Source organism: Artemia franciscana, unplaced genomic scaffold (genome assembly GCF_032884065.1).
Source record: "Artemia franciscana unplaced genomic scaffold, ASM3288406v1 Scaffold_1158, whole genome shotgun sequence".
NCBI lineage: Eukaryota > Metazoa > Arthropoda > Branchiopoda > Anostraca > Artemiidae > Artemia > Artemia franciscana.
This window is the reverse complement of record NW_027062750.1, coordinates 94,762-166,850: the sequence shown is the minus strand read 5'-3', so window position 1 is coordinate 166,850 and position 72,089 is coordinate 94,762. Positions and strand designations below refer to the sequence as shown.

Below are 72,089 nucleotides of genomic sequence, written 5' to 3'. Positions count from 1 at the left end.
GAGGATTTAGCAGACACATCACTTAAAACTTCTCCAACATCAAAAGATTTCATAATGGGTGTATCGGTTCTGTTTGGAATCAGCAACCGACACACATCTACGTTTGTATACATATCCTCTTTCATGCTATATACTTGTCCACAAGCCTTAGATTTTAGACTGTTTAAATTACGTAGCCTAACACTCGTTTATATACTGAAATTATGACGTCATTTCATAATGATTTTACTGACGTCATTCTGACTAAATTCTGTGTATAGTTCTTTTTTTTTCAATTTGATTGTAACTTACGATGGTGACGTCATTTCATCTCGTGAACGAAGATGCAGTTTTCTGTCATAAAAACGATTTTATTTTAAATATTGTATTTTTTTTAATTACATAGTTACGTAGATGTATAATTTCTTTTATAAATGAGCCCTCAAACTTTCATGAAAATTTCCTGAGGTATCCGGCCATGAAAATTTCAATGATGTACTTTTAGTTTTTTATTCGATATAGTTTCGTAATTGTAACTTTTTGGTTTCTATTCACCAAGTTTCCTCCTTTACTAGGTTGTAGCTGCCGCTGCAACCACAATCATAGGAGCTATGTACATATTAACTTAATAGTTCAATTAGAATTTCTTAACGGCATTAGAGCGTAATGTCAGTATTCATGAACTTAAACTATTTTAGGGAGCTTATAGATTTGGAAGAATATAACATTTATAATACATTCTAGATTCATCTACAATGTTATATGAGGAGACAGGGTCAGAAATTCGATTGGAAAAAGCACTAGATAATTTCCCAATGACAATACTTATGGGTAATTTTGTCTCCTTTGAATTATTGATAGAAAAGGGTTGTAAATTCCACAAATTGCTCATCCTTTACATTCAGGATTTATCATTGAGAATGAGGGGGTTCTGTGTTTGATCCTGCGTTATGCCAAAAAGACTAAGAGCATTAAGACGATTTGATGACGTTCCGACTATTTTCAGTAAAACGGCTAATTTTGATCAGACGTCCTTGGGAGAAGGGCAGCTAAAAGAGCTAGAGAGAGGGAGCGATTACCATCAATCATTTGACTCTTATAAAGAGCGCTAAAGCTCTAAGAAAAAAAAACAGCGATGTTTGATTCTAATGTTTAAGGTTAGTTAAATAAAAATTTTAAGATTGCTATACCACATTTTGCGGATAAAGAGTGATTTGTTGTCAAAAGAGAGCAAATTGAGCAAAATGGCCAATCCAAAAAACAGAATGTTTTTTATTGAGGAGGGAAACGGTCATAAAAAACATCAGCCAATCCAACCAACAGTGGATTGCATTGTGTTGTCAAACCTTTGAGATAGTAACAGGAACATAGTTTTAAATGAGAATCCCCCGTGTTTTAGTAGCAGTTCTTAATAATCGGGACAAATAGTCAAACTTTAGCGTAAAGAGCAAGATATTGAGGCGGGAGCAACTCTTCATACACGGAATAATTTCTGTTTGTTTTGAGTTTTAATTTTTATTCTTACTTCCAGTTTAAAAAACTTGTTTTATTTAATTTCTGTTCGTTTTTAAAATAACACAGGTAAATCTGGCTTAGTCTCCATGAAATATACTCCCCCTCCCCTCACTGGAACCTCCTCAGTGAAAAAATATATCCAAAGTAAAGTGTATCCCCCGTCAACCTCCGTCCCAACATTTCGATCGTCGCTGAAAATCCCCCCCCCCCCTCCAGTAAAATTTTTTACGGACGATTTAGCCTAAAAATTATCCTTAGCATACTTTCATTTGGTAATGACTTTAATCTCTAATTGGTTTCTCGATGACTCATGAAATGCCCCCTTCCGTAGAATTTGCCCCCGGAAATGAAAGCACACAGAAAATAGTTACCGAATAATTCCTCAGAACATCTACACATACGAAATTGAGTTTGCAAAGATAATGTAAAAAAATTAACAAGAATTTTGGATAGGAATTCTGTCAAATCCACTCAGTGTAAAATTTCCCCAGGAATCCTCACCCCCAAAAATTTCCTTCCCCAAGGAAGATTCTCCCAAAACTATTTTTATTGGTCATACTCTCTCTTTGCCGTTTCAATTTTGCATGAGGGGTTGTTCCAGCAAAATTTTCCAGGAGAAATTTTCAGCTGGGTTTGCATTGTACAGGGGATTCTTTCCTGGCGTGAAGATTTCTGCAAAAAAAATTTCATGGGGGTAATTTTCCAGGGACAAATTATCCATTAAAGAACTTTGAACAGGATCAACTTCTTACCGAGGGGTAGAAGAGGGAACTTGGGAAAATTACCACGGAAGTAGATTTTCATTTTGTTTTGAAAAATGATTTTAAATTAATGTCTTTTTACAAGGAAATTATGTTAAGGAGAATTTTCTGGCGGATTCGTCCGCAAGAAATTTTAGGGGGGAATTTTCAGCAAGAATAGAATTTTTAAGAAGGAATTTTTGGCGAGGTGGGTATCAAACAGTTCGTGATAACGAACTGTAGTAAGGAGCGACCCGGCTCAATAGTAAACGAAAGTCTAAAAAACGGAATTTTGATGCTAAAAGATATATCAAAAGAATCAGATTTTTATGCTGATTCTAAATATATAAGTTTAGCCATTTTGTTCCGCATAGTCTAAAACCATAATAACTATTTCTTTGGGGATGACTTGCCCCCCACAGTCCCTGGGGGAGGGGCTGCAAGTTACAAACTTTGGCCAATGTTTACATACAGTAATGGTTACTAGGAAGTGTACCGACGTTATCAGGGGGATTTTTTTGTTTCTGGTGTGGGGTTCAGGGGAGGGGGCTATATGGGAGGATCTTTCCTTGGAGGAATATTTCATGGAGGAAGAGAAATTCAATCAAAAGGACGCAGGACTTTCTAGCATTACTATAAAAAAGCAAACAATGAAAATATAAACATGAAAAAGTTTTTTCAATTGAAAGTAACACGAAGCATCAAAACTTAAAACGAACAAAGGTTATTACGCATATGAGGGGTTTTAAAAAACTTTAGCATAAAGAGCGAGGTATTTAGGAGGAGATAAATACTTCACTCTTTATGCTAAAAATTTTTAAAGTAATTTCAACTATTTATTCTCGGCCTTTCTGATTCAGGGGTCATTCTTAAAGAATTGGGACAAAACAAGATTTAGTGTGAAGAGTGAAGTATTAACAAGGGGACCAACCCCCTCATATATATAATCAAAAATATAAGAATATAAAAGTTTGTTACGTAAGTTAATTCTTAAGTTGCGTATTATTTTTACTAATAAAAACGTTCGTTAAAAATTAAAAGATCTAGCTGCCTTTTTAAGTAACCGAAAAATTGGAGGACAACTAGGCCTCCTTCCCCACCCCTTCTTTCTCAAAATCGTCTGATCAGAGCTAAGAGAAAGCCATTTAGCCAAAAAAGAATTAATATGCAAATTTCATTTTAATAATTTATGTACGGAGAGCCAAAACCAGACATGCATTAATTCAAAAACTTTCAGAAATTAAATAAAAAAAAACAAGTTTTTTGAAATGAAAGTAAGGAGCGACATTAAAACTTAAAAACAAACAGATATTACTCCGTATATGAGAGGGGTTTTTCCTCCTCGACGCCCTGCTCCTTGCGCTAAAGTTTGATTCTTTCTCGCAACTCTACTTTTTAAAACAATAGAAAACTTTAGCGTAAGGAGCGGGGCGTCGAGGAGGAAAAACCCCTTTCATATACGGAATAATTTCTGTTCGTTAAAAGTTTTAATGTCGCTCCTTACTTTCATTTCAAAAAACTTGTTTTTTTTATTTAATTTTGGAAGGAACAATAGCTTCAGCGTAACGTAGAGAGCAAGGTCTTGTGGAAGGTGAATCTCCTTTCATATACGTAATAATTACTGTTCGTTTTAAGTTTTGATATTTCTATTTACTTTCAGTTGAATAATCTTGTTTTTTTAAGATAATTTCTGATTGTTTTTAAATTATACCGGAAAATTATTCTCTCTCGCCAAGAAAAATTCCGATACTTGTGTTTTACACACCACTCACTCAAGTTTAAGAAGCATAAAACTCGCAAACAAATCGGTTTCTTTGTTACTTTAGAAACAAATTTGGGCTCTATATTAGCACATTAAGGGGGAGGGGGTAAAGTATAGCGGGTCTGCATGCAAGATGTGTTACGTAAAATTACTTTGCATATTATGAAGTAAGAATTGTTTTTTTTTTACTTCAATTTTCACACTCGGATACAAAATGAAGCAAGTTCTTATTCACAAATCCACATATAGGGAAGATCATTGGATATTGGAAGTTAGAAGATCTATTGCCCTTTTTAAGAGTCAAAAGTGAATGAGCCATAAGCCCATCATTCCCCAAAGCACATCCGATCACAATTTTAAGGGAATTATTTTGTTCAGCATTTTTGAAAGATCCAGTAATTATGTCTCTGGGGATGTCAACCTCCCACTTCTCAGGCTAGGGGCTGTAAATTAGGCGATTCAGGTGGGCCTTTCAGAACATGTTAGGGGAGCATTGAATTAAATAAATTTTAAATTTTGAACCAAATCAAAAGAAGGTATACGTATGCAAAATGTCAAAAGAGCATGTCTCAATATGCTCTTTCAGAACTTTCAGAAAATACTAAAAAGGGAAAATCATCTGATCAAAAAGGCAATATGTGCAGGCTGCTAATAATGCTTAAAAACGTTTTAGTTGATAAATCGCTGAACAAATTTAAAGTCCCTCATTTATTATTGCATCTTTTCTGTCAAATAGGAGTCAAGTTGTTAAGTACAAAAATGTTTATTCTGATCTTCTTGCGGAGCTCTGCAGAGTACACTTTTAGGTCCTTTACTATTTTTGGCTTTGATAAACAATCTTGGTAATGAATCAGCTGATTGATGGAAGTTTGTGGATGACATGTCATTGCTCGAAAGGTGTAGAGAAAGTATTAAGAATACTGCAATGGAAATTACCGAAGACGTCGAAAGTGAAGCAACCCAGTCACAAATGAAGGTAAATTTCCATAAGACTAATATTATGACCCTTAGTTTTCTTAAATCAAAGCCATCATTTACAACTCCAATACCTAATGGAATAATCACAACAAAATGTCAATTCTCAGGGGTCACACTGACATTTCAAATGGGAAGCCCACACTTGCTCTATTGTTAAACAGGCTAGTGCATCTCTGTCTCGCCTTTAGCTATTTGCAAAATTTCCATGGCCAAAAGCACGTATCCTCCGCCTTTACATATTTTTAGTTAGTTCATTGATTAAGTATTCTTGCCACGTGTAGTACGTCTATACTGGCTTTAGGCATATACTCCCCTTAAAATTCCCCCGTGTAATATACCCCTTTTGAAAAACACCCCAGTGTAAAATAACCCTCTTGGAAAATACCCCACACCCCTCCTGGAAAACACCCCCCTCAAAAAATGCCACCGTAGAAAATATCCTCCCCCCTGTCGAAAATACCAACCCCGGATAATACACCCCCTCACCCCCCGTGGAAAATAAAGTTTCCCAAATTTGAGAATTTTATTTTATTTTGATTTTTTAGGGGAAGAAATTTTTGGTCTGCGTATTATGCACCATTTATTTAAGTTTACGCTGTGTAAAACTCGAGAACAAACAGGTTTCTCCGTTAGTTTCACTAAGCTTAGCGCGAGACAAGACAAAGATAAGTGACAGAATAGATGGGAAATATATAATTTGGGCTATATATTTGCATGTGAGGGGGGGGGGGGTAAAGTATTTGGACAGTTTGAAGTAAAAAAAACAATTCTTACTTCATAATATGCAAAGTAATTTTATGTAACACATCTTGCATGCAGACCCGCTATACTTTACCCCCTCCCCCCTAATGTGCTAATATAGAGCCCAAATTTGTTTCTAAAGTAACAAAGAAACCGGTTTGTTCGCGAGTTTTATGCTTCTTAAACTTGAGTGAGTGGTGTATAAAACACAAGTATCGGAATTTTTCTTGGCGAGAGAGAATGATTTTCCGGTATAATTTAAAAACAATCAGAAATTATCTTAAAAAAAAACAAGATTATTCAACTGAAAGTAAATAGCAATATCAAAACTTAAAACGAACAGTAATTATTACGTATATGAAAGGAGATTCACCTTCCACAAGACCTTGCTCTCTACGTTACGCTGAAGCTATTGTTCCTTGCAAAATTAAATAAAAAAAAAAACAAGTTTTTTGAAATGAAAGTAAGGAGCGACATTAAAAATTTTAACGAACAGAAATTACTCCGTATATGAAAGGGGTTTTTCCTCCTCGACGCCCCGCTCCTTACGCTAAAGTTTCCTATTGTTTTAAAAAGTAGAGTTGCGAGAAAGAATCAAACTTTAGCGCAAGGAGCAGGGCGTCGAAGAGGAAAAGCCCCTTTCATATACGGAGTAATTACTGTTTTTTTAAGTTTTAATGTCGCTCCTTACTTTCATTTCAAAAAACTTGTTTTTTTTATTTAATTTCTGAAAGTTTTTGAATTAATGCATGTCTGGTTTTGGCTCTCAGTACATAAATTATTAAAATGAAATTTGCATATTAATTCTTTTTTTGACTAAATGGCTTTCTCTTAGTTCTGATAAGACGATTTTGAGAAAGAAGGGGTGGGGAAGGAGGCCTAGTTGTCCTCCAATTTTTCGGTTACTTAAAAAGGCAACTAGATCTTTTAATTTTTAACGAACGTTTTTATTAGTAAAAATAATACGCAACTTAAGAATTAACTTACGTAACAAACTTTTATATTCTTATATTTTGATTATATATATGAGGGGGTTGGTCCCCTCGTTAATACCTCACTCTTCACACTAAATCTTGTTTTGTCCCAATTCTTTAAGAATGACCCCTGAATCAGAAAGGCTGTAGAATAAATAGTTGAATTTACTTTAAAAATTTTTAATATAAAGAGTGAAGTATTTATCTCCTCCTAAATACCTCACTCTTTATGCTAAAGTTTTTTAGAACCCCTCGTATGCGTAATAACCTCTGTTCGTTTTAAGTTTTGATGCTTCGTGTTACTTTCAATTGAAAAAACTTTTTCATGTTTATATTTTCATTGTTTGTTTTTTTATAGTAATGCTAGAAAGTCCTGCGTCCTTTTGATTGAATTTCTCTTCCCCCATGAAATATTCCTCCAAGGAAAGATCCTCGCATATAGCCCCCTCCCCTGAACCCCACACCAGAACCAAAAAAATCCCCCTGATAACGTCGGTACACTTCCTAGTAACCATTACTGTATGTAAACATTGGCCAAAGTTTGTAACTTGCAGCCCCTCCCCCAGGGACTGTGGGGGGTAAGTCATCCCCAAAGACATAGTTATTATGGTTTTAGACTATGCGGAACAAAATGGCTAAACTTATATATTTAGAATCAGCATAAAAATCTGATTCTTTTGATATATCTTTTAGCATCGAAATTCCATTTTTTAGAGTTTCGTTTACTATTGAGCCGGGTCGCTCCTTACTACAGTTCGTTATCACGAACTGTTTGATACCCACCTCGCCAAAAATTCCTTCCTAAAAATTCTATTCTTGCTGAAAATTCCCCCCTAAAATTTCTTGCGGACGAATCCGCCAGAAAATTCTCCTTAACATAATTTCCTTGATAAAAGACATTAATTTAAAATCATTTTTCAAAACAAAATGAAAATCTACTTCCGTGGAAATTTTCCCAAGTTCCCTCTTCTACCCCTCGGTAATAAGTTGATCCTGTTCAAAGTTCTTTAATGGATAATTTGTCCCTGGAAAATTACCCCCATGAAATTTTTTTTGCAGAAATCTTCACGCCAGGAAAGAATCCCCTGTACAATGCAAACCCAGCTGAAAATTTCTCCTGGAAAATTTTGCTGGAACAACCCCTCATGCAAAATTGAAACGGCGAAAAGAGAGTGTGACCAATAAAAATAGTTTTGGGAGAATCTTCCTTGGGGAAAGAAATTTTTGGGGGTGAGAATTCCTGGGGAAATTTTACACTGAGTGGATTTGACAGAATTCCTATCCAAAATTCTTGTTAATTATTTTACATTATCTTTGCAAACTCAATTTCGTATGTGTAGATGTTCTGAGGAATTATTCGATAACTATTTTCTGTGTGCTTTCATTTCCCAGGGTAAATTTTTACGGAAGGGGGCATTTCTTGAGTCATCGAGAAACCAATTAGAGATTAAAGTCATTATCAAATGAAAGTATGCTAAGGATAATTTTTAGGCTAAATCGTCCGTAAAAAATTTTACTGGAGGGGGGGGGATTTTCAGCGACGATCGAAATGTTGGGACGGAGGTTGACGGGGGATATACTTTACTTTGGATATATTTTTTCACTGAGGAGGTTCCAGTGAGGGGAGGGGGAGTATATTTCATGGAGACTAAGCCAGATTTACCTGTATTATTTTAAAACGAACGGAAATTAAATAAAAACAAGTTTTTTAAACTGGAAGTAAGAATAAAAATTAAAACTCAAAACAAACAGAAATTATTCCGTGTATGAAGAGTTGCTCCGGCCTCAATATCTTGCTCTTTGCGCTAAAGTTTGACTATTTGTCCCAATTAGTAAGAACGGCTACTGAAACACGGGGGATTCACATTTAAAAACTATGTTCCTGTTACTATCTCAAAGGTTTGACAACACAATGCAATCCATTGTTGGTTGGATTGGCTGATGTTTTTTATGACCGTTTCCCTCCTCAATAAAAAACATTCTGTTTTTTGGATTGGCCATTGGTGATTTATCAATTTGCTCTCTTTTGACAACAAATCACTCTTTATCCGCAAAATGTGGTATCGCAATCTTAAAATTTTTATTTAACTAACCTTAAACATTAGAATCAAACATCGCTGTTTTTTTTTCTTAGAGCTTTAGCGCTCTTTATAAGAGTCAAATGATTGATGGTAATCGCTCCCTCTCTCAAGCCCTTTTAGCTGCCTTTCTCCCAAGGACATCTGATCAAAATTAGCCGTTTTACTCAAAATAGTCGGAACGTCATCAAATCGTCTTAATGCTCTTAGTCTTTTTGGCATAACGCAGGATCTAACACAGAACCCCCTCATTCTCAATGATAAATCCTGAATGTAAAGGATGAGCAATTTGTGGAATTTACAACCCTTTTCTATCAATAATTCAAAGGAGACAAAATTACCCATAAGTATTGTCATTGGGAAATTATCTAGTGCTTTTTCCAATCGAATTTCTGACCCTGTCTCCTCATATAACATTGTAGATGTATCTAGAATGTATTATAAATGTTATATTCTTCCAAATCTATAAGCTCCCTAAAATAGTTTAGGTTCATGAATACTGACATTACGCTCTAATATCGTTAAGAAATTCTAATTGAAGTAGTAAGTTAATATGTACATAGCTCCTATGATTGTGGTTGCAGCGGCAGCTACAACCTAGTAAAGGAGGAAACTTTGTGAATAGAAACCAAAAAGTTACAATTACGAAACTATATCGAATAAAAAACTAAAAGTACATCATTGAAATTTTCATGGCAGGATACCTCAGGAAATTTTCATGAAAGTTTGAGGGCTCATTTATAAAAGAAATTATACATCTACGTAACTATATAATTAAAAAATACGATATTTAAAATAAAATCGTTTTTATGACAGAAAACTGCATCTTCGTTCACGAGATGAAATGACGTCACCATCGTAAGTCACCATCGTAAAAAACACAAAGATTATTTTTCTTTAAATACAGTCTTTGCTATTATTATTATTATTTTTATTGAAAACCTGTGTTTGTACAAAGCGAAAATGACGGAGCACTACAAAAAAAAAGAAGAAAAAAAAAGAAAGAAAGCAAAAGCAAAATATTACTATACAACTATGACAAGGTAATTATAGTTCAAGAAGTTGGCTCCAAGCATGTCTTGAAATCTTACGGTTGTGTTTCTCTGTAATTTCAGCAACAGCTATAGTAGGATCTGCTAGGTGAAAAATGATGATTTTTATGGTATTTGGTATTAACCAAGTGACATATAACAATCGCCAATTCTGTCGGTCTATCTGTCGCTCTGTCTGTCTGTCTGTCGGTCTGTCGGTCTTTCGGTCCCGGTTTTGCTACTTTAGGCACTTCCAGGTAAGCTAGGACGATGAAATTTGGCAAGCGTATCAGGGACCGGACGAGATTCAATTAGAAATTAGTCGTTTTCCCGATTTGACCATCTGGGGGGGAATGGGGGCCGGGTAATTCGCAAAAAATAGAAAAAATGAAGTATTTTTAACTTATGAGCGGGTTATTGGATCTTAATGAACTTTGTTACAATTGCTGATCCGATGTCCTGCGGTGGCGTAGTGAGTTTGACCTTAGCTTGGTAATACGGGACCCAGAGATCGAATCATGCTGCAGGAATGCACTGCAGGGCCGACGCAGGGACCTTAGTAGTCAAGAAGCGTCGTTAATCCGATACAATACAATACAATTGCTAACCCGAATATTGCAGCAGCTAGAGTAATAGCTAAACACAATGAAAAAGTGAATATGACTGCTTAGGAATGGTATTTTGTACTATTTCAGTAGTCTCTGCCTCTTTTTTATGTTGTTGCTGTTGGTTCGTTTTCCCTTCTTCTCTATTTCTTTTGCTTCGTCTTGTTAAAAACTTTGTATTTTTGTATGTCTCGGTCATCACCTTATATCATGCAGTAGTTTTTAAATTTTGTTACTAATTTATGGTTTATTTTCGTGCTTATAATTCCTGTTTGCCGAAGTTGAACCATCCCGGGTCATTGGTATTGCCCCAGAAGTTAAGATTTTTTTTTGTATTTAAGAGTGTCTTTGCGCTCAGTGTGTATTTCTTCTTTTTTTTTATTTTTCTTTCTTTAGTTTATTGCTCCGTCTTTTGCTTTTTGTGTATGATGGGATTTACAATAAATAATAATAATGATAATAAGATTAATAGAAACACACTGCATATTCTAATGGAAAAATGTCATTATTTTAGGACTTTCTTTAGTTTTGTATATATTCTAGTTTAGGACTAACCGGGAAGGGGGGTAAACTGTCGTAAAAGTGACCATAATATTTGGAAAAAAGCATAAAATAAGGAACCTAATGGTACTACTCTTTCGTTGTATAATGTTTTCTTCGAAAGGGCCGCTAAACTATAATTTTACTCCGCCAGTGGGAATCCTAGCATACTGCGCAACTTCTGGCACACTGGTAGGACTTCTGGCATACTGTTGTTGGGCTACGATGACATGAAAAAATAATGCACAATAGACATGCTGAAAACTCCATTGATAAACTATTGATGAAAAATTTGTTTGTAACATAACTCTACCACTGATAATAACTTAGAATTAATTTAATAAGCAGGATTTACGTTTACTTGATGAGGAATACAAGGCCCTGATCTAAAGAAAATCTATCCTAGTGTAATCACGAAGGGGCATATCAAGATCCCCAGAGCAGAAGCATTCAGTAAAATGTAAACTAAAACATTGAAACTTTTGGACACCCTTATACAAAAAGTAAACTAGACCTACGTTGCCTGGGCAACGTGAAGTGTTGCGAGAGGCAACCTTTGTCCGGCTTTGCCGATTAAAGTGTTGCGAGAGCAACACTTTGGTTTTGTTTCTTCGCTATCGGTTAAATGCTGAAGTTGTCAAAACTACCAAAGCTTTCAAAATGGCATATTCAAAGAAGAACACAATCAGTAATCACATGATCAAATTCTTCAGCGTTGAAAAAACAGCAGCAAAAGAATATCGGAAAAAGGGACTAAATTGAGTTTGCAGCCAGTTGAACTTTATCCTTTTCAATCGTAGACATCGTGACGGATGGAAACTTGGAACATTATCTTATATAATCTAGTTGGTATTATAAAGCTATCCGTAACTTTTCAGGATCAAATACCATAGATGTGCACCAATTTGCACAAATTTGTAGCCCCTCATGAACCTCCTCTAGCAACCCATTCTTGCTTACAAGTCCCTCTTCCGTGAGAGACAAAGAATAACACAATCAGTAATCAGATGATCAAAGGCTATTCCTCAGGGTTGAAAAAAAAATATTGGAAGAAGGGACTAAATTGACTTTGCAGCCAGTTGAACTTTATCCTTTGCACACCATAGGCTCTGGCTCGAGGACAAGCAAAAACCATCCTTTTTGGCCCCAGGCAAGAGTCGTACGGAGCTTTCCAAAATATAATGTCATATTCATCAATCCGGCCCGAGGTCCACACTTTCCGTAAAAACCACACAGGTTAGACCCTTACCAGTTTCCAGGAATAAGCTGGAATCGACGGCATAGGAAAAAAAAACAAGGTTTAAGTCTGGTTGAGTTATGTATCATGTGTCTGTCACATGTCTCATTGTGTCTGTCACATAGCGTCTGGAATAAGTTTGTAATTTTTTTTCGTAGAAAACTGAGAGTTCCCTTACAAAAAAAAATGCTGGCTTCATTCGCCAAGATTTTAAGTTGTTAGTTTTGTTGTTCAGATTTCCAAAAAAAAGCACCCAGTTTAGTTCACTGGCAATTTGATCCTGAATTGGTGCTACACTACACTACTACACCGTGATGTCATTACGTGCTACCTTCTCTAACTCTCCCCAAACTATTCGACAACGGTTTCAATATATTCATCGTTTGTTCACGTTCTAATAGTTTAAACCAAAAAAAAATCTAGGCATTTGTAGTTTATGTAAAAGTACATACTAAACTAAAAACAAGAACCGACATACCGACGAACATATGACAGTTGCTATTGTTGCATTGGACTTTGCCAAACTTCTAGTCGCTTACAAATAAGATGTAAAAAATAATGTTAAATCAACAATCGTATCGGATTTCGAAAATTCAATCAGAATCATACAAATCTGTTGAACTTGTGAAGATGCTATGATGATTCTGAAATAATTCTTGTTTTGTAGGCATGGCTGCTCACAACATACGAGGGAAAACGATACACAGTGCACTTCATCTTACAACTGCCATACGAATGCCGTACCAACCACTCTCGGAAAGTATGTTGAATACACTGCGTTCACAACTTCGAAACTGCCAAATCGTTATCATCGACGAAATACCGATGGTTACACAACCTATGCTAGAGTATATTCACGGAAGACTAGTCCAAGTTCAAGGTACTAAACCTACTAAGCCATTTGGAGGATTGACAGTCATACTAGTTGGAGACCTGTACCAACTACCTCCTGTATATGGTAAACCTCTTTTTCAATAAGACGACGGATCGTTAACAGAAAATCTGTGGAGTAAGTTCCAAAAGTGGGAGTTAACGGAAGTTGTCCGACAAAAAGACACAACTTTCATCGATCTCCTGAACTACGTCCGGAAGCGTAAGAAGTCAACTCCTTTCAGTCCTCTTCATCTTGCCACACTGAGAAGCCGATGCGTCAAAGCTCCCGATGACAATATTATCAGAATATACCCTACTAACAAACAGACTTCGGCATACAACTACAAAATGCTGCAAACAACCAAGAACCCCATCATTACAATCACAGCAGTTGACACGATTGCCACACGTATAGGAGACAGAATTCTCACTGCACCTTTAAAAACAGTGAAATCCCAACTTCCGCCTGAAATTCATCTATCCGTTGGCGCACGTGTGATTCTGACATTTAACGTGGATGTCGAAAACGGTCTGTCGAACGGAGCTCGAGGGACCGTTACAAATATTGACAGTTCCAAACATTTTCACGGACTCCCAACTTTCGTTCACGTCAAATTCGATGATGTCAGTATTGGGTCAAAATACCAAATTGGATTTCCCTATGCAGAATCTCTTGATGTACCCATTCACTTTCAGTCAGAAATGCTTCCTAGTAGAAGCATTATGCGTCACCAGTACCCTTTATAACTAGCATGGAGTTTGACCGTCCATAAAGTTTGACCGGAGTTTGACCGTCCATAATAAACCTTTTCAAGCGCTGTCATCAGTATCTCAAACATATTTCAGCCGGGACAAGGCTATGCAGCTATTTCACGCGTAAAGGAACTGACTAACCTGTACATCGAAGAACTGAATACTGAGAGTTTATACTGTGATGAAAAGATTGAGAACGCATTACAGAGCATGCGAGTTTTCAGTTGCACATTAGCAAACTAGTATTTCCACGACAAACACATTCCCTTCCCGTTCACAATCTTTTCCCAAAACGTTGAAGTTTTTGAAGTGCACCGACAAGATATCATCGCTTACACAGATCTGTTACAATGCGACATGTTCTGTTTCACAGAAACAGGTGATATCGAACAACCTCAGCTTCAGCCGTTCTGCCAAATGACAACAATCGCCTCCAACTACACGAAAAAAAGAAACAGAGGAGTACTTCTATTTCTTAACCCAAAGTCTAAGTTTGTCTCAACCTTTGACATGTCAAACACAAATCTTGATTTTGTAGCTGTCACCGTTGTAACAGAACAAGGAATTACACTGCTAATTGCTGTGGTATATAAGCCACCGAAGACGCCAGAGAAATATCTTAGGACGATACCAGAGCAACTCGTACAAATTGCGTCTACGAACAAAGACATCAAGCACACAGTTATCGTTGGAGATTTCAATGTCAACATTAACGAAGACTCTTTTCTTCCTTCCCATTTTGAAAAATCGAGTTTTCAACAGCTTGTTGAAAAGTATACTACTAGAAAAGGAACGTTACTAGACCATGTATATGTAAAATCGCCAGCAAAATGGTTAGCCAAGAATCTAGTGTCGTATTACAGTTACCACAACCCAGTTATCGTCGCACTAGAGACAAGTTAGCCAAAACTGATGTTTTTTCTTTCTTTTTTACTTAGTTCCATTTTTAGTGTTTGTACCAAGTAACTTGCATGATATGTAATATAAACATTTGTCATATTCCAATGTTGACCTTCTCTTCCTTTTATGTTTGCCTATTATAAATGATACATATTACAATATTTGCTACTGAACTTTTTACCTCTTGAGTTTTACTGTTCTGTGTTCTTTTGCCTTGTTTCGCATAACCAACGAATATAATTTATTTTTCTCTATCTTGGACCATATTTGCTTCTCTTGTAAATATTAAACGACTACTAAAGTTACATTTTTTAATACTTATAACAGTTGTATTTATGATCTGAATTGTCGAAAAAATTTAATATCACTTTGTATTTCCGATACATTTTATTGACAGCCTTGTCGCATGACATGTTCTATATTTAGTTGAGTGACACCTATCGTATTCTCATCTGGCAAAGTTACGGATAACTTTATAATGCAAACTAAGTTCCATGACATAACTAGCAAATTGACTTTGCAGCCAGTTGAACCTTATTTTGTTCAATCGTAGACATTGTGACGGATGAAAACTTGGAACAATATCTTATACGATCTAGTTGGTATTATGAAGCTATCCGTTACTTTTCATGATCGAAATACCATACATGAGACTGTATTAATTATTTTGAAACTATCTCATTGTTTTACGTTATCGTTTGTACTCGTTGTGTAAACATTTAATTCTGTCAGATTTACAGAGATTGAATACAATGTGTACCAAACTGCACAAATTTCTAGCCCGAAGTGAACCGATTCTTATTTACAAGTCCCTTTCCCGTGATAGACGTTAACTTCATCGGAAACAAATAAATGGGTACAGCAACTAGTAGAAGTTGCAAACCCCTCATCGCTGAAGATAATTGTAGCCTAACACCCGATTATTATTTACAAGTCCCCTACATGTCTTGAACTAAATTGATCTAACCATCAAATACAGCGAAAACAAATAATACGTACACCAACTAGCAAAAGTTCCAAACCCTTCATTGCCCAAGATGATTATGAGCTAACAGCGTACAACAGATTCTTATTTACAAGTTCCTTTCCCGTGATAGACATCAAGTTTACCGGAAACAAATAAATGGATACACCAACTACCAAAAGTTGCAAACCCCTCATCTCTGAAGATGATTGTACCTAACAGCCGATTATTACTTACAAGTTCCCTACGTGTCTTACCACTGGAACCAAATTGGCTTAACCATCAAATACACCGAAAACAAATAATAGGTACACCAACTAGCAAAAGTGACAAACCTCTCATTGCCGAAGATGATTATGAGCTAACAGCCGACTGTTGCTTACATGTCCCCTACATGTCTCACAATTGGTATCGGCCTATTTTTGTTTTCTGTGTATACCTTGCTACTGAAGTTGTCAACCCTTTGAAACTTTCAAACTGGTAGATTTACAGGGATCGAATACAATGTGCACCAATTTCCACAAATTTCTAGCCTAAAGTGAACCGATTCTTACTTACAAGTCCCTCTTCCGTGATAGACATCAGGTTCAACCGGAAACAAATAACGGATACACCAACAGGCAAAAGTCACAAACCCCTCATCGTTGAAGAGGATTGTAACCTAACAGCCGATTATTACCTACTAGGCCCCTAAATGTCACTTTGCAGCCGGTTGAACTTTATCCTTTTCAATCGTAGACATCGTGACCGATGGAAACTTGGAACATTATCTTATATAATCTTGGTATTATAAAGCTATCTGTAACTTTTCAGGATCAAAAGACCATAGATGTGTACCAATTTGCACAAATTTGTAGCCCCTCATGAGCCTCCTCTATAAACCGATTCTTACTTACAAGTCCCTCTCCCGTGATATACATCAAGTTTACCGGAAACAAATAATGGGTACACCAACTAGCAAAAGTTGCAAATCCCTCGTCGCTGAAGATCATTGTAGCGTAACAGCTGATTATTACTTACAACACCCCTACATGTCTCACAATCGGGAACCAAGTTGTTCTTACCATTAAATACACCAGAAACAGATAATAGGTACACCAATCAGCAAAAGTTGCAAACCCCTCATTGCCAAAGATGATTATCAGCTAATAGTCGACTGTTACTTGGAAGTTCCCTACATATCTCACAATTAGTATCAGCCTATTTTTGGTTTAAGTGTGTACCTTACCACTGAAGTTGTCAACCTCTTGAAACTTTCAAACTGGTGTATCTCATGAAGGAATTTTTGTACCAAAAAGTGGATGACATATACTTTAATCAGCTCATCAAGGTCTATCGATTGCCAGTGAAAAAGAATTCTATCTGTCTTGCTATCCGTAACTTTTCAGGATCAAAATACCATAGATGATACTCTATTAATTATTACGAAACTACCTCACTGTTTTACATTATTGTTTGTCTTTGCTTCTTCGCTATCGGTTAAATGCTGAAGTTGTCAGCCTATCGAAGCTTTTAAAACAGTATGTTCAAAGAAGAACGCAATCAGTAATCACATGATCACACCCCAGCGTTGAAAAAACAACAACAAAAGAATATTGAAAGAAAGGACTAAATTGACTTTGCAGCCAGTTGAACATTATCTTTTTCAATCGTAGACATGGTAACGGATGAAAACTAGGAACAATATCTTGTATAATCTAGTTGGTATTAATTATAAAACTATCCGGAGCTTTTCAGGATCAAAATACCATAGATGACATTCTATTAATTATTACGAAACTACCTCATTGTTTTGTATTATCGTTTGTACCCGTTGCGTAACATCTTAATTCTAGGTTTCAGTGATTGATAGACGATCGATGTGAACTTTCTTACCGACAGATTTACAGGGATCGAATACAATGTGCACCAATTTGGACAAAGTTCTAGCCTAAAGTGAACCGATTTTTACTTACAAGTCCCTCTCCCGAGATAGACATCAAGTTCAACCGGAAACAAATAATGGGTACACCAACAAGCAAAAGTTGCAAACTCCTCATCTCTGAAAATGATTGTAACCTAACAGCCGATTATTACTTACTAGGCCCCTAAATGTCACTTTGCAGCCGGTTGAACTTTATCCTTTTCAATCGTAGACATCGTGACGGATGGAAACTTGGAACATTATCTTATGTAATCTAGTTGGTATTATAAAGCTATCTGTAACTTTTCAGAACCAAAATACCATCAGGGACCCATAAATTTCCTGTAATGACTCACCATCCAGGATCGCTTATTATTGGATGGCGAGTCATTACAGGAAATTTATGGGTCCCTCATTCCATAGATGTGTACCAATTTGCACAAATTTGTAGCCCCTCGTGAGCCTCCTCTAGCAACCGATTCTTACTTACAAGTCCCTCTCCCGGGATATACATCCAAGTTCACCGGAAACAAATAATGGGTACACCAACTAGCAAAAGTTCCAAACCCCTTGTCGCTGAAGTCATTGTAGCCTAACAGCCGATTATTACTTACAATTTCCCTACATGTCTTACAATCGGGAACCAAGTTGTTCTTACCATCAACTACACCAGAAACAGATAATAGGTACACCAATCAGCAAAAGTTGCAAACCCCTCATTGCCAAAGATGATTATAAGCTAATAATCGACTGTTGCTTGGAAGTCCCCTACATATCTCACAATTGGTATCGGCCTATTTTTGGTTCAAGCGTGTACCTTACCACTGAAGTTGTCAACCCCTTGAAACTTTCAAACTGGTGTATGTCAAGAAGGAATTTTTTTAACAAAAAATGGATGACATATACTTTGATCAGCTCATCAAGGTCTATCGATTGTCATTGAAAAAAAATTCTATCTGTCTTAGTTCAAAAGTTGACTTTTTTGCCGGAGGACAACTTTCTAACACCACCACTTAGAAAGGAGCAAAGGATAAGCTCTAATTTCTTTAGCAATGAGAGAACTTTTAAAGTTTATGAGGTATATCTGATACCATTTCTCTATTGCAATCCCAAGTAGAAAAAAAAGAATGGTAAAGTCAGCTGAAATCACGAACAGAAATGGCTAGAAACAATAGATGGCAGCACTTTCGGACCCGTGGGAAAGTCGCACTTTTTTGTTTCTGTAAATTTTTCTATTTATCACTCAAAGAAGATATATTGGCTGTGGGGCCGGGGAACTACCGCATATATTTAACACTTATAGATTTTAGTCCATCTTCAATTTGAAACTGGTGCCTGCCTGCTTGCCTGCTAGAACGGAGCTTTCCACTCGAAAGCAGAAACATGGTTTGATGAAAAGAAAGCTTGGCTGCACAACTTCAGATACTCCTCTCTGACATAGGCTATATAACTCCACTTCACTTCGCACACCATAGGCTCTGGCTTGAGGACAAGCAAAAACCATCCTTTTTGGCCCCAGGCAAGAGTTCTACGGAGCTTTCCAAAATGTAATGTCATATTCATCAATCCGGCCTGAGGTCCACACTTTCCGTAAAAACCGCATAGGTTAGACCCTTACCAGTTTCCAGGAATAAGCTGAGATCGGCGACATAGGAAAAAAAAAAACTGGGACAAAACCAAAGTGTTGCTCTCGCAACACAACTATCAACAAAACCACCTTTAAAACACCATTAACATCAACTCATTTGGAAACTCTTAAGCAAAGATTTCTAACCTTCATTTATTAAATAGGAAATTTTGTATTTTTCTCGAAAGGATGGGCTGGGAAACATACTTATTTCTTATTATTTTTCAAATTTGTTACAGCCAGAGATGAGCGTATAATACTAGGGAGAAGGGTCATTAAAATGGGAAATTTGTGCGCAGGCTTTATATTTGCTAGATTTGCAGCTCTGGAGGCTCCTGAGCCCGACGTGACTTTGACATTCGTTTCTTTTCTATTATGAATCAACAAACTTACCATAAATAATGCAAGAACTATAGCACTCTCTAGAGCACTTATAGCCTAACCCCTAAGAAAATTCTAAAAATCTTGGTAAAGATAAGCCCTGACAAATGAAAATACGGTACTGGACGTGCAGCATAGGATCCTGATCCCTAGACCAGGCAAACACAGGGGTATTATCGAGGGCGGGGGAAAGAGGGTAATAGAAACAAAGAATTAATTTTATGCAATAATTTGAAGAATTATCAAGAGTTTTCGAGATCCACCTCCCAATCTCTGCCTGAGAATCCCCCGACCCCCTTTCCACTTTTAATAGCTTCTGCGCAACTAATACCAGGATTTGAATCCATTTTATCGCTATCTCGTGTTACGGGGCGAAAACAATAGCGTATAATTAATTAGTTTTAATGATAATTGTCTTTTGGAACACACCCAAAAGAATAATCAGAACTTTTTTGGGAAGAATAGAAGTTTCTTGAACCAAATAACTTTTATTATCAAACAGTTCGTGGTAACGAACTGTAGTAAGGAGCGACCCGGCTCAATAGTAACCAAAAGTCTAAAAAATGGAATTTCGGTACCAATACCTACATCAAAAGAATCGCATTTTGATGCTAATTTTAAATATATAAGTTTCATCAAGTTTAGTCTTTTCCGTCAAAAGTTACGAGCCTGAGAAAATTTGCGGTATTTTAGAAAATAGGGGGAAACACCCCCTAAAAGTCATAGAATCTAAACGAAATTCACACCATCAGATTCAGCGTATCAGAGAACCCAACTGTAGAAGTTTCAAGCTCCTATCTACAAAAATGTGGAATTTTATATTTTTTGCCAGAAAGCAGATCACGGATGCGTGTTTATTTGTTTTTTTTTATTTTTATTTTTTTCTCAGGGTTGATCGTATCGACCCAGTTCTCCTAGAATGTTGCGAGAGGGCTCATTCTAACGGAAATGAAAAGCTCTAGTGCCCTTTTTAAGTGACCAAAAAATTGGAGGGCACCTAGGCCCCCTCCCACGCTAATTATTTTTCCAAAGTCAGCGGATCAAAATTCTGAGATAACCATTTTATTTAGCGTAGTCGAAAAACCTTATAACTATGTCTTTGGGGACGACTTACTCCCTCACAGTCCTCGTGGGAGGGGTTACAAGTTCAAAACTTTGACTAGTGCTTATATATAATAATGGTTATTGGGAAGTGTACAGGCGTTTTCAGGAGGATTTTTTGGTTGGAGGCAGGGGTTGAGAAAAGGGGGATATGCTGGGGGAAGTTTCCATCGAGGAAAAAAAACAATTAAAAAGTTTTTTTTCAGCTGGAAGTAAGCAGCAGTATTAAAACTTAAAACGAACAGAAATTATTACCCATGTGAGGGGCTCACCTCCTCCTAATACCTCGCTCTTTACGCTAAAGTATTTTTAGTAATTTCAACTATTTATTCAGCGACTTTTGTGATTCAGGGGTCATTCTTAATGAATTGGGACAAAATTTAAGCTTTAGTGTAAAGAGCGAGGTACTGACGAGGGGGTGAACCCCCTCATATATGTAATAAAAACAGAAGAATACAAAAGTTCTTTACGTAAGCTAATTTATAAGTTACGCATATTTTTTACTTATAAAAGGATTTGTAAAAAATTAAAAGTTCTAGTTGCCTTTTTAATTAACCGAAAATCGGAGGGCAACTAGGCTTCCTCCCCCGCTCTTTTTTTCTCAAAATCATTCGATCAGAATTATGAGAAAACCATTTAGTCAACAAATTTCGTTTTAATTATTCCTCTGCGGAGAGCCAAAATCAAAACATGCATTGATTCAAAAACGTTCAGAAATTAAATTAAAAAAAACAAGTTTTTTAAATGAAAGTAAGGAGCGACATTAAAACTTAAAACGAACAGAAATTACTCCGTATATGAAAGGTTCTTTTCCTTCTCAACACCCCGCTCTTTACGCTAAAGTTTTTTTTACTGTTTTCAAATGTAAAGTTAAGAGAAAGAGTCAAACTTTAGCGTAAAGAGCGGGGCGTTGAGAAGGAAAAGCCCCTTTCATATACGGAGTAATTTCTGTTCGTTTTAAGTTTTAATGTCGCTCCTTTCTTTCATTTAAAAAACTTGTTTTTTTTTATTTAATAAATGTCAAAAGCTGGAATTAAACAGATTAACAGCGACAACAGAACAGAACATAAAATTTATTAGAAAATAAGATACGTCGCAAGAGACTCCTAGGGAGAAAATAGTCCCGCCCTTTGGCCAATTGTGAGCCAATCGTATTATTCCTTATCTCTGGAGAGGCAAGAAGCACCGCCTTACGCCAATTACGAGGTAATCACATCGTTCCTCATTTATGGAGATTAAAAAATAAAACACTGAAATAGCATATACCATGATTATGGTTTATGAAAAAAAAAATTGTGTAGTGAGAAGACTTTTACATTTCAAGCTATTTCAGTAATGATGACTATTAGTATGGTTGATTTTAGTGGTGAAATTTCATCCCAAAAACATATTTATTTTAATTTTAGAAAAGACCTTGAAACCCTTCTGCAACGGCGGCGGATTGGAGTAACAAAGTCCACCATAGAAACCACCATGGTTGAAAACCATTCACAGGAGGTTTTCAGCTCCCATTTTGAAAACCTGAAATAACGATATTTTAGTCCATGTCTCCCATTCCCCATCAAAGTCATTTTTTTTTATTAAAAAACACTATTCCAAAATTAATCATGAAAAATATGGAAGATCAGAAATTTCGTCTAATGTTCAGACTTAGCCTAAACTTTAATTCCAATCCAACTTTTCGATTGTTGAGAAGTAAAACTAATTTTTTTTAGTTTTAAAAACTAAACTATCTTTTTTATAATTAACTGATAATAAAAGCATGTCAGTTAAAATATGAACATTACAATAAAATATTCCCCCACAACCCAAAAAATCAAAGAAAAGTAAAAACAGCACTAAAGCATAAAACGAGCCAAAAATACATTAACACCATAAAGAACGAAAAGTGGAACGAATAACCAGGTAAATTAAAAAATAAAAATACAATAAATAAAAATGAAAATAAAAGAGAATATAGCACATTGAAAATTGGAACTACCCACGCTTCAAACCAGGGGCGGATCCAGCCTTTCGTTCTAAAGGGGGGGGGATTCTTACCGAAAAGAGTGGGGGTAGTGGCCTTTTTGTCGGCCACAAGGCTAACTTTACTTTTCACGTTTTAAGTTTCCCTGGGGGTCTCTTGTTTAAATAAAAATGTGGTTTTCATATATTACAATAATGATTACAACAAGAGCTAAGAGCTCATATGGCACTTGTGACGAGGCAAGAAGAGCTAAGAGCCAAGAGATCATATGGTATGAGCTCTAACAAAATTCTATAAATCAATAGATCGATTTAAAAAGGAAATTAAGAGGCTTAATGCCGGCCAAGATTTAAAATAAGAGCTCTGAGTCACAATGTCCTTCTAAATATCAAAATTCATTAAGATCCGATCACCCACTCGTAAGTTATAAATACCTGATTTTTTCTATTTTTTCCTCTCCCTTTAGCCCCCCAGATGGTCGAATCTGGGAAAACGACTTTATCAAGTCAAATTGTGCAGCTCCCTGACACGCCTATTAATTTTCATCGTCCTAGCACGTCCAGAAGCACCAAACTAGCCAAATCACTGAACCCCTCCGCCCAACTCTCCCAAAGAGAGCGAATCCAGTACGATTCTGTCAATCACGTATCAAAGACATTTGTTTATTCTATCCACCAAGCTTCATCCCGATTCATGCACTCCAAGTGTTTTTCCAAGATTTCCCCCTCCAACTCCCCCCAATGTCAAACGATCTGGTCGGGATTTGACATAAGAGCTCTGACACATGAATTTTTTCTAAAAATCAAATTTCATCATCCTATCATCTATTCATAAGATAAAAATACCCCATCATCTATCATCCTATCATCTATTCATAAGATAAAAATACCCCAACTTTCACGTTTTCCAAGAATTCCGGTTTCCCCCTTCAACTCCTCCCACTTTTAGGTCCTTTACTATTTTTGGCTTTGATAAACAATCTTGGTAATGAATCAGCTGATTGATGGAAGTTTGTGGATGACATGTCATTGCTCGAAAGGTGTAGAGAAAGTATTAAGAATACTGCAATGGAAATTACCGAAGACGTCGCAAGTGAAGCAACCCAGTCACAAATGAAAGTAAATTTCCATAAGACTAATATTATGACCCTTAGTTTTCTTAAATCAAAGCCATCATTTACAACTCCAATACCTAATGGAATAATCACAATAAAATGTCAACTCTCAGGGGTCACACTGACATTTCAAATGGGAAGCCCGCACTTGCTCTATTGTTAAACAGGCTAGTGCATCTCTGTCTCGCCTTTAGCTATTTGCAAAATTTCCATGGCCAAAAGCACGTATCCTCCACCTTTACATATTTTTAGTTCGTTCATTGATTAAGTATTCTTGCCACGTGTAGTACGTCTATACTGGCTTTAGGCATATACCCCCCTTAAAATACCCCCGTGTAATATACCCCTTTTGAAAAATACCCCAGTGTAAAATACCCCTCTTGGAAAATACCCCACACCTCTCCTGGAAAACACCCCCCTCAAAAAATGCCACCGTAGAAAATATCCTCCCCCCTGTCGAAAATACCAACCCCGGATAATACACCCCCTCACCCCCCGTTGAAAATAAAGTTTCCCAAATTTGAGAATTTTATTTTATTTTGATTTTTTTGTATAGGGGAAGAAATTTTGGTCTGCGTATTATGCACCATTTATTTAAGTTTACGCTGTGTAAAACTCGAGAACAAACAGGTTTCTCCGTTAGTTTCACTAAGCTTAGCGCGAGACAAGACAAAGATAAGTGACTGAATAGATGGGAAATATATAATTTGGGCTATATATTTGCATGTGAGGGCGGGGGGTAAAGTATTTGGACAGTTTGAAGTAAAAAAAACAATCCTTACTTCATAATATGCAAAGTAATTTTACGTAACACATCTTGCATGCAGACCCGCTATACTTTACCCCTCCCCCCTAATGTGCTAATATAGAGCCCAAATATGTTTCTAAAGTAACAAAGAAACCGGTTTGTTTGCGAGTTTTATGCTTCTTAAACTTGAGTGAGTGGTGTGTAAAACACAAGTATCGGAATTTTTCTTGGCGAGAGAGAATAAATTTCCGGTATAATTTAAAAACAATCAGAAATTATCTTAAAAAAAACAAGATTATTCAACTGAAAGTAAATAGAAATATCAAAACTTAAAACGAACAGTAATTATTACGTATATGAAAGGAGATTCACCTTCCACAAGACCTTGCTCTCTACGTTACGCTGAAGCTATTGTTCCTTGCAAAATTAAATAAAAAAACAAGTTTTTTGAAATGAAAGTAAGGAGCGACATTAAAACTTTTAACGAACAGAAATTACTCCGTATATGAAAGGGGTTTTTCCTCCTCGACGCCCCGCTCCTTACGCTAAAGTTTTCTATTGTTTTAAAAAGTAGAGTTGCGAGAAAGAATCAAACTTTAGCGCAAGGAGCAGGGCGTCGAGGAGGAAAAACCCCTTTCATATACGGAGTAATATCTGTTTTTTTTAAGTTTTAATGTCGCTCCTTACTTTCATTTCAAAAAACTTGTTTTTTTTTATTTAATTTCTGAAAGTTTTTGAATTAATGCATGTCTGGTTTTGGCTCTCCGTACATAAATTATTAAAATGAAATTTGCATATTAATTCTTTTTTTGGCTAAATGGCTTTCTCTTAGCTCTGATCAGACGATTTTGAGAAAGAAGGGGTGGGGAAGGAGGCCTAGTTGTCCTCCAATTTTTCGGTTACTTAAAAAGGCAACTAGATCTTTTAATTTTTAACGAACGTTTTTATTAGTAAAAATAATACGCAACTTAAGAATTAACTTACGTAACAAACTTTTATATTCTTATATTTTTGATTATATATATGAGGGGGTTGGTCCCCTCGTTAATACCTCACTCTTCACACTAAATCTTGTTTTGTCCCAATTCTTTAAGAATGACCCCTGAATCAGAAAGGCCGTAGAATAAATAGTTGAAATTACTTTAAAAATTTTTAGCATAAAGAGTGAAGTATTTATCTCCTCCTAAATACCTCGCTCTTTATGCTAAAGTTTTTTAGAACCCTTAATATGCGTAATAACCTCTGTTCGTTTTAAGTTTTGATGCTTCGTGTTACTTTCAATTGAAAAAACTTTTTCATGTTTATATTTTCATTGTTTGCTTTTTTATAGTAATGCTAGAAAGTCCTGCGTCCTTTTGATTGAATTTCTCTTCCTCCATGAAATATTCCTCCAAGGAAAGATCCTCCCATATAGCCCCCTCCCCTGAACCCCACACCAGAACCAAAAAAATCCCCCTGATAACGTCGGTACACTTCCTAGTAACCATTACTGTATGTAAACATTGGCCAAAGTTTACTATTGAGCCGGGTCGCTCCTTACTACAGTTCGTTATCACGAACTGTTTGATACCCACCTCGCCAAAAATTCCTTCTTAAAAATTCTATTCTTGCTGAAAATTCCCCCCTAAAATTTCTTGCGGACGAATCCGCCAGAAAATTCTCCTTAACATAATTTCCTTGTAAAAAGACATTAATTTAAAATCATTTTTCAAAACAAAATGAAAATCTACTTCCGTGGTAATTTTCCCAAGTTCCCTCTTCTACCCCTCGGTAAGAAGTTGATCCTGTTCAAAGTTCTTTAATGGATAATTTGTCCCTGGAAAATTACCCCCATGAAATTTTTTTTGCAGAAATCTTCACGCCAGGAAAGAATCCCCTGTACAATGCAAACCCAGCTGAAAATTTCTCCTGGAAAATTTTGCTGGAACAACCCCTCATGCAAAATTGAAACGGCAAAGAGAGAGTATAACCAATAAAAATAGTTTTGGGAGAATCTTCCTTGGGGAAGGAAATTTTTGGGGATGAGGATTCCTGGGGAAATTTTACACTGAGTGGATTTGACAGAATTCCTATCCAAAATTCTTGTTAATTTTTTTACATTATCTTTGCAAACTCAATTTCGTATGTGTAGATGTTCTGAGGAATTATTCGGTAACTATTTTCTGTGTGCTTTCATTTCCGGGGGCAAATTCTACGGAAGGGGGCATTTCATGAGTCATCGAGAAACCAATTAGAGATTAAAGTCATTATCAAATGAAAGTATGCTAAGGATAATTTTTAGGCTAAATCGTCCGTAAAAAATTTTACTGGAGGGGGGGGGGATTTTCAGCGATGATCGAAATGTTGGGACGGAGGTTGACGGGGGATACACTTTACCTTGGATATATTTTTTCACTGAGGAGGTTCCAGTGAGGGGAGGGGGAGTATATTTCATGGAGACTAAGCCAGATTTACCTGTATTATTTTAAAAACGAACAGAAATTAAATAAAAACAAGTTTTTTAAACTGGAAGTAAGAATAAAAATTAAAACTCAAAACAAACAGAAATTATTCCGTGTATGAAGAGTTGCTCCCGCCTCAATATCTTGCTCTTTACGCTAAAGTTTGACTATTTGTCCCGATTATTAAGAACTGCTACTAAAACACGGGGGATTCTCATTTAAAAACTATGTTCCTGTTACTATCTCAAAGGTTTGACAACACAATGCAATCAACTGTTGGTTGGATTGGCTGATGTTTTTTATGACCGTTTCCCTCCTCAATAAAAAACATTCTGTTTTTTGGATTGGCCATTTTGCTCAATTTGCTCTCTTTTGACAACAAATCACTCTTTATCCGCAAAATGTGGTATAGCAATCTTAAAATTTTTATTTAACTAACCTTAAACATTAGAATCAAACATCGCTGTTTTTTTTTCTTAGAGCTTTAGCGCTCTTTATAAGAGTCAAATGATTGATGGTAATCGCTCCCTCTCTCTAGCTCTTTTAGCTGCCCTTCTCCCAAGGACGTCTGATCAAAATTAGCCGTTTTACTCAAAATAGTCGGAACGTCATCAAATCGTCTTAATGCTCTTAGTCTTTTTGGCATAACGCAGGATCTAACACAGAACCCCCTCATTCTCAATGATAAATCCTGAATGTAAAGGATGAGCAATTTGTGGAATTTACAACCCTTTTCTATCAATAATTCAAAGGAGACAAAATTACCCATAAGTATTGTCATTGGGAAATTATCTAGTGCTTTTTCCAATCGAATTTCTGACCCTGTCTCCTCATATAACATTGTAGATGTATCTAGAATGTATTATAAATGTTATATTCTTCCAAATCTATAAGCTCCCTAAAATAGTTTAAGTTCATGAATACTGACATTACGCTCTAATGCCGTTAAGAAATTCTAATTGAACTAGTAAGTTAATATGTACATAGCTCCTATGATTGTGGTTGCAGCGGCAGCTACAACCTAGTAAAGGAGGAAACTTGGTGAATAGAAACCAAAAAGTTACAATTACGAAACTATATCGAATAAAAAACTAAAAGTACATCATTGAAATTTTCATGGCCGGATACCTCAGGAAATTTTCATGAAAGTTTGAGGGCTCATTTATAAAAGAAATTATACATCTACGTAACTATGTAATTAAAAAAAATACAATATTTAAAATAAAATCGTTTTTATGACAGAAAACTACATCTTCGTTCACGAGATGAAATGACGTCACCATCGTAAGTTACAATCAAATTGAAAAAAAAAGAACTATACACAGAATTTAGTCAGAATGACGTCAGTAATATCATTATGAAATGACGTCATAATTTCAGTATATAAACGAGTGTTAGGCTACGTAATTTAAACAGTCTAAAATCTAAGGCTTGTGGACAAGTATATAGCATGAAAGAGGATATGTATACAAACGTAGATGTGTGTCGGTTGCTGATTCCAAACAGAACCGATACACCCATTATGAAATCTTTTGATGTTGGAGAAGTTTTAAGTGATGTGTCTGCTAAATCCTCCAGAAATAGGCTTTTAGAACATCTGAAAAGCTCCAAATATGGGAAACTGAAATATGGTCAGCAGGCTAAATTTCATTTTGAGTGTCAACCTGGACATAAAACCTATGCAGCATCGGAAGAAGAATTTCAACTTAAAAAGTTAATCTTAGAAATTGAAGAAGTATTGAATGGATTAATCAGCAAGATTACTGAAGTGTTTTTGTTACATCAAAGAAAAAATCGTCTGCTTTTGGCTAGTGTCTCTTATATTAAGAAGGTCTGTGAAATTCAAGAAACAATACTTACTTGTTTACAAAGATTCCCAGAAAACGTTATGCAAGATCTAGATATGGTTATAGAGAATTTAAATAGTGTAATGGAAGCATGGTGTTTGGAAATGAATTCATTTGAGAGGGAGGCACCCAGCCAGAAATATTCCAGCAGTCTTCAGACGTCATACCCACTTTCAGATCTTACTTCAATACAAAACTCCTTCAATAGTTTGTCTAATCCACCTGCGCCCAGAAGTAATAAAGTTACCTACATTCTCTATTTCATATTGAATATAATCATGTCTCTTTTTAGCTGGGATACAGTCTGTAATGAAAACCAAAAAGAACAAATGAACTTGGAGGCTATGGATGTTACAGAACACCAAGAAGAAAAAAGAAAATATGAGCTCTTTATGGAACAGATGATGGAAAATTTAAAGGATTTTATTGATTCTTCAGCCAAAATTACAAAGGAATTACGGTTATGTCACTTGGGCATGTTTTTTGGGTCACAAGTAACCCCCTTTTTAATCAAGTATAACGAAAGGAGATATGAAATGCTGCAGCTTATTTTAAGAGTCTCCATGTCTGATTTTGAAGAAATAGAAATGAACACAGCAGTTTTGATTGTAGATGGCTTGGAAAATCTTGTTTCAGAGCTAGTTCAAGATATTGGCACGATTACTTTCAAAAATGAAGAGTTTGTAGAAAGAAATGAAAAAAGAGATGTTAAATTATTAAGTTGGAGAGTTCCAGTAGAAGTTCAAGAAACTCATGATGAATCTTTGATAGCAAGAAAGTTAAATTTAGAAAATAAACAAAACGAAGAAATAAAGGACACATATGTGGTTGACCTGTCTCTTTGGGAAAGTTTTTATGCACAGAAAGCTCTTGAGAAAAGAGACGAACAGTCAAGAATATTTGCTGAGGCCAAGATTGACGATAAAATCCTCGCATTTCAAACGAAAATGCAAGAAGAAGAAAAGCGATTTGCAGTTGAGTGCAAGCATAAAGAAATTGAGGCTAAGCTTAGACAAGAAGATCTAGACAGACTTGAGGCAGAAGATCTAGACAGACTTGAGCTTGAGGCAGAAAGAAGAGCTTTTGAATTTAAAGAGGAATATGATAAAATATGGGAGACATTGATGGTCAATTTTGAGGCTGATTTGATGGCTAAAGAAGCAGAAACGTTTAGAAGAGACAACCTACAGGAGGAAGAAGAGGAGAACATGAGGATAAAGGATTTACAAAATGCTTTTGCGACGGCAAATATTGAGGTAAAAACAACTGATGAAGAAGAAATGTCGTCAAGGGTGCCAGCGATGAGAGTCGAAAAATCAAGACAGAGGGACTCGAAAACTGAAGCTGTCATTTTGCCACAATCAAGGGAACTTTTCCATAGAGATTTACAAGAATTCCTAAGAAAGTATGAAGACAAAGTCTTAAAATTGTGTGAAGATCGTAACACCAAACATGTTCGAGACAATACCAAGAAATTTATACAAACAATATTGAACACAATCACGCCATCTGATTCACGAGGATTTGCTGAGAAGCTGGAAAAGCTTAAACACCTCTTGTCTGGAAAGTCTGTGGTAGATCAAACAAACAAAATATTCTCTATTCCTGATTTTCTTGCACCCTTTGCTGTTCTGAAATTAGTAGAGAAGTTTTTGAAGCGAGGTGATTTGAACGGGCATGAAACTACTTTAATGTGTGCCAAGCTCATTACGTCCCTGATGTCAGACTTCTCAGAATTCGAGAAGGTCATGCTTGCCAGCTTTAACAAAACTTGTCCTTATCTAGTGCCATTCTTTCCATCTAAATTTGAAGGCCAATCTAAAGAGGATTACTATCGGTGTCGGGGTTATCACTGTGAAGGTGGGGAAATTGAGGAGCCAAATAAATTTTTGAAGCGGATGGAAGCAGTGTCTCGTTTATATTTTTCCCTTTTCGTCCAACCCAATCAGAATGTGATGCCTTTACTTAATGCCCAGGAATGGATTTCCTTGATTCTCAAAACAGAACCAGAAGTGGATATGACTGCAACACTACTGAATGTTTATCTTGAAGTATGTTATCCAAAACTGTTACAACTGCAGTCTGAAAGGACAATGGAGTTACTAACTAACCTGGCTGAAAGATACTTACCACGAATTAAAGCAGTCACACCTGAAGGTCATGGTGGCCCCATCCAGAGACTGGAATTGCTTCTGGAGAAGAATTTGAAAGGACAAAGAAGGTGAACTATAAAATTGTTTGCAGTGGCAAAATTTGAGCATGGTTTCGTTATTTTTGTGAATTTGTTTATGTATAAAATCTTTTATAACTTGTTACCTGCATACTTTTTGGACTTTTATAAGAAAAGGGAACATGGCTATGAAAATAGAAATATTGATCGGCGCCCATCTGTACCTAGGATAAGTTATAATAATTGATGGGATGAGCTTGATGCCTTCAATTTCTTAACTACTGAAATCCTCAAACAGAGGAAAGAGAAAGAAATCAGAATTAATTTATTGCTCTTGTTGAAATGGACCTCAATTGCATGCTAATGAGCTAAAGAACCTTCTACTAATTTATATGTTTGTTTTGTAATTTCTATTAAATGCCAAATGGAAAAAATAAGTTGATAGATCTTTTAAGCATAATAATAATCTTTGCTAGTGTATAAACTGGGGAAAAAACATGACAACATTTTTGCCTTGTTGTTTGGTTGATATGACAGTTTTCGGGCCCGATAGTGTCATCTGCAGAAATATGAAAGTATATTCGTCAAAAGATGCCTTGTTCACAGAAAAACAAAGTTTGATTTTAGTGGTGTTGTTACTCAAACATTTTTTTTTTCTTTTTATAAGGCTAAACCTTAACACACAAAAACCTTTCGGGTTTTGTGGTCTTTCTACTAGCTTAAAATGGTGCAATAATTGACCACCATACTGTTTGGTGGTTATGAGATGGCTATGAAAATTTACAGTCTTCAGCAAAAATAAATATTGTGATCGGCTTTCAAAAATATACCAACAGATTTGAAGTACACTTTTTAAAATGCAAGCACAGGACGTATTCTACCCTTAGTCTTGCTTCTTAAAGCTCCCAGAGATTTCCTTATGCGCAAATGACAGGCTAAAGTGAAGGTAAAATGCAGGCTTAATGCTCTAATAAGCCTATGTAAGCTTATTTCACTGAGAGTGCACAAATCTTGATAAAAGTGTGATGGGGCAATATTAATAAATAAGAGCTGGGGTTTCACTGAACAAACCTTATAACTATGTAAGAATGTTGAAATGTGCTGTAGCAGTAATGCACGGTCGTTTGTGCTGTAACAGCACATTCTGATGACAGTTTTTTATTCATTGGAATGATGAAGGAGAAAACCAGTTCCTTCAGAATCTTTTTAATTGGACCTTGAAATATTTTCTTATAAGGGTATGTATATTCAAGTACATTTGCAGCCAAAGAAATTTGTCAGTATTTTGCAAGTTTTTTTTATAACGAGCTATTTTCTGATTTAGGGGGAAACAATTGCACCGAATCTTTTGAACTTCGGCTAGACTCTCCCGGGAATTACATGTATTTAATTACTTCCACAACACTGACTTTAACGTTTCGTATTTTACAGTTCCTTTAAAAATAAAAGGAAAAACAACGTTGCCAAGCATTGTCTTCCAGCTCACCTCTGACCAAGAAATTGAATATCTTAAAAGACAAGATGGTTTTATTAGTATAATGCTGGGTCATTAAAAAGTTGTAATTTTTCCAAGAAGAAACTAAACACGAACAAAAGTAGAAATATGCAAAAACTTCAGGATTAAAAAACCATCAAAACACTCTAAAGAATTGCTTAGGAGTAATTTTGAAGGAAACATTGTAAAACAAAAAGAGTAGTATTCTAAGATTCCTTATTTTATGCTCTTTTCAAAAATGGTGGTCCTTTCCATGAGAATGGACTCCTTCCACCTAATAGTCCCAGATATAGTCCTAATAATATATTTTTTCCTTGTTTATCATCTAATGATGCGTCATATTTTCTTTTTACAAAAGGGTTTGGTTTTTTCTTGAACCGTGAAAACCCCTCAGTCAAAGTGATTTCAAAGGATTCGTCAAAAAATATTAATTGCAATTATTTAAAAACAAGAGATAAGGATGGAAGGAAACTTGTTTATGGACGGAAAGAAAGAAAAAGTAGGAAGGAAGAAAAGGAAAGCATGGAAGGAAACTTGATTAGGGACGGAAAGAAACAAAAAGTTGGAAGGAAGAAAAGGAAAGGATGGAAGAAAACTTGATTAATCGAAACATACTGCATATTATAAAGTTTTATTACATGCTGCAAATTATAAGAATCAGTGATAATCAGCTATGAGGGACTTGCCACCCAGGAGTTTTGGTTTTTGCCTCGTCGATGCTTTAACTGCCATATGACTGGCCACCTTGCAACAAACTGCACAAACACTATCCTGCGCTCAAAATGTGGAGCTAGTCACCGTAAGTCAAAATCTGAATCCCTGTGCAAGAACTGTCCTTTTTGTATAAGTTGTAAAGCTCCACACCATATGTGCTACAGCAGGGCTTCTTAAACTATGGGTCGCGACCCCATTTGGGGCTGCATAGCAAAATTATGGGGTCGCGAGTGATAAAATACAATTTAACAAAAAATGTTTTTAACTTGTAAAATTATTGTTATAACGAAAAATAACAATCATCGTAGATAAATATTTCATTATAATATTCCGATCATTATAATATCTTGTATAAATTTCGCCACCCCAACACCTACTTGGTGGGGGCGCTTTGCCCCCCCCCCCAACTGGGGCATAATTAATATGGTGTGACACGATTTACGCGCGCGGGGGGCTTGGGGGGCGAAGCGCCCTCTTCCTAACACGTCTAGAAGCACCGAACTCGCCAAAAACACTGGATCCCCCTCCCCCCCGAATCTGTTCTAAGACTTTATGCTCCTGTATATCCCGCCATCATTTACAATCACACTTTGTAGAGTATATGTGGCAGGCGGCAGTAAAGGCAGAAGGAAGACCTCCTTTTAACGCGATTCTTAACGAAATTTCTGTGTTCTGGGTACATAATTCCAAGTTGTAATTTAAAAAAATTTCTAAGAAAGTATTATATTTTCATCATATTTTGTTTGTGGTTAGATTAGGTTAAGTTAGGTATTTGATATAATGCACAACACCCCCCCCCCCTAATGTGCAAATATAAAACCCAAGCTTTTGATAAAGATTCTACCTATTAAAAACAAGGGCTAAAAGCTAATATGGCACTTGTGACGAGGTCGGAAGAGCCAAGAGTCAAGAGCTCACATGGTATGAACTCTAACAAAGTTCTATGAATCAATAGATCGATTTTAAAGGAAAATCAGAGGCTTAATGCCGGTCGAGATTTAAAATAAGAGCTCTGAGACACGAGGTCCTTCTAAATACTATAATTCATTAAGATTCGATCACCCACTCGTAAGTTAAAAATGCCTCAATTTTTCTAATTTTTCCCAATTAATATCCTCCCCAACTCCCCCAAAGAGAGCAGATTCAGTCTGGTTATGTCAATCACGTATCTAGGACTTGTGTTTATTCTTCCCACCAAGTTTCATCACGATCTCTCCAATCTAAGCGTTTTCCAAGATTTCCCATTTCCCCCTCCAACTCCCCCAATAACACTGGAGGTAGTGGTATTTAAAACAAGAGCTCTGAGACACTAGGTCCTTCTAAATGTCAAATTTCATTAAGATCCGATCACCCGTTCCTAAGACAAAATTACCATATTTTTTTCAACTTTTCCTCTCCCTCCAGCCCCCCAGATGGTTGAATCGGAAAAAACGACTGTTATTAAGTCGATTTGTGTAGGTCCCTGATACACCTACCAATTTTCATCTTCCTAACATGTCTAGAAGCACCAAACTCGCCAAAAACACTGGAAATCCCCCCCCCCTTGAATCTGTTCCAATTATGTCAATTCGGAATCTAGAACTTGTACTTATTCTTCCCATCAAGTTTCATCCCAATCTCTCCACCCCAAGCGTTTTCCAAGACTTTTGTTTCCCCCCTCCATCCCCCCATGTCCCTGGATCCAATTTGAATTCAAAATGGAGCATCTGAGACATAAGATCTTTCTATATATCAAGTTTCATTAAGATCCGATCACCCATTCGTAAGATAAAGATACCTCGATTTTCACGTTTTCCAAGATTTCCGGTTTCTTTCTCAAACTTTCCCCACTGTCACCAGATCTGGTCGGGATATAAAATAAGAGCGCTGAAGCACAAGATCCTTCTAAATATCAAATTTTATTAAGATCTATTCACCCGTTCCTCAGTTACAAATACCTCATTTTTCTAATTTAAACCCCCCCTTCCCAACTCACCCAAAGAGAGCGGATCCGTTCCGATTATGTCAATCATGTATCTAGGATTTGTGCTTTTTTTCTCACCAAGTTTCAGCCCGAACCCTCCACTCTAAGCGTTTTCCGAGATTTTAGGCCGAGATACGGCAATCCTGGTAAGTATAATAATTGTACTTAAAAAAATTCATCCCTGATCTTTCCTGTGTGGTGATGAACCTTCAGATTTTTGGTATAAGCGCATTGGCCAAGGCCTTACTCTGTCTCTGAATACTAGAGGGAAGAAGCGAATGAATTATAGTAATTAAGATATATACTTGAGTAAATATAAGTATATGTGTTATGTGCGTGACAGTTTTATAGAAAAACTGGAATAAATTAATATTTTTGATAGGCTTGAGCGTAATGTTAATAATGAACAGAAATCAAACGAAAAATACATCTCTTTTTTCAAATGAAACTAAGAAGGCATCATAGAAATTTAAATCAAGACAAAATCTATCCTCCACATGAACGGGACCACTGCCCTTCTCAACCCCCATTCTTACATTACATTTCAAATTTACTTATCTGACATAATTATAAGTTTGGAAAAGCTAACAGTTGCACATATTCGTATGCCTATCGTAAGAAAATATATATTCTTTAATGATAGATTTATGTTTATTAGTGAATACAAAACTGACACCAGAGAGAAAACTTCTTAGAGAGAAACCTTTACAACAGTATCAATCTACAAAAATAGTAATCAAAAGATAAAATTAAAATTTGATTAGAAAAATACTTTATTCTTTATCAGAAGACATAAAAAATCAGTTCTAAACTAAGAATTTTCTCCGATTCAAAGCCCTGGTGTTTGAAGACCTTCTACTCCAGAATGATTCTATTATTTGGCTCTCGGCCACTTCTGGCCTCAGTTCTTTCTTCAACAAATGAGTTTCGGCAATTTGGACATGTGCCATGGAGTTCTAACCAAGGAGAAATACACTCTTTATGAAATAAATGTTTACAGGGCATTTTTCGGACACTTTCTCCAAGCAAATAGTCTTCCCAGCAAATAGAACATTGCAACCTTTCACCTACGGAAGATAATTTCAATGAAAAAAAACCTTATTCACCTAAAAAAAACCTTATTCATCCCGCCTTATAAAATACTCACAACATGCTCCTAAAATGAATAGAGATTTTCCCCCTTCTTTTTGATAAAGTATTTAAGTTTCTCCTAGACTTGGGCAATGTTAACGACTTATGTCGTTCATGGTAATGTCGTCCTAGATGAAAATGTTAGCAAAATGAACGAATTTTTAGAAGATTTGTGAGTTCATGGTGTAAGAATAACTTTAGAAATTAATGTTAAGAGGACTAAGTCGTTAAGGCTAGGAGTAAGTGAAGGTAAAGAGGGTATGTTAGGTAACATAAGATCAATAAAGTGGACATATCCACTTATCTAGGTACTATTATTAGCAAAGACTACAGAGAAGATGGTAAAAGTAGAAAAGCCAAGGCCCAGGATGTTTTTTTCAAAGTGGAAAAAAGTTTGGAAGAATAGGAAGATAAGGTTGCGGACCAAGATTAGAATATTGGAAGCTACAGTGATCATAGTGGTCAAGCATGGTTTTGAATTACAGACACTCAAAAAACTGAGGAGCACTTGCTAGATGTTTTCCAGAGCAATTGCCAACGGATTATTTTGGGTACCAGACTGTCTCAACATATCTAAAAACATTCAAGAATGCACTTCAATCCCCTTTCTAGGCCTATAAACAGAGAAAAGATCAGATGGATAGGACAAGTTCTGTTGATGAAGGATGATTGGCAAACATTGTCCGTTTCTACAAAACTTAATGACAATTATTTAACATTGAGTGGGCTTAGGTGTTAAAAGCCACCTAACCCAACTTCTCTATAGGTATTTTATACAAACTATTGGATTTTTTAGACAAATGAGAAAATTAGAGGATAAGCGCAAATTTTACATTGACAAAGAGCCAGGGTTCCAAAATGAAGGAAACTAGTTCTATAGCTTTATGAGATAATCTAAAATTGTAGCCACCTATTGTAGTAAAAATAAACCATAAGATTCATTGGTTTTTTTAGTGCTAAGTTATTGCTGGAAAATTGCCATGCTTATCATTTGTCAATGATTAATATAATTGAAAAATTATCACAGTAAAAGAAAAAAATACAGAAATGATATGCTTTGGGTTACCGTAGTAGTTTTGTTATAAGATTTAATGTTTGTAAAAAAATAAAGAAAAGTGAGAAGAGGAACTTTTACTTTAACACAGAGGGTTGGAAGTAAAACTTCTGACATTCGAACTTTGCCTAAGAGAACTGGAACTATTACAAATAAGTTTAGCTTTTTTATTTATTAGGTTTTGGTTTCAAAAAAAGATTTATTTTAATGCAATCTCTTCCGTCCCAGTATTAAGCAAAAGTAAAACTGAAAGATTAAAAACATTATTACAACAAATGTTGTATTTAAGTTTTAAAACCAGGTTATCAATTTTCTCAGTGACAACAGATGGTGTTGGTTTTTTCCTCTCAAGAGACAAATTTCGGTCACACATGTTCTTTTACTGATCCATTAACCCTCCCAAAACAATTTTTTTTTTTTTTAGGGGCTAAGAGTCTTCAGCATTTATCAATATTGTATATTGATCCAAAGAATAATAATTCCGTCCGTCTGTCTGTCACTAAGTATGACGGATAAAACTTAAAAGAATTAAAAACTATATTCTATAAAAAAAAACTGAAAAAAAAGAAAAAAACTAAAAAAAGGAAAAAAAACTAAAAAACTAAAAAGAAAAAATAAAAAAATTAAAAAGAAAAACTAAAAAACTAAAATAGAGAAAACAACTAAAAGAGAAAAGAAAAGAAGAAACTTTAGAAAAACTAAAAAAGGAAAAAAAACTAAAAATAAGGAAAAACTAAAAAAATAAATAAAAAAAACTAAAAAAGAGAAAACTAAAAGACAGACAAAAACTAAAGAGAAAGAAAAAACGAAAAAAAATTAAAAAAGAAGAAAAAGACTAAGAGAGAAATTTAAAAAAAACAAAAAAAGAAAAAAACTAAAAAAAGAAAAAACAAAAAAAAGATGAAACTTAAAAAAGAAAAAACCGAAAAAAAACTAAAAAAGAAAAAAACTAAAAAAAGGAAAAGCTAAGAAAAAGAGGAAAACTAAAAACGAAAAAAAAAACTAAAAAAAGAACAACTAAAATAAAAGACAAAAAGACAAAAACTAAACAAAAGGAAAAAAAGAAAAAACTGAAAAGAAAGAACTAAAAAAGAAACAAACTAAAATATGACGTCAAAAATAAAAAAAATAAAAAAATAACTAAAAAAGTAAAAAAAAACTCTAATAAAAATAAAAATCTATAAATGACGTCATGTTCACAACGCGAAACCTGGCTTGCGGCTAATAGAGATAGTAAAAAAAGAAGGCGTGTCGCTGTATTACAAAAGCAGTACGTATATAATTATCCTACAATGAAAAAAGGAACATCAGGAGGAAACACTAGAGCAACGCAAAACCAGGCTTGCAGCTCAAAGAGAAAGGACCGGATTAGGAATGTCCAATTTACGTCATCAATTCGATAAAAAAAAATGACATAGCGTTGCTGACCCAGAACAGAAGGGACAATGAGAATCCATATGCAGAAGCCTGCTTCTATTTCTGTATATATCTATATATATAAAAATAAGTTATCTGTCTGTCTGTGGATCAGGTGACGTCATGTTTCTGTGTCGGCTGACGTCATGAAATAAGTTGTCGTCATTCTTGCTTTGACGGTGACGTCATTAATGGTATTTAAGACATGCGTTTATGGAAAAATGTTTAATTGTAAAATGACTGAAGAACCTACAATGGCAACAGCCGAGGAAGCTGCTCAAAGAGTCTATGCCAAAAAACTTGCTGCTGATAGAGAAAGTAAGAAAAGAAAGCGTGCCGAGGAATCATAGAGAAAGTAAGAAAAGAAAGCGTGCCGAGGAATCACAAGAACAGCAAGAAAACAGGCTTGCGGCTAAAGAACGCAAAACCGCGCAGTTAGATGAAAATCCACCTGGAAAGCGAGAGTCAAAACATATCAAAACTGAAAATGATAGCGATGATGATTGGGTTTGGGATTTTGACTTGGATAAGGTCATCAATGCCTACCAGAATTAAGTTAAAAAACAAAGGTTCGGCGATATGTACTTCATCAAATAAAAAGAAAAAACACTCAAAGATAAATTACAGACCGGGACACAAATGACGACCGACACAGAGGGAATATAAATGACGACCAGGAACCTCAAAGAAAAATTACAGACTGGGACACCCGGACACAAATCACGACCGGGAATATAAATGACGACCGGGACGCTGGGACACAACTACAACGGGGACGCCGGGGGCACAGGCAGGATATATAATTGACGACTGAGACACAGGGATTGTTTGAATAGAAATTACAGACCGGGACACCGGGACACAAATGACGACCGGGACACAGGGAATATAAATGACGACCGGGACACTCAAAGAGAAAATACAAACTGGGACACCAGGACACAAATGACGACCGGGACACAGGGAATATAAATGCTATTTATATGCACAGACAATGGGACAGCGAAGAATGTTGTATATTCGCATGTTTTACGTAGTTAAAAATATATATTTATATCTATCTCTATTCACAGGTGGGACACAGGGACACAGCTACAATGGCGCGTAACTAACATGGCGCGTAACGACTTACACGCGCGGGGGGGGGGGGGGCTTGGGGGGGCACGAAGCGCCACCCCAACAGCTAGTATATATATATATATATATATATATATATATATATATATATATATATATATATATATATATATTCCAGGCTTCTACTCTATATATATAGAGGCCTGGCTTCACTGCCGGGACCCAGCTATTAATAATATAAAACAAAAAAATATGAAAATGACACATACTGACTTGTCTTTCAGTAATTTCAACGGTTTCAAGCTTCTCAATATTTTCTCTTGACATTGGAGGAGGGCCCATATCCGCAGATTCCACATCATCCAATAGATTGTGCATAAATAGATTCGCCAACCACCCTAGTGTTCGCCAACTAAAAAAGCATAACATCATTCTAGCAGCGGTATCTAAATAAAACTTTGTATTTTGAAAATAGTTCTTTTCATTCCTCTTGAACTTCATAGTAATTTTTTGGGTACTTGTGTATTATTCAGAACACACTCAGTAAGTAATGTTAGGTTCTTTCGCAAAACAAATTACGGTACAGATACATTTCAATTAAATATTTGGCACTGGTTCAATATTCAATTGATTCAATTCATTTCAGAACACACTCAAGAATTTTGCTGAAAAAATCCGGTTTGATAGCCATAAAGACAAAACTCAATTTAGTTTGTTACGCATAGTGATAGAAGACAGTGTCTGAACATGGATTTTGAAATGAAGATTTGGGATTTGCCAAAGACTGAAAAATAGGCAATTATATTTTTCCCGGATAAGGGGTTGTTGCCCACAACAAAACAACGCGTCAATGGACATGACTTTATGCTCCTGTATATCCCGCCATCATTTACAATCACACTTAGTAGAGTATATGTGGCGGGCGGCAGTAAAGGCAGAAGGAAGACCTCCTTTTACCACGATTCTTAACGAAATTTCTGCGTTCTGAGTACATAATTCCAAGTTGTAATTTAAAAAAATTTCTAAGAAAGTATTATATTTTCATCATATTTTGTTTGTGGTTAGATTAGGTTAAGTTAGGTATTTGATATAATGCACAACACCCCCCCCCCCCCTAATGTGCAAATATATAGCCCAAACTTTTGATAAAGCTAACGAAATAAAACAAGATATGATGAAAATATAATACTTAATTAGGAAAATTGTAAATTACAACTTAAAATTATGTACCCAGCCTTCTCTTAAGAGTATAAAGTCATAGTGTGTCCATTGTCCTATCACTATGCGTAGCAAACTCAGTTTTGTCTTTGTGGCTATGAAACCGGATTTCCTCATAAAATGTACTTGCATTGTAGTATGTTTCACGAAAGAACCTAACTTCACTTAATGAGTGTGTTCTGAATAATACAAAAGTACCATTTTCTGTTATGAGAATATGTTTTTGGGTCATTAAAGAGTCTGAAAACTTTCGAAATGATCCAATTTAGATAAATATGCACCGCCGAAATTTGCTATTATAAAAAACTCTTTGATGGAGTTTGAACAACGGGGAAAATCAAATATCCCCATTAGGAAACACAGTAGTTTCCTATTTCTGCCCACCATCGATATTTCCAAACTATGTAAAGAAATTCGTGTTATATGCTGAATAATGAAATAAAAATTCGGTTTTATTCAAATGAAAGACCAATTTTATAAAAAATAAAAACAGGTACTTTTAGAAATTAGAAATTGCATGGTGGTTCTAAATGGGAATGAAAATACATATATATATACATATATATATATATATATATCTCCAATCAGAGTGCCAATAGCCATAAGAACCAAATCTAATGTAGCATGGCTATTTGCACTGATTGCAATATTTTAATCTAATACTAAACCGCTGCCCAAAAACGGGAAAATATTTTTTTTTGGGGGGGGGGGCGATGGCCTTGCTTTGATCTTCAAGTTGTCCTTGGATGATTTCTGTTAAAACAAGAGCCCAAAGGTCCTTTTTTTCCAAATAAGATGAAACATTGCAGTCTTTCTGCTAAGAGTTTAGTTGTAGGAGGGGGTGGGGGGTCCGCTTGTTTTTTGCATTGAATCAAGTCTCAGCTTGATATTGAGCAAACATTATTGATCTTTCCAGTGTACACCACAAGAATAAACAATGAGACCCTCAAAATTTTTGAAACCGCGTAGATTATGAACGAACTCTTGTTTTTTATTCAACGAAACAGCTGATGAAATATGCATTCATCATCAATTTAGAGGTATCCACAACCGTTAAAAAAAACTGTATATATTTCTGTTCCAAGAATTAATTTCCTTGCCTTGAAGCAATTTTCTAATATTATAACTAAGAATAAGGAAAAGAGAAACTGGTCGGAATAATTTCAGAGCTATTCCGAAAGTTATTTCAGAGTTATTATTTAAGGAATTTAAAAGCTGCCAGGTTGTTACATTAGATTAATTCATAGTACAGGGTCTCAAGTGGTGATTCTTTTTTGCTGTTTTTTTATGAGAATCCATCGATGAGTGATGCGTTTTGTAGTTTTGAGAATGGCCGCACAAGTAATAATCCTTTTTGGCAATTTTTTTTCTTTTTATATTGTTTAAAAAAATATATTCTCTCTCTATGGCTCAGTTAACACATTAGTGCTTAGTGAAACAATATATATATGTATATATTTTCTTATTTTTAACACTTGGAACTCTTATATTTGTTCTTATGAAAGGGTGATTGCAAATCAAAAGTTCTTTTTAAGTGTCAAAAGAGATAGAGAAAACATTTTTTGTCTAGGATTCATCCAATGTGTATTTGTGTTGCAAGACTTTGGTTTTGTCTCGTTTTTTTTCTATTCCGCCGATGTCGGCTTATTCCTGGAAACTGGCAAGGATCTAGCCTGTGCGGTTTTTACGGAAAGTATGAACATCAGGCCAGATTGATGAATATGGCATTACATTTTGGAAAGCTCTGCAGAACTCTTGCCTGGGGCCACAAAGGATGGTTTTTGCTTGTCCACGAGCCAGAGCCTATGGTGTGCGAAGTGAAGTGGAGTTATTTAGCCTATGTCAGAGAGGAGCATCTGAAGTTGTGCAGCCTAGCTTTCGTTTCATAAAACCATGTTTCTGCTTTTGAGTGGAAAGCTCCGTTCTAGCAGGCAAGCAGGCATTCACCACTTTCAAACTGAAGATGGACTAAAATCAATAATTGTTAAATGTATGCGGCAGTTACCCGGCCCCAGAGCCAATATATCTTCTTTGAGTGACAAATAGATAAATTTACCGAAGCAAAAAAGCGGCACTTTCCCACGGGTCCAAAAGTGCTGCCGTGATTTTGGCTGGGTTTATCATACGTTTTTTCGGACTTTGGTGTCTTTCGTTTAGCATTATGGCTTTCCAAAGATTAAAATGTTTTTTGTTTTTTTAGGAAGTTCAGGTTCCTTTTCACAGTAGAAACCAAAAAAAGCCTACTTACCCTAGATCATCTTCTTCTTCTTCTTCGTCAGGAATTGGTCCTGACGCAGCATCATTCCTTGTATCTTCCAAGGATACTCGATCTGTCCTAAAAAAGAACAACTAAAAATAGAACATCGGAATGTTTTTCATTTTTGGCCTGTTTTATTCTGCGAATGACGAGAAAATACGAATTAAAATCAAACACTTTAATAAATAGGTATTGGATAAAATATAATAAATCAATAACAGAAACAGAGGAAGGGAGAGCTCCAATAGAGAATCTTGGTTTCTCGATGGTTTTTATGAAAAATTTGTGTTAAGATTGGCTCTTCCAAAGCTTACACATTTTGTAAAAACCCCTTCAATATCGTGGAATATCTTTATAGAATATTGGAAGCAAAAAACATATTTTCCAAAGGCTCCAATAATTTCTTCTGTTATCCCAGAGGCACTTCCTATGGAAGGTGTGGTGGTTTAAACTTCAGAGGGGCTCATTTGATTGCAAACCTCAAGTTCTAGTTCCCTTTTAAAAACTCAAAGCTAATTTAAGGAAAATTACCCCTCCCCACCAAAAGCTTTCCACCCAAATCCATCCAAAAGAAAATTTAAGATAACTTTTTTGTTAAAAATAGTTCCTAGATAAACTAAGAAAAACTCCAGAATAGGAACAACCCCCCAAGGCCTGGGGACAAGCATTGTAAGTTATACCCTAGGGGCATATATGTTCTTATGGATGGCTGCTTCTATAAACTTCAGAGGGAGATAATATGACTGAAAATCTAAATTTCTAGTTGCCTTTTTAAGAGTCAAAAGAGATAGGAGGGTAAGACATAGGAGGGTAAGAGATAGGACAAACCCATTCAATAAAGATTTTTAGACAGCCATTTTGTTAGACAGTTCAGAAATCAGGCAAAAAACTCTGGGTTAATCAAAACACCAAGATCCTGGGGGCATGTATTTTAAGTTACACCTCGGGGGAATATGATATTTTAATGTAAGAGGTGGTCACATAAACTTTAGAGACCACCCATTTGATTGATAACTGGAAGTTTTAGTTATCTTTTTAGGAGTCAAATGTGATCAGAGAGCGTCGAGCCCCTTATACTTCCTCTTTTCGCCAAATGCATCCAATCAAAATTTTGAGATGGACAGTAGGCTTGAAAAAGCCCAACGATCACATGACAAAACTTTGAGGTCAACACAATCCCTCCCAGAGCCCAAGGTAAAGATTGTAAATTATGCCCCGTGAACATTTATGGTTTCTATGGAAAGGGTAGTCGTAGGAACTTCGAGGGGGAATTAAATGATTAGAAATTGAAATTCTAGTTCCCTTTTAAGAGTAAAAAGTGATCCGATGCCAACTAGTCCCCCTCCCCCACCAACAGTCTTTTCCCAAAATCGTCCATTCAATTTTTTATATAGCCATTTAGGTCATGTAAAAAGAACTCCAATGATGACACAGCCACCAAAAACTCAAGGGTAAGCGTTGTAAAAAATGCCCCTAAGGTTTCTATAGAAGGGATGACCATTTATGTATCAGAGGGGGCTTATTATATGTCTATATATATATATATATATATATATATATATATATATATATATATATATATATATATATATATATATATATATATACATATATTCTAAATAATAAAATATATATTCTAATTAAAAATATATATTCTAAGCACTTTAAGAAATAAAAAGTTGTTCAGCCAAGCTTTTGTTTCATCAAACCATGTTTCTGCTTTCGAGTGAAAGCTCCGTTCTAGCAGGCAAGCAGGCATTCACCACTTTCAAACTGAAGATGGACTAAAATCGATAAGTGTTAAATATATGCGGCAGTTACCCGGCCCCATGGATGGTTTTTGCTTGTCCACGAGCCAGAGCCTATGGTGTGAGAAGTGAAGTGGATTTATTTAGCCTATGTCAGAGAGGAGCATCTGAAGTTGTGCAGCCTAGCTTTCGTTTCATAAAACTATGTTTCTGCTTTTGAGTGGAAAGCTCCGTTCTAGCAGGCAAGCAGGCATTCACCACTTTCAAACTGAAGATGGACTAAAATCAATAATTATTAAATATATGCGGCAGTTACCCGGCCCCAGAGCCAATATATCTTCTTTGAGTGACAAATAGATAAATTTACCGAAGCAAAAAAGCGGCACTTTCCCACGGGTCCAAAAGTGCTGCCGTGATTTTGGCTGGGTTTATCATACGTTTTTTCGGACTTTGGTGTCTTTCGTTTAGCATTATGGCTTTCCAAAGATTAAAATGTTTTTTGTTTTTTTTAGGAAGTTCAGGTTCCTTTTCACAGTAGAAACCACAAAAAGCCTACTTACCCTGGATCATCTTCTTCTTCTTCTTCGTCAGGAATTGGTCCTGACGCAGCATCATTCCTTGTATCTTCCAAGGATACTGGATCTGTCCTAAAAAAGAACAACTAAAAATAGAACATCGGAATGTTTTTCATTTTTGGCCTGTTTTATTCTGCGAATGACGAGAAAATACGAATTAAAATCAAACACTTTAATAAATAGGTATTAGATAAAATATAATAAATCAATAACAGAAACAGAGGAAGGGAGAGCTCCAATAGAGAATCTTGGTTTCTCGATGGTTTTTATGAAAAATTTGTGTTAAGATTGGCTCTTCCAAAGCTTACACATTTTGTAAAAACCCCTTCAATATCGTGGAATATCTTTATAGAATATTGGAAGCAAAAAACATATTTTCCAAAGGCTCCAATAATTTCTTCTGTTATCCCAGAGGCACTTCCTATGGAAGGTGTGGTGGTTTAAACTTCAGAGGGGCTCATTTGATTGCAAACCTCAAGTTCTAGTTCCCTTTTAAAAACTCAAAACTAATTTAAGGAAAATTACCCCTCCCCACCAAAAGCTTTCCACCCAAATCCATCCAAAAGAAAATTTAAGATAACTTTTTTGTTAAAAATAGTTCCTAGATAAACTAAGAAAAACTCCAGAATAGGAACAACCCCCCCAAGGCCTGGGGACAAGCATTGTAAGTTATACCCTAGGGGCATATATGTTCTTATGGATGGCTGCTTCTATAAACTTCAGAGGGAGATAATATGACTGAAAATCTAAATTTCTAGTTGCCTTTTTAAGAGTCAAAAGAGATAGGAGGGTAAGACATAGGAGGGTAAGAGATAGGACAAACCCATTCAATAAAGATTTTTAGACAGCCATTTTGTTAGACAGTTCAGAAATCAGGCAAAAAACTCTGGGGTAATCAAAACACCAAGATCCTGGGGGCATGTATTTTAAGTTACACCTCGGGGGAATATGATATTTTAATGTAAGAGGTGGTCACATAAACTTTAGAGACCACCCATTTGATTGATAACTGGAAGTTTTAGTTATCTTTTTAGGAGTCAAATGTGATCAGAGAGCGTCGAGCCCCTTATACTTCCTCTTTTCGCCAAATGCACCCAATCAAAATTTTGAGATGGACAGTAGGCTTGAAAAAGCCCAACGATCACATGACAAAACTTTGAGGTCAACACAATCCCTCCCAGAGCCCAAGGTAAAGATTGTAATTATGCCCCGTGAACATATAACGTTTCTATGGAAAGGATAGTCGTAGGAACTTCGAGGGGGAATCAAATGATTAGAAATTGAAGTTCTAGTTCCCTTTTTAAGAGTAAAAAGTGATCCAATGGCAACTAGTCCCCCTCCCCCACCAACAGTCTTTTCCCCAAATCGACCATTCAATTTTTTTGTATAGCCATTTAGGTCATATAACAAGACTCCAATGATGACACAGCCCCCCAAAACTCAGGGGTAAGCGTTGTAAAATATGCCCCAAGGGCATATAAGGTTTCTATAGAAGGGATGACCATTTATGTATCAGAGGGGGCTTCGCGCCCCAACACCTAGTTGGTGTGAGCGCTTCGCACAACCCCCCCAAGCCCCCCTGCGCGCATAAGTCGTTACGCGCCATATTAGTTACGCACCATTGTAGTCGTGTCCCTGTGTTCCATCTGTGAATATAGATAGATATATATACATATATATGTTAGTACATGACAAAACATCGAGGTCAACACAACCCCTCCCAGAGCCTAGAGTAAAGACTGTATCTTATGCCCCGTGACCATTTAAGGTTTCTATGGAAAGAGTAGACGTAAGAACTTCGAGGGGATATCAAATGATTAGAAATTGAACTTCTAGTTCCCTTTTCAAGGGTAAAAAGTAATCTGATGGTAACTAGTCCCCCTCCTCCACCAACAGTCTTTTCCACAAATCGTCCATTCAAATTTTTTATATAATCATTTAGGTCATATAACCAGAACTTCAATGATAACACAGCCCCCAAAAACCTAGGGATAAGCGTTGTAAAAAATGCCCCAGGGGCATATAAGGTTTCTCTAGAAGGGATGCCAATTTAGGTATCAGAGGGGGTATTATATATATATATATATATATATATATATATATATATATATATATATATATATATATATATATATATATATATATATATATATATATATTCTAAATAATATTATATATATTCTAAATAAATAATATAATTTTTATTGAAAAACAAACTTGGCCAAGCTATTTGCAAGTGTCACAGGTAAATATCTAGTACAGGTCAATTAATAAATAGATTTAAGGACACTATTTGTCCTAAACTATATTTTAACTTTTTATACTTTCTAAACTAATATTCAGACTTTCATATGGGTATATTAAAATTTCGCAATGGTTAATAGCTGCATATATTGCGCATATACGCTTTATTTCATATTTTTGCTTGTATAAGTAAGATCGTGATTAAACCAAAAACAGGCATTTCACAGAAACAAAAAAAAAGAAATAAAAAGGGAAAAAGAGTACACACTATCTAAAGCAAAACATAAACACTAACTAAAAGTCAAGTCTCTTCGTGCGGGATAAAAATCTATTTACACTAGTTCGAACTCTATTATTTCTAATTATCAGCGATAAAGGAAACGGCACACTTATTTCATATTCACTTAATTCGAACTCCATTACTAAACGTGCTCTACAATAAACAGGGCAATCAACTAGAAGATGACTACATGTTTCCATTAGACCGCACAAGCACAATTGAGAGTCAGCTTTCCCGATCCTATTTAAAAAATAAAGCAATCTACTACGACCTGTAATAAGCTGTGTTAATCTACTATTTGGGGGAATTTTTGATACAGAGATAAGGTCATCCTCATTTTCAAAAAAGTTAGCCGGCCATGTGCTAACAGAATTTTTAAACTCATCAAACCATTTTGGATACAAAAACTCATTTAAAGTATTTACGGTTAATATGAAAGGGCTGAAATACACCAAGGTCATTAAAAGAAAGACCCAAAAAATTGCAGGGGGGCATCTTGGGCTCGGAGGGGGTTTATATATATATATATATATATATATATATATATATATATATATATATATATATATATATATATATATATATATATATATATATATATATATATATATATATATATATATATATATTATAGAACTCCATAGTATAATTCCACCCACTATACCCCCTTGGTTGCAGTGTTCTGACGACCTAAGGGCATTTTCAGCAGCAGCAGTAGATCTTTATCCTTACATTAGGTCAACTCCGTCAAGATTCATGTCAGACATGGCAGAACATATGGGCATCACATCTATGGGCATCACTAATTCTTGAAAAGATGGACCAAGATTTGTCCTAAAAAAGAGTAACTAAAAATAAAACATCAGAATTGTTGGCGTTAAAGTATATATTACCTCATATTTGACCTGTCTCATTCCACAAATGACGAGAGAACGTTAATAACCCCCCCCCCTTCCTATCAGGGAATATTTTTATGGAATATTGGAAACAAAAAAATCTACTTTCTCCAATGATTTCTTCTTTTTCCCAGAGGCACTTCCTATAGAAGGGGTGCTCATATAATCTTCAGAGGGGCTCATTCGATTGGAAATATCTAGTTCTATTTTCCTTTTTAAGAGTCAAAATTAATCTAAGGAAAATTATCCCTCCCAACCACATCCTTTTCACCTAAATTCACCCGATAAAAATTCTGATGTAACCGTTTTGTTAAAAATAGTTCACAGATCAACTAAGAAAAAGTCCGGAGGCAGAACAACCCCCCAAGGTCTGGGGACAAGTATTGTAAGTTATACCCTAGGGCAGTGGCGCCATTTGGGGGGGAGGCAGGGGGGCCTGGCCCTCCTGATTTCTGGAGGGGCCCAATTTCAACCACGTAATTCTTTGTTTATTCGTCCTTGTTCTACTTTTTTCTCTTTTTTTTACCGTATTTCTACTGTGAATTATTACTAAATAGCAAATTCAAGATACTCGACGATTATTCCATTTCAAGAAAGTATCCTGTTTTTGCTGTTCTCCCTAATTAATTTATGGTCACCCTTTTGGCACGGGTTTGTTAAGTCCTTTCTGGGCTCGGAGTACTTCTGTGACATTGAAGTCTCTCCAGTGATTAATGAATCCCGTTAGTCGGCACGTTTATGTGTAGGCTAACATCTGGAAAAGAGGGTATCCAGACCAGGGTGTCATTCCAGTTTTGTATTTAGTTTCTCGTTACCCTTCATCAAATAAAGAACCGTGAAACAGTGTTGAGTTGTGTTCAAGTTCAAATCGGATTATTGAAACATGAGTTCATCCAGTGCGAGTGGTGCAAAAAAAAGGAAAATAAAAGCCCAAAGGAAAGAAGAAGAAATAAAGATGCAACGACGATTGGCTTCGTTTTTCAAACCGACTGTAAGTAAATCTACCACATTTTAAATTTTGTTTCGTCGACCAATCTTACTGAACGAACCAGAACAAGAGCTACGAGCTCATATGGCACTTGTTACGAGTAGGCAGTACAACAAAGGAAATGAGCCCGTCACAAACCACAACCGCCACCCCAAAAATGCGGTTCGGAGCTAGAAATAGAATATGCAGTTTCACTCAAGTCGGTGCATTTCTGGCATCGCCTCGGATCATCTGGAGCAGATGACTGTTGTAACTTCCAAGTTTCAGCACAATAAACCTATTCGTTTAATCCCTAGACGTGCAACACGGTTTCCGGTACCTCCTTCCAGCTGCCCCTTTCGCGGCCGAATTTGGCTCGGACACTCGTGAACGGATCATCTAGAGCATCTTGTCTCACCACCTATCAAGTTTCACTCGAATCTCAGCATTTTTCAATGAATCCCCCCCCTCCCCGACCGTGGTCGGATCTGGTTCGGACAGTAAAATTTGTCATCTAGGGCATATGCTTACTTTACATTCCAAGTCTCATTTAAATCGCTGCACTCATTTGACCCATATGCGAGCCACACATTTTCCCGGCCCCCTACTGTGGCCGAACACGACTTGAAAAAATAAAAGTCACATCTTTGACATCTCCGGTTCCCGTCCATCAAGTTCGACTGGAATCGGAGCGTACCCTATCCAATCCCTCGACTACAAGTATTTCACGAGTTTCTCGGTGGGCGCCTCCACCCCCCCCCACAAATATCGGATCAGATCCAGACTTGACATGGAACATCTGAGACGATATTTCTTTCCACTTGCCAATTTTCATTGAAATCCGATCACCCGTTTAAAAGTTATGCATGCCACTAGTTTCCGGATTCCCATCCCTCCACTCCCCCCACGATGGTCGGATCGGGGAAACGACTAATCTTAAGTTAGTCTGTTCGAGTCCCTGATATGCCTGCCAAGTTTTATCGTCCTATTGCATCAGGAAGTAACGATCCCGGGGAATTGCCAGAAATCCGGACCCCCCCCCCAAGTCCCCCACAGTGCCCCCATAGAGGAGGGGGTCTTCCCCCTCCTCTACACCCCGCTCTTCATGCTAAAGTTTTTCAGCATTTGTAAAAAAGTTACTTACTGTTTTAATAAAACGCCCTTTGTGTTTGAGGAGTCGTTTTTAAAGATGTGGACAAAATTTAAACTTTAGGATAAAGAGCGCAGTGTTGAGGAGGAGGCAACCCCCATCGTATATGTAATAATTCTTGTTATTTTTAAGTTTTAATAATGCTCCTTAATTTCAGTTGAAAAAACTTGTTTTTCTATTTAATTTCTGATCATTTTTTAAATAAAGTCAGGAAATCTGGCTTCACCTTCACGGAGAAATCCCCCTTGGAAACATCCTCTGAACAATACAATCCTGGTTAAAATTTACTGGGACAATTACCCTTAACACTTCCAAGCGTGAAATTGAGCCAGTAAATAGAAAGCAAGATATATAAAGAAATTTTGTATAGGAATTCTGGAAAATTTTTCCAGTACACAATGTCCCCTGAAAAGTTCATCCCCTAGAAAATTCATTTTCCATGGAAAATTCTCCCCGAGCTAAGTCCCCCAGCCAAAAAAATCGTCCTCCCCTTCCCACCCTAGAAATGTATGCATGCTTCCGAATAAGAAATACTATATGTAAACAATGGTCACGTTTTTTAACTTGAAGACCTTTTCCCAAGAGCTTTAGGGTTTCATGTTATCTCCAAAGACATTATTATTAGGCCTTTCAACGATGTTGAACAAAATAGCTATCTCAGATTTTTGGTCAGGGGAATTTGGGGAAAAATGGCGTGGGAGGGGGCCTAGTTGCCCTCCAATTTTTTTAGTAACTTAAAAAGGGCACTAGAACTTTGAATTTCCGTTAGAATAAGCCCTCTCCCGATGTCTTGGCCCACTGGTTCGATATGATCACCCCTGGGCAAAAAAAATAAATAAATAAACACGCATCCGTAATCTTTCTTCTAATATGAAGTACAAAATTCCACATTTTTGCAGATAGGAGCTTGGAGCCTCTACAATAGGGTTCTCTTAATACGCTGAATCTGATGGTATGATTTTATTATGATTATATGAGTTCTAAGGGTGTTTCAGCCATTTTTTGAAAATCAGGCACATTTCTCAGGCTTGTAGCCTTTGAAGGGTAAGACTAAACTTAACAAAATGTATTTAAAATCAGCATAAAAGTTTAGTTCTTTTGACATATCTATTGGTATCAAATTCCGTTTTTTAGAGTTTCGGTTACTATTGAGCCGGGTCGCTCCTTACTTACAGCTCGTTACCAAGAACTGTTTATAAGATAATGCTCAGACAAATTTTGTTGAGTTTCTTCTTTTGAAGAGGAAAGATAGAACAAAAAGCGACAAAGATAAGAAATTTCAAACCTAATAAGTTTTCGTCCGCATGAATTACTATGGCTAGCTTCAGTTTACCTTGCTTCAAAAAGTGTTTAATCACCCGACAGCAGTACTCGTGCATCATGTTTTGTGTTTATTGATTCTAGGTTAAAATATAGAATCAAGGGAATGATAGCTTTGCAAGGTAATCCTACATAAACAAAAAAAATAAATAAAGAAGTGTATCACAGAAACCTATAAAACCTATAAAAACCTACAAAACATAAAATTGAATAGCACATTGGACTTAATTGAATGAAATAAAAAAGACAAGTTTTTTCAACTGAATGTAAGAAGAAACATTAAAGCTCAAAACGGATAGCAATTTTTAAGTATATGAAGGGGTTCACCCCCTTGTCAATACTCGCTCTTTGCGCTGTTCAAATTTGGTTCCAATTCTTTAAGAATGACTCCTGAATCTCAAAGGCCGTTTGATTAGAATAAATATCTCTTTTGAAAGTACTAAAAAAAAAACTTTAGCGTAAAGAGCGAGGTATTGACGAAAGGGTGAACCTTCTCATATGTAATAATTTCTTTTCGTTTTAAGTTTCAATCCTGCTCCTTACTTTGAGTTGAAGAAACTTTTTTTTTCATTTAATTTCTTATTCTTTTTTTAATAATCCTTGGAAATCCAGTGCCCCCTTGATCGAAAATTCAGCTCCCCTATGAAAAGTTTCTCCATGGAAAATCCTCCTACATAACCTCCTCTGCTCGAGCTGCCCCACCACCAGAAAAAAAACTGAAAACGTCTGTATACTTCGCAATTACCTATATTATTTATAAAAAAGGGCAAAGTCCACAAATTGAACACCTTCCCCCAGAGACTTTGGACAATTAAGACATCTTTAAAGACATATTTTATTAGATTTTTCAAATATATTAAACAAAATGGCTGTTTCAAAATTTTGATCAAGTGACTTAGGGTAAAAAGAGGGTGGGATGGGGCCTAGTTGCTCTCCAAATTTTTGGTCATTTGAAAAAGGGCGCTAGGACTTTTAATTTACCTTTGAATGAGCCCTCTTGCGATATTCTAGGACAACTGGGTCAATACGATCACCCCTGGAAAAAAAATAACACGCGTCCTTGATCTTTCTTCTGGCAAAAAAATCCAAAATTCCTCATTTTAGCAGATAGGATCTTGAAACTCCTGCAGTAAAGTTCAGTGATGCGCTGAATTAAATGGTGAGATTTTTGTTAAGGTTATATTACTTTCAGGGGGGGGGGTGTTTTCCCTTTTTTCGGACATAAGACAAATTTTCTCAGGCTCGTAACTTTTGATGGGTAAAACTGAATTTGATACAACTTATATATTTGAAATTAGCGTACAAATCTGATTCTTTTGATGCATCTATAGGTATCAAAATTCCGTGTTTTAGAGTTTCGGTTACTATTGAGCCGCGTCGCTTTTTACTTGAAGTTCGTTACCACGAACTAATTGATTCTCTAAATTTTGTGTTGTTTTCTATGTTAATTATGTACAATTCACGTCCTAGTTCTTATGGCACTTGATATCTACCAAGTGACATATAGCGATCGCAAATTCTGTTGGTCTGTCGGTCCCGGTTTTGCTACTTTAGGCATTTCTAGGTAAGCTAAGACGAAGAAATTCGGCAGGCGTATGGACCAGATTAAAATAAAAATTGTTTCCCTGATTCGACCATCTGGGGGGAGTGGGGGGGGGGGGGCGGTCAAATCGGAAGAAATAGAAGAAATGAAGTATTTCTAACTCACCAACGGGTGGTCGAATCTTAATGAAATTTGATATTTAGAAGGATATCATGTCTCAGAGCTGTTATCTTAAATCTGGATCGGATTTGGTGACATTTGGGGGAGTTGGAGGGGGGACCTAAAATCTTGGAAAACGCTTAGAGTGGAGGGATCAGTATGAAACTTGGTGGAAAAAATAAGCAGTTGTCCTAGATACATGATTTACATAAACGGAACGGATCTGCTCTATTTGGGGGAGTTGGGTGGGGGAGGGTTAATTCTGAAAAATTAGACAAAATTAGGTATTTTTAACTTACGATGGAGGAATCGGATCTTAATGAAATTTCATATTTAGAAGGACCTCCTAAATCGGATCTCTTACTTTAAGTTCTGACCGGATCCAGAGTCATTAAAGTGGGGTGGAATTGGGGGGGGTCTAAAAACTTTGAAAACGCTTAGTGTGGGGGGATCACGATGAAACTTGATGGGAATAATAAGCACAAGCTATAGATACGTGATTGACATAATTGGAACGGATCTGTTCACTTTGGTATGAGCTCTAGCAAAATTCTAAGAATCAATAGATTGATTTAAAAAGAAAATCAGAGGCTTAATGCCGGTTGGGATTTAAAATAAAAGCTGTGAGTCACGAGGCCCTTCTAAATATCAAAATTGATTAAGATCCGATCACCCACTCGTAAGTTATAAATACCTAATTTTTTTCTTACTTTTCCTCTCCCTTTAGCCCCCCAGATGGTCTAATCTAGAAAACGACTTTATCAAGTCAATTTATGCAGCACCCTGACACGCCCACTAATTTTCATCGTCCTAGCACGTCCAGAAGCACCAAACTCGCCAAAGCACTGAATCCCACCCCCTAACTTCTCCAAAGAGAGCGGATCCATTACGGTTACGTCAATCACGTATCTACAACATTTGTTTATTCTACTCACTAAGTTTCATCCCAATTTCTCCACTCTAAGCGTTTTCCAAGATTTCCGGTTTCCCCCTCCACCACCCCCCAATGTCAACAGATCTTGTCTGAATTTTAAATAAGAGCTCTCAGCATAACCCACATTTGAGTTCTCAGCATATGTAAAATTGCCAGAATGGCCTTTTCAAACATTCCGTATTGAATTAATCTCCTCTTTTATTTTATTTGATTAATCTCCTTTTGATTCTTTTATTTGATTCTTTTATCTCCTCTTTTATTGCCAATGGAATAGAGCTGTTCCTTGAAGATAATAATTAACTAAGGGTGATTTCTGTAGTTTATATTAAAAAAGTTGTTCGACAAAAACGCTAATACCCTCAACTAAATACTGTGAAGTAAACAGAGTCAAAGATTCATTCCATGATTCATCGTTTTAGCTCAAATTACGCGATGTACGGCAAGCATCAAAAATCACATGTAACGGCTTTGATCCAATAAAATGTAGATTTCTAACTGTCTCAAAAATGGAAATAAAGCATTAGAAGATCTAGTCAAATAAATAGCTTAGACTACATACAAGAGCAAAATATTATTATACTAACCCAATTTCAATTAGCCTTTCAACCTACTTATCATTATAATAATTTGGGCAATAATGACGCCTAAATGCCAAAAAGTACCTATAGGACTAATATAAAAGGACTAAATGTTAAAACTAGCATAATCATAAAAATAATAGTTTATGTGTAAACTCACTATGAACAAGAGCTAAGAGCTCATATGAAATCCAGACCCCCCCCCCCCCAAGTCCCCCACAGTGCCCGGATCCGGTCCAGTTATGTTAATGACGTATCTAGGACTTATGACTCTTCTTCCGACCAAGTTTCACCCCGATCCCTCCAGTCTATAAGCGTTTCCCAATATTTCCGGTCCCCCCCCTCTAACTCCCCCGAAAGTCACCGCATCCGGTCCGGATTTGAAGTGGGATGTCTGAGACACGAGTTCTAAATATCAAGTTTCATTAAGATCCGATTACCCGTTCAAAAGTTGCAAATACCTCAAGATTCCGGATTCCCCCTCCCTCCACTCCCCCCACGATGCTCAGCTCGGGAAAGTGACTATTTCCAACTTAATCATTTGGGGTCCCTGATATGCCTGCCAAGTTTCATCGTCCTAGCGTATGTGGAAGTGCCCGAACTAGCAAAACCTGGACAGACCGACGGACGGACAGAAATTGCGATCGCTATATGGAACTTGCCCGAAGGGCAAGTGCCATAAAAAAAGAATACTCAGCGACCTATTCTTTGATACTTCGAATACCTATCCCATCTGGATGAAACTTAATAATTTACAAGAGGACACATCCAAGTTGCAAATTTTGTCGAGTATTTAGTAAACTAGAAATATAACTATCGGTGAAGTACTGGTAAAAGAAGTAACTGGGACATCACTTTTAATTTGTTTTTAATTAAAACTTGATTACTCTGTAGGATAGTGATGCTGGGACGTCAAGGGACAACCCATCGGCAACCGAAGTTTTACCGACAAACGAGCAGACCCTGGACGTGAGACACATTTCTGAGGAGACAAACCTGCGCGAATCACAAATGGAGGAATTGGCTTCCAGAACAATCAGTACCGATTTGTCCGTGAACCCGTATGAAAACCCCTGCCAACCAGTTTTGACTGACTATCCCGCCACTACCATCGGGAATCGCACACGAAAATTTAACAGCTCCTATTTCTTGGCATACCCATGGCTCGAATATTCGAAAGAACAGGACTCGGTGTTCTGTTTCAATTGCCAACATTTCAGTGGATCCTCGCTAAGATCAGGCGAAAGGTATGGAGCTAGAGCATTCATTGACGTAGGATTTAGAAAGTGGAAAGACATTTCTGAACTGATACGGCAGCACGAAAACAGCGACCGACACAAAGCATGTACCATTACTTTGACTCAGTTTAAAGCTATTGAGATGGAGGCGGCCGAATCTGTTGCGTCATGCCTCTCCAAAGAACGCGAAAAGGAAATACTAGAGAATAGACAGTACGTAAAAGCTCTACTAAAAACTACAGCATTACTTGGACGGCAAGGTCTTGCGTTTCGTGGCCAGGATGAAGGGGAGTCTAGTGCCAATCAAGGGAATTTCGTAGAGACAGTACATCTTTTAACAGAAATCAACCCGGACTTGATGAAAAACTCTCGTAAGGCCTATAGCCATTACATGTCACACGAGTACCAAAACGACTACATTGAGGTCATAGGAAATTAAATCAAAAGTTCTATCGCGAAAGAAGTCAGAGAAGCAAAATATTTTGCCGTTCTTGCTGACGAGACAAAAGACCTCTCTAAAAAGGAACAACTCGCGATCTTAGTGCGCTATGTTCATGCCCTGAAAATCAAAGAAAGGGCCATAGGTTGCTACCACATGCGCAAGGTTGACGCTGAGAGTTTGGCCGACTTCATTTACAACGAAATAAAGGGTATCGGCCTTGACTGGTCAAAGTGTGTTGGACAGTGCTATGACGGGGCCAGTGTAATGAGCGGACACTTTTCAGGAGTACAGGCCCGTCTCCGGGAAAAAGCACCAAAAGCGGTGTACACACACTGTCATTCCCATAGACTTAACCTTGTCATTGGCGATTGTATGCAGAAAATACAAAGAATTTCATCAGTATTTTCAGTTTTGCAAGCAGTTTACAGTTTCGTCTCCAACAGCAACACTCGATACCAGTTGTTCGTCGGAGCCCAGAAAACTGCCAATGTGCCTGTGCTAACGCTTGAAAGGACAGTAGTGACACGTTGGTCGTACTGGTATAGATCAGTGGCTAAGATCCTGGTTAGATTTGACTGCATACTCGCAGTTCTGTCAGTAGTTCAAGAATCTTCTGACAGGGAGGCAGTGGCAGAAGCTATGGGCCTTAAGAACCAGCTAGAGTCGTTTCCCTTCATATTCAGTTTGCATGTCATTCACGAAGTTCTTGCAGTGATAAACCCTCTTTCTGAACAACTACAGGCAGCAGATCTGGTCATCTCAGAAGCTTTCACTTTAATCAGTGCAACAAAGAACGAACTGTGGAAAATGCGTGATGACGAGTATTTTCGTGTCCTATACGGCAAGTCTAAAGAGATGGCCATTAATGTCGGAGCTGATCTGTCGGAAACAAGTGCTCTCTCTTCAGCCATACCTGTTAAATCAAAACGAGTTCAAAAGATATCCGGAAGACTAAGAGACTATTTGACGACAACAACAATTGGAAAGCACAACATTGACTCCGAAAGCACAACAACGGAAGACAAAATGCGGAGAGAGTTCTACGAGGTTTTGGACAGAGTGTTAAATGAGTTTGAAGAGCGTTTTTCTGTCCAGCTGCCAGTGCTAGAAGCCACACGTTGCCTTAACCCTAAATCCAAAGATTTTATGGACTCAGATTTACTTCTTGTGATCGCGACATACTTCGATCAGGCGGGAATCGATACTATGCAGCTGAAGTGTCAAGCTTTAATAGCTCGTGCATTTGTGTCGCAGCTTCCACAGAAACCGGCAAACGCTTTAGATGTCTTCGAACGCCTCGGAGGATTGAAAGAACCTTATTCTGAGCTTCTTAAGGTCGTCAGGGTAGTCCTCACACTCCCGCTCACAACGTGCTCAAATGAACGTTTTTTCTCTGTGTTGACGTTTGTGAAGGACTACCTCCGGACAACGATGGAAAACGAGCGACTTTCGCATTTGCTGCTTATATTCTCTGAGAAAGCTGCAGTGAAGGAGCTCAATTTTGAGAAGCTTGTCGACGACTTCGTAAAAATGAAGCAAAGGAGATATCCATTGCTGAAGTAACTGTACGTAAGTTTCTGATTTATACAGTAAATGTTCTATTTTGGTACTGTTTTTGGTCCCTAAATAAGCTGCAAAATGCGAACCCCAAAGGTAGCACGGTACCTAAAGGCATGTTCGAAAATTTTAAAATTTTTAAGGTTGGATGGGGGCCCAAAATCGATTTTTGCCCCCCCCCCCAAGTTTTTCTGAAATGGCGCCACTGCCCTAGGGACATACATGTTCTTATGGAAGGGTGACGGTATAAACGTCAGAGGGAAATCATTTAGTTGCAATTAATTGGCTGACTAAAGAATAGCCAATCGAAAAAAAAAATCAATGGGCCCCTCTAAGCTAGATGAAAGTCCGATCACTTTAAATGGTGTCCCAATCGAGGAGGTCCAAAATTTCAAATATCTAGGTTCTCTAATAAATCCCAAGGGTGAAACTCTAAATGAAATACAAAACCACATCTCCGCTGCCTGGGCAGCGGCGGAAGTGTCTCTGGTTACAAAATGAAATCTTCCTTCAAAAAAAGCTCCGGATATATAACGCGTTGGTCCTCTCTGCACTTCTTTATGGTTGCGAAACGTAGCCCCTCGGAGCTGTGGAAGCTAATGACCTGAACGTCTTCCACCACAAGTGTCTGCGCTGTATACTTGGCCTGCGTCTCTCTGACCGCGTCTCTAATAATGTCATCAGAAGATGTGGCAATATACCCCTTGTCTCAGATATTGTCAAAGCGAGACGACTACGGTGGTTCGGGCATACGCCGACCGGATGACTCGTTCAGCAAATAGTGCTTGAAATGCCAACCCCTTACACATTGAAAGGAGAAGCAAGGAGGGTAGAAAAAAATGGTTATCGGCAATTAGAGCCAACCTGGAGCCAATGGGAGGTTTCAAGAGGCACGGGCATCGCTGGAATAGACAATGGATTCAGTTATTGTTCAGCCTGATGGGAAGAATAAATACAAGTTCTAGATACGTGATTGACATAACCGGACCAGATTCACTCTCTTTGAGGGAGTTGGGGGGATTTCTAGTGTTTTGGCATGTTAAAGAATAAGCACATCTTATAGATACATGATTGACATAAGCAGACCGGATGCAATCTCTTTGGAGGGATTTAAGTGATTCATAGTGCTTTGGCAAGCTCGGTGCTTCTTGACGTGCTAGGACGATGAAATCGATAACTCTAGTACCGAGTCTAATTTAGGTTCCAACCTCGTCACAAGTGCCATATGAGCTGTTGGCTCTCGTTGAAATATTAAAAACAAAATAAACAAATAGAGGCACTCTATCCCCCCATGTCGGTTTGACTCTTAAAAATATAATAAATTGAAGATAAACAAATTTTTGATGCATTTTATTGTAGCCCCTCTTCCCCCGAAAAAAAATATTTTGTAAAACCCAGGCCGAAAAAAACTGGATACGACACTGCTCTAGAATGAAGTTTTTGCTTTTGAATGGTAGATTTTGATTTCGTACTGAAGTAGAGAGAAAAATAAGCATCCAGAAATTTTTCACAGCAAATTCATACAGGGGAGATATACCTCAATCAGTTTGTTTTAGAGACTAGAAAGACTAGTTTTCTTTACCAATGGATCGGAACATTCCGTTCCGATCCTACATGAAAATTATCAATTGTAAACAGGGCTGAGTTATAAAAAGAAGACAGATACTTGCTGAAGTTAGTTCATTAGTTCAAAAGAAGACAGAAATTTGTTCATTTATTTGATCTAAAAAAAATCAATTTAAGATGTGACATTCTTTCAGTACTATCAATATTTTATAATCAAATAATCAGAGAGTTAGTACCCTCGAGAATTAGCACCATAAATAAAAAAAATTAGGACCTTCGATAGGAAAAAGATTCCAAGGAGCTAATTTTACTGGCACGATTTTAAAATATATTCGCTGGTTAAGTGGTACGTTATCTTCAAACCAGAAAATAAGCCTTGGCACAAATTGAGAAGAAAAAAATTTTGAAATAAAGCCTAGGCTATATAGCATTACCTTGGTCTACACTGGCTATAAGCATCATCAGGTACATCATTACTTGGAAAATGGTTTTCCTAAAAACAAAACAGGAAAGCCTTTAGAAATACTAAAAAAGCAAAATGACAATATCAAGTAAACATAGATCTATATACAAGTGGCCATACTAAAACATAAAGAAGAATATAGATATTCTGGGCCCCTCCAAGATGTAATGTCTTGTTTTATTTTGGAAAATAAAAAATGACATTTTTGACGAAAAAGCCTCTTCAATAGGCTAATTCCCCCTCCCCCCGAAGTAGTTACCCATGAAGTTGGTACTACAGTCATTTATATACAACACTGACTGACGTTTCTTTCACTAGCACTGTATCCATTTCAAACAGCTAAGTAAAAAACTAAGAAATGGATCTCAGAAAACACTCAAATTTTCTACCAAGACAAAAGGGGGGACCAACAAAAGATATGACCCCCCCCCCCATACAAAAGTGCTGCAACAAGAATGTTACAAATCAGCAAGAACTGACAAAACCTATTGGTCCAACGTTGCTGTCGATATTAAAAGACCTGCATCATGGAATGATGCTCAAAAACCCTATCAGATACTTGGAAAATATAGAGGGAGGAAGAAGCAAACTAAGATTCCTTTGCTTCAGGCTAAAGCTGGGAAAATACTCACAAGCAGTGAGGACCATATCGAAAGATGGCGAGTACATTTCTAAGAGCTACTGCGGCCAAGAGGTACTAATAACCAAAATCAACCACCTACAGCTGCCCAGAACCAACCCGACTAACAGTCATGTGAAAGCGTATGTACAGACCTACTCTCCAAGAATGTAGTAACCAAGGCGATTGAAGTACTGAAAATCAATAAAAACCTAAAAACAGATGGTATTTCTGTCGAGCTACAAAAAGCTCTTCCCAAGCCGGTGGCGGATGAGCTTCATAGTTTGATCACAAAAAGCTTGGGACCATGATTAAATCCCCGATAAGTGGAAGACCTCCACATTTACCCTATCTTTTAAAAAGGTGAATAAACGGATTGTGAAAACTACCAAAGCATATCTCTTATTTCTATTACTGCCTAGCTGTTCGCATTTATACTTTAAAACTAGTTTAGAGCTGTAAAAAACAGCCCAACGCGATCCAACCATGCAGGATTCAGGTCAGACATGGGCTACAATGACCACATCTTTGGCCTGCAACATATCCTTAAACACCCGTTAACACACTAGCAGGAAACAATCAAAATCTTCATATACTTCATCAATACCCTTGATTTGGTTCAATATTCAATATTATCAGCAAACTCTTCTTCAGCACTTGTAGAAATTGCAAGCACGTTATCAAACAGGCAGTCAATCAAACTTGCTGTGTCTAGTTTTGTTAATTCCAATGTTTAACTATTAGTTTTTTCTTGTAGTCACCTCTTAGTATTACTGAGTGCCTCTTTATTTTGGCAATAGTGCTTGTATCTGGGATCCAGGAGACAAGCAAGAACAACTTCTCTGGTTGTGCGTTCTTGAAATCACCATATACTTCGAACATTTCTATACCAGAGGTATTGACAGGAAGTGGTAACAAAAGTACTTTGACTTACTTGAACTCACCTCAGCTGCTCTTTTAAACCTGGTCAAGCCTAAGCTGTTGACTCCATTCCCCAAAGACTTGATAAGCAAAAATTACCCGAGGAAAACTGGTGCAATCTTTTGAATATTCATCAGTTATCATTTGAACCACGGTCTTGAACATGAAAATGCGGTTTTTAGAAAACAATTGATTATATGATAATATCTTTTTTTGTTAATTACACAAAGCACTATATGTAATAAATTCCTTTAAAAAAAGTCATTAAACAGCTCTCTGTGATGTTCAATCGCCCTGTTAGCTGCAGAAAAAAAAATGCTTTCAATATGGCATATCATGGCTGCAGCTACTTTTCTGGCTTGTCAAGCCATTAGATTTTCTTTGTTGTTCAAGCCACGGAACCGTGAGTTTCCTTCAAAAGGTTTCTAGACAAGACGATTCTAATGAAGTACTTTGTGTAAGAATCCGGCAATATTCTTAGGAGTTTTGGGCTATTTTTTTATTACTTTTTTTTCTCACTTCTGATAAAAGAGTGTGCTTGTTGAGGGTGTATCATTTAAAAAAATTAGAAGCCATGAAGGATTTTTTTTCCTGGCAAAAAACAGGACAATTGTAAAAGAAAATGCTACATAATTTTATCATGCGTCATAAATTCAAAGAAATTTGAAGTCAGACGGGATTGGGCTCAATTTAGCCCCTATCTTTGACCTAAAGCAAATCAAAGCCCATTTCTCGTCAATAAATAAAACAAGTGTTAATTCAATTTATGTACCCCAAAGTAAATTATATTTTTTTAAACCTGAATTACTTTACGTTAAGAAAATTTCTGCCTATTGGTTTTCAAAAAAGAGGAGAGGTATAGCCTTTTTAAGTGTAGGAAAACCAAAATCTTAAAATTGTTTATTAAAAGCAGAAAAAATCAAAAACAAAAAGCTTAACTGGTTCTCTAGTTACAAGGCAATTCTAAAACAGTAATTTTCCCCAATATTTCCTAGGGAGCAATTTATTTTACCTTATATTACCAATTTTACTGACTGGGTTTTTATTTTACATTAGCTTTACAACAGCACTACAGGCAAGGAAAAAAAACAACAAACAAACAAGAAATACACAAAACTGGCAAGTTTGGGAAAGTAATACCCTTACCACTTCATGTCCAGAAAATGAACCTATGCTCATAGGAGATGTATTTTTAGCACTTGACATCGGTGAATCTTCCTGAGATTCCTGAAAAATAGATGGTTTTAGTTTCATAAGGGGCAGGCTCCAGTTTTCATTTAAGTGTTTGTGTGTGTGTGAAATGTACAATTCTATAATAATTACTGCATTGAAAGATTTTTTTTATGCTAATTCCAAATATATAAAAAAAATTTATAATAATTTTATGTATCAATATTTACAATCCTGATAAATTTGCCTTATTTTTGAAAAAGGTAGGGGGTATATTCCCCAGAAATAAATTGCCCTTCATGGAAATTACATCACTGGATTCAGTGTGTCAAATAACCCTAGTGTAGGGATTTCAAGTTTCTATTTAAAAGTTTGGAATTTTGTGCTGTTTTTTTTTTTTTTTGCCAGAAGACAATTAAAGTGTAAATCCAGATTAAGCAATAACTTTTCAGAAATTATTTATAGCCTACATTAGCATTTAGTGATTTAATATTATTCATTATTTTTGGTATTGCTAATTATGTTGATCATAGATTGCAAGCCTAGTGCAAATCTTTGCATTTAGACCTGCACTTTGAGTAGTAATACGGGAATTATGTCAACAAAAAACAAACAAAAATTAATTAAAAAAACTTTTTCCATAAAAACAAGTTTTTCAAAGAAAAGTAAATTATTTTACTTTAGTTTTTCTAAACGTAAATTATTTCTGGATATAGGCCCTAAGGTTTCAGACAGCAGTCTTTTTTTAAAAAATCTATGTCAAAATCGATTTTTTTTGGCATCATAATTTATCTACGTTTTGATCTCAAAAATAGAATTTTAAGGATATTTATTGTTTTTTTTTTAACCAGAAAATTTCTTAGTTAAATTCGTTATTATTCTTTACGCAGATTTAATGTCTTGTTTACAAAATATTTTTTAATCACATATAAAGTTTAACTATTGTTGTAATGTTTTTTCTTTAAATAAATTAGCCTATTAAAAAAGCATTCTGTATTCCTGCTATCTTGAATTTTGCTTTCAATTAAAAAATAGAGCGCACTGTAATAGAGCGTTGTTTATTCCTGATTTGCTCCTCAGCATCTTCTTGTTTTTTTTTCTGCATACGCGGGTTTTCCACTCGATACTATTCAGCCCTTTTCCTTTTGACTCACACTGTGAGATGAATAGAGCTACTGAATTGGTTTTTTCTTATTTATCTTGAATCTGCTCAGATTTTTCGCAGTAAATCTTTTGATACTACGTGTTAAATTATAAGAGGATATACATTGAGTTCTGAGCTCTGTGTACAGGTATGTTCAGCTAGACTCTTGGCTGATAGTGAGATTTTGTGTTGTTTGAAGCATTCTAACATTTTACATTGCAGGGTATATTGTGCAGAGATTAACATATTACATTCGGTAAAATTTTAGTTTATTGACGTTTGGCTATCTCAAAAAGGGGTTAGGTTTCTTGACAAGGCTATTCTAGTAACTAACTTTGTGTAAGAATCCGGCTCTATTTTTAGGAGTTTTGGGCTATTATTTTTATTACTGTGGTACGTGTTTGTTTCTTGCTTGATTGCATCTACTGCTGCAACCATGATTTACTATAAAACTGCTGCAAATATCATTGGTAACTCACAGAGACGTTTAATAAAACTAACTCCACTACAGTAAATAAAGGACGAAACAAACAATCATTTATTTTAACGCCCTTGCCAAGATTGAAACAGAACAAAATGGAAGGGGACATGCTTGGCTTTTTTTTTCTCACTTCTGATAAAAGAGTGTGCTTGCTGAGGGTGTATCATTTAAAAAAATTAGAATCCATGAAGGATTTTTTTTCCTGGCAAAAAACAGGACAATTGTAAAAGAAAATTCTACATAATTTTATCATACGTCATAAATTCAAAGAAATTTGAAGTCAGAGGGGATTGGGCTCAATTTAGCCCTTATCTGTGACCTAAAGCAAATCAAAGCCCATTTCTCGTCAATAAATAAAACAAGTGTTAATTCCCAAAGTGGGCCCCAAAGTAAATTAAATTTTTTTTAAACTTGAATTACTTTACGTTAAGAAAATTTCTACCTATTGGTTTTCAAAAAAGAGGAGAGGTATAGCCTTTTTAAGTCTAGGAAAACCAAAATCTTAAAATTGTTTATTAAAAGCAGAAAAAATCATAAACAAAAAGCTTAACTGGTTCTCTAGTTACAGGGCAATTCTAAAACAGTAATTTTCCCCAATATTTCCTAGGGAGCAATTTATTTTACCTTATATTATCAATTTTACTGACTGGGTTTTTATTTTACATTAGCTTTACAACAGCACTACAGGCAAGGAAAAAAACACCAACAAACAAACAAGAAATACACAAAACTGGCAAGTTTGGGAAAGTAATACCCTTACCACTTCATGTCCAGAAAATGAACCTATGCTCATAGGAGATGTACTTTTAACGATTGACATCGGTGAGCCTTCCTGTGATTCCTGAAAAATAGATGGTTTTAGTTTCATATAGGGCAGGCTCCAGTTTTCATTTATGTGTGTTTGTGTGTGTGAAATGTACAATTCTATAATAATTACTACAATGAAAGATTTTTTTCAATTTTAATTCCAAATATATAAAATTTGTTTATAATAATTTTATATTACAACATTTACAATCCTGATAAATTTGCCTGATTTTTGAAAAAGGAAGGGGGCATATCCCCAGAAATCAATTGCCCTTCATGGAAATTACATCACTGGATTCACTGTGTCAGATAACCCTAGTGTAGAGATTTCAAGTTTCTATATAAAAATTTGAAATTTTGTGTTGTTTTTTTTTCTTTGTCAGAAGACAATTAAACTGTAAATCCAGATTAAGCTATAACTTTTGAGTAGCCTACACTAGCCTATAGTGAATTATTATTATTCTGGATTTTTAGTATTGCTAATTATGTTGATCATTGATTACAAGCCTAGCGCCAATCTTTGCATTTAGACCTGTACTTGGTTGTTACGTTATGATCTGAAAAAAAGTTTTATATGGATATTTATTGTTTTTTTTTTAACCAGAAAATTTCTTAGTTAAATTTCTTATTATTATTTATGCAAATTTAATGTGTTTGTTTACAAAATATTTTTAAATCACATGTAAAGTTTTACTATCGTTGTATTGTATTTTCTTTAAATAAATTAGCCTATTAAAAAAAATATTGTATTCCTACCATCTTAAACTTCTATTTGAATAAGAAAATAGAGAGCGTTGCAAAAGATCTTCTTCTTCTTTTTCAGGGTTCGCGGATATTTCAATTCATATAATTCAACCATTTTCCTCTTGAGTCACACTGTTAAATGAACAGAGCTACTGAATTGTTTTTTTCTTATTTATCTTGAATCTGCTCAGATTTCTTGCAGTAAATCTCTTGATACTATGAGTTAAATTAAAAGAGGATATAGCTTACATTGAGTTCTGAGCTCTGTGTGCAGGTATGGTCGTCTAGACTCTTGGCTGATAGTGAGATTTTGTGGTGTTTGAAGTATTCTAACATTGCAGGGTATATTGTGCAGACTTTAATAATTTACATTTGGTAAAATTCTAGTATATTGATTTTCGGCTATTTCAGAAAGGGGTTAGGTTAGGAAAATGAAACTTTCAGGGATGGGTCTACAGGCTAAAGTATATTCCGGGAGGGTATTTTGAAGTACCCACCCCCACTCCTTCTCCCTCTAGAGGTCCCTGAAATTCGTCTACATGACAGGTCCACACCCATTGAAATTTTGACAAAACAACATTATACCTTAATTTTCAGTTACCAGTTGCTTTTTCTCTGCCTTTAGTTCTGAAAATGCAATTCCTGTTATTTGACTAGAATTCTGAGCCATATCAATGTTTTTTTCTAAATTTAGGAAATGTATTTGCATATCTTCAAAACCTTATAAATTGGGATTGACCAAAGTTGTGAAGCTGTAAACAATTTTATTGTACTTCATTCAAGCAGAAGATCTTTTTTGGAAGGTTTCACTTTTATAACACTCTTATTTTTATGGTCATCAAAGGTCAGGACCCTGTAAAGAGAGAAGGAGTAGAGGTAGGTAGCCTACTTCAAAATAACTTCCTGGGATATTCTTTATCCTTGAGACCCATCCCTGAAAGTTTCATTTTTCTATCCTAACCCCTTTCCAAGATAGCCAAAAGTCAATAAACCAGAATTTTACCTTACATTCAATTAGGCTATGGTCAATTGTTTCATTTTTAAGATTACAAGACCTGCAAAGGGGGGAAAAAGAAACTTTGCCACTTGAATTAGGGAACTGATATGAAAACACCTTAAAATTTAGCCCATTTGAGCCAGACCATATTCTATGATAAATCTTAGAAACATACTTATTGGGGAAAGGTGATAGGGTTAGATTGTTCTTATTTACAGTACCTCTTGAAGTCTCCAGTAGTAAATATCTCTAATAGGGATTGGTCTCTCACTTGGCTGGTCAATACTTAAAGTATTTTTTTTTTGCAAATTCATGTGCCTTATGGTTACTAATTATACCTGAGTGGCTTAGAATATGCTAGAAATAAGTTCTTATTCCTTTTAAAGCAAGATTATCAATAATTCTAAGACAATAAAATCCATCCTATACTGAGAAGCTGAAGAAAGCAGCTATTGGCTTGATAACAAGTCAGAATAAACTATAATATTTTTAAAATGGATAATCCTTATATCACTCCAAGCTGCAATTTAAGGTAATTTAAGGTAAAATTAACAATGAAAAATCCATTATCTGTGAGGAAATAAAATGGCATTTAACTCAGCAGACATTACAGATGCATTATCATTCAATCTCTTGCCCAAAGCAATATTATGAGCCATAATCAGTATGGGGTCTTATATGTGATTTATAAAATTGGAGTAATGTTTTCTCATTACAGGCCAAAGGGGTGGCTAGTAGTCTTTTTATTATTCTTATTTTTCTATAATTGTTTTTTATTGTGTATGTGATGTGAAGGTGGAAATTTAGTTTTTGGTTCACTAGTTTAGTAGGATTCACTTATTGCATTTGTTAACAATATAAAGGCATCTGTTGAGAAGTGGTGTTTTCTGAAGCCAGTTTGAGCATGGGGTATCATATTATTCTTCTCAACAAACAATAGCAGCCAATGGTAAAACATTTTCTCCATTACTTTTCCCAGCACAGGAGTAATCATTATAGGTCTGTATGACTCAGGGTCATATTTAGGTTTATTTTCTTTAAAATTGGTGGAATAGGTGAACATTTCCAGATGTTGGGGAATGTGGATGTGGCCCATGCATGGTTATAGCAATTTAGGAGTTCCTGTTTTTACAAATGGGTAAGATTCTTTATCCATGTAGGGTGTATATTATAATAGCTACTTGTAGCATTGGCCCTAATATGTTGTATTGCATTATTCAGTTGATGTATTGAGAATGGATGGTTTATATAATCTGATCCTGGGCTGGGCTGGTAAATTGGATTTATCAAGATTTGAGTAGTGATATTTTTATTTTTTGATGTTAGCTTTTTTGAAAAAAGGGTAAATTTTTTATTTTCAATATCATTGTCATAATGGGTGTGATGGTCATAATGGTGAAGTGGGTTGGGGGGTTGTTTTTTTTTCCACAGATTTTATTTATAAGTTTATGTGTAATTGGATCACATGTTTCTCTGGAAAGACTTTGCAAAATTATTCCAGTAAATGTTCATTCTAATTTGTTTCCCATTGTCTTGAGAAATTCCCAATTGTTTTTCTTGTTTCAGGTGTTTGTGATGGAAAGGCAGTGTGGTCTTTGTTGCTATTTGCATCTTGCTTATGGGGGAGTAGTTGACCAACAATAGATTTTACTTTTTTAATTTAAACAAAAAAATTATCCTGTAAGTTTTTTCTTCTTATTATATATTTAAGGATTCCTGAGACATGATACATTCCTTGGACATAGGGCTAAAATATTCATTCTTTTTGTTTCCATTGGTCTAGAGAAATTCCCAATTGTTCTTCTTGTTTTAGCTGTTTGTGATGGTAAAACAGTGTGGTCTTTGTTGTTTACTTAGGTCTAGATCCATGATTCCCAAACTTACTTGACCAACTGCCTCTTTTCAAGAAAAATTTTCACTTGGTGCCACCTGGATTTTATATTTATTTCAATAGTAATTAATAAGGATGTAAATACTATTGTATCTGTAAGAAGAGGAATTAACAAGTAAAAGACTAATTTTTACAATTATTATAATTTTACTATATAAATCACCAAATGTCTTGAAAAAAAATCTATCAAATATAAGTCAATTTGTAAATTTGTTAAGCTAGAATAAGTTAAAATAAATTAAGTGAAGAAAAAATAACACCAAAACCTTGTTAACCAATAATCAAAATTTTTAAATCTTACCTTAATTTTTATATTTTAACTCTTAGCATATTATAAGTGTTACCATTTTAGACACTATTACCATGGGACAGTATTTAGAAGTATCTACCTCCACTCCTCCCTCCTTTGGGCCCTGGAAGTTGCCCACATGACAGATCTATCTTGGGATGGGGTTAGGTTAGGAAAATTCACGGGAACTTTCAGCAATGGGTCTACTGGCTAAAGTATATCCTGGGACAGTATTTAGAAGTGTCTACCTCCACTCCTTCTCCCTCTATTGGGCCTACATGACAGGTTTATACATATTGAAATTTTGACAGAACAACATTTTACCTAAATTTTCAGTTACAAGTTGCTTTATCTCTGCCTTTAGATCTCAAAATGCAATTCCTCTTATTTGAGTAGAATTCTGAGCCATATCAATGTTTTTTTTGGTAAAGTTCTAGTTTAGCTGTTTTTTGCCATCATGGAAAGGGAAAATTTCAGTTATCAATCCAGGGCCAAGAACATACTCCAGGAAGGTAAAGTTATGCTTTCATGTTAATATTCCTCTTACTTATAGGTCTTACAAATTTGCTTACTTAACTGATCTTGAGCAAAATATTTTCATAGTCTTCTGTGTTTTTTTAAACTTGCTGTTTTTATCCTCCTTTCTCTCTTATTCACAATTATTTTCTGAATATACTGTTATACTGAATATCTATACTTTAGACTGGTAATATGTTGTAAGTAGTAAGTAGTATTGTAAGTAGGGAAACTGATTTCTCAACTGCAACTAGAATAATTCCTAAAAATTATGAATAAAATAATTTTATTTTATGTCTCACTTCTAAGTTATAATTGTCTCTGGGAACCCAATTTTGTGTGTTAACTCCTAATGTGCATATCTTTAATGTTTAGTATATTTCCACTAGAAAAATAATTTGTTTTTAAGTTTTCAGTTCTTCAGTTCAGGATTGCTATTATATAAATTGCAACAATATCTATGGTGTTCGAGCAATATTTTGAAATTTCAAGTCAAACTAAAAGATTACTTTAAAATTTATATATTAGTTCTGATTTTGGTTGGTGTTATATTTAGGAACGAACCATCTTAAGTTAATATATAAAAGATTTGTATAGTAACTTTTAAGTGGGGACTATTTAAGTTTCATTGGTGTCATGGAGTTAGAGATAGCTGAAAGTTAGTAAAGATTAAAATATGACTCAATTTTGACTCACTTAGCTGCCTGATTCTTTGCTGTTTGACTGTTACTGTCATAAATAAGAAATTGACATAGGCCTTTTACTGTCTGTAATTACTTTGAAACACATATCAGTAAAGTTCTTAGTCCAAAATCGGTTAGGTTAGGGAAATGAAACTTTCAGGAATAGTGCTAAAGTATATCCCAGGAAGGTATTTTGAAGTAGCCTACCTACCTCCACTCCTCTCTCAAGAGGTTCCTGACCTTTGATGACCTTTAAAAATATGTGTGTCATAAAGTGAAACCTTGTAAAACAGATCTTCTGCTTGAATGAAGGGTAACTTTATAGCAAACAGTATAACTGGCTTTCATATGAAGTGAGAATACCACCTGATGCTTTTTTTATGCTCTTTATGAATATTATAATTGCTTCAATCAGAAATCCAGATCTAAGCACATTTTAACCTAAACTAACCTTGTTATAAATAATTTTAGCACTGAGAAAATGTAGCGTTATTTTTTTTATGGAAAAGATTGTGCTGAGAAAAAGTAGTAATATTCTACAGAAAATGAGCAATAAGTCATGCTCTAATTGAAAATTAGTCATTTTCAAGAGCTCAAAACGTGCTTTAATCTGAATTTCTTGTAGAAGCAATTATTACTTTTATAAAGAGCATAATGAAAGGCATTGAGTGGTCTATTCACTTTATATAGAAGTCAGCTATACTGTTTGTTATAAATTTACTGAATGAAGTACAACAAAATTGTTTTCAGCCTCACAACTTTGCTCAATCCCGATTTATAAGGTTTTAAATATGTGCAAATATATTTTCTAAATTTTGAAGGAAAAAACTTTGATTTGACTCAGAATTCTACTCAAATAACAGGAATTGCATTT

General features: G+C 35.9%; 3 protein-coding genes across 4 annotated transcripts in view; 1 reads left to right on the top strand and 2 right to left on the bottom strand.

Annotated features, from left to right (window-relative positions):
* The window catches only part of LOC136042347 (mRNA export factor GLE1-like), a 2,801-nt gene extending 2,654 nt beyond the window's left edge, over positions 1–147 (bottom strand). The window contains exon 1 of the mRNA XM_065727315.1: positions 1–147. This exon is cut by the window's left edge and continues 2,654 nt beyond it. Coding sequence (XP_065583387.1) covers positions 1–125 — 125 coding nt within the window. The 5' untranslated portion in view covers positions 126–147.
* A 28,232-nt stretch (positions 148–28,379) lies between these two features.
* On the top strand, positions 28,380–31,340 carry LOC136042348 (mRNA export factor GLE1-like). The gene has a single exon (XM_065727316.1). The coding sequence runs from the start codon at positions 28,402–28,404 to the stop codon at positions 31,021–31,023; it is 2,622 nt and encodes an 873-aa protein (XP_065583388.1). The 5' UTR covers positions 28,380–28,401; the 3' UTR covers positions 31,024–31,340.
* A 4,448-nt stretch (positions 31,341–35,788) lies between these two features.
* Positions 35,789–66,124, bottom strand: LOC136042350 (uncharacterized). 2 transcript variants are annotated; one of them, XM_065727317.1, is made up of 8 exons: positions 66,049–66,124; positions 63,640–63,720; positions 60,925–60,983; positions 48,873–48,974; positions 45,602–45,688; positions 43,285–43,371; positions 40,088–40,230; positions 35,789–36,207 (listed from the first exon to the last, which is right to left on the bottom strand). In XM_065727317.1, exons 1-8 carry the CDS (start codon positions 66,106–66,108, stop codon positions 35,996–35,998), a joined length of 831 nt encoding a protein of 276 aa, XP_065583389.1. In that variant the 5' UTR covers positions 66,109–66,124; the 3' UTR covers positions 35,789–35,995. The 2 variants fall into 2 exon arrangements, with proteins under 2 accessions (XP_065583389.1, XP_065583390.1); XM_065727318.1 differs by lacking the exon at positions 66,049–66,124 and adding an exon at positions 64,343–64,569.
* Positions 66,125–72,089: the final 5,965 nt, after the last annotated feature.

Bases quoted from the DNA above. Each gene is read 5' to 3' on its own strand.
- LOC136042350 (XM_065727317.1), bottom strand. From the start codon at position 66,108: ATGTCAATCGTTAAAAGTACATCTCCTATGAGCATAGGTTCATTTTCT. The intron at 60,984-63,639 runs GTAAGGGTATTA...TTTTGTTTTTAG, and splicing joins CATTTTCTGGACATGAAGTG to GAAAACCATTTTCCAAGTAA. The intron at 48,975-60,924 runs GTAATGCTATAT...ACTCTTTTTTAG, and splicing joins TATAGCCAGTGTAGACCAAG to GACAAATCTTGGTCCATCTT.
- LOC136042348 (XM_065727316.1), top strand. From the start codon at position 28,402: ATGAAAGAGGATATGTATACAAACGTAGATGTGTGTCGGTTGCTGATT.